This window comes from Gossypium hirsutum, chromosome A02 (genome assembly GCF_007990345.1).
Source record: "Gossypium hirsutum isolate 1008001.06 chromosome A02, Gossypium_hirsutum_v2.1, whole genome shotgun sequence".
NCBI lineage: Eukaryota > Viridiplantae > Streptophyta > Magnoliopsida > Malvales > Malvaceae > Gossypium > Gossypium hirsutum.
The window spans coordinates 44,032,408-44,099,735 of NC_053425.1; the positions used below are offsets into that span (position 1 = coordinate 44,032,408).

At 31.8% G+C, this 67,328-nt stretch overlaps 2 protein-coding genes and 3 long non-coding RNA genes across 7 annotated transcripts; 4 read left to right on the forward strand and 1 right to left on the reverse strand.

Annotated features, from left to right (window-relative positions):
- Positions 1 to 12,352: 12,352 nt before the first annotated feature.
- Positions 12,353 to 13,866, forward strand: LOC107951315 (dof zinc finger protein DOF4.6). Its single transcript, XM_016886318.2, has 2 exons — positions 12,353 to 12,547; positions 12,985 to 13,866. The coding sequence occupies exons 1-2, from the start codon at positions 12,521 to 12,523 to the stop codon at positions 13,711 to 13,713; spliced, it is 756 nt and encodes a 251-aa protein (XP_016741807.1). The 5' UTR covers positions 12,353 to 12,520; the 3' UTR covers positions 13,714 to 13,866.
- A 5,504-nt stretch (positions 13,867 to 19,370) lies between these two features.
- Positions 19,371 to 20,337, forward strand: LOC107951316 (uncharacterized). Its single transcript, XR_001698394.2, has 2 exons — positions 19,371 to 19,566; positions 20,034 to 20,337. It is a non-coding gene; the product is annotated as an uncharacterized lncRNA (long non-coding RNA).
- A 6,636-nt stretch (positions 20,338 to 26,973) lies between these two features.
- On the forward strand, positions 26,974 to 27,856 carry LOC107951317 (uncharacterized). Of its 2 annotated transcripts, none has more exons than XM_016886320.2 (2): positions 26,974 to 27,294; positions 27,376 to 27,856. In XM_016886320.2, the coding sequence occupies exons 1-2, from the start codon at positions 27,159 to 27,161 to the stop codon at positions 27,582 to 27,584; spliced, it is 345 nt and encodes a 114-aa protein (XP_016741809.1). In that variant the 5' UTR covers positions 26,974 to 27,158; the 3' UTR covers positions 27,585 to 27,856. The 2 variants fall into 2 exon arrangements, with proteins under 2 accessions (XP_016741809.1, XP_016741810.1); XM_016886321.2 differs by having other exon boundaries at positions 27,061 to 27,294; positions 27,382 to 27,856.
- Positions 27,857 to 28,921: 1,065 nt separating this feature from the next.
- LOC107951318 (uncharacterized) lies at positions 28,922 to 35,252 on the forward strand. Of its 2 annotated transcripts, XR_005908966.1 has the most exons (4): positions 28,922 to 29,301; positions 33,208 to 33,274; positions 33,343 to 33,444; positions 34,903 to 35,252. It is a non-coding gene; the product is annotated as an uncharacterized lncRNA (long non-coding RNA). The 2 variants fall into 2 exon arrangements; XR_001698395.2 differs by lacking the exon at positions 28,922 to 29,301 and having other exon boundaries at positions 31,733 to 33,274; positions 34,903 to 35,251.
- An 11,007-nt stretch (positions 35,253 to 46,259) lies between these two features.
- Positions 46,260 to 47,052, reverse strand: LOC107951319 (uncharacterized). Its single transcript, XR_001698396.2, has 2 exons — positions 46,799 to 47,052; positions 46,260 to 46,533 (listed from the first exon to the last, which is right to left on the reverse strand). It is a non-coding gene; the product is annotated as an uncharacterized lncRNA (long non-coding RNA).
- Between the last annotated feature and the right edge of the window lie 20,276 nt (positions 47,053 to 67,328).

Genomic DNA, 67,328 nt, shown 5'->3' on the forward strand with positions numbered 1-67,328 from the left:
TCATATTTCCATCTACAAAATTTTTTTATAGAATTTTTGGTCGAGCCAATTAGTACAGTTTATTAGTTAAATTCTCCCCTATTTCAAGGTTTGACTACTCTGACCTTCATGCATTTCGACTTAGATATCTCCCTGTACAGGGCTTCAATACTTATACCGTTTGTTTCTAAAGAAACTAGACTCGAAAAGGAATCTGTACATATATGGAATGACTTCTAATTATCTCTGGTTAATTTATAGTGAATTTCCAAAGTCGGAACAGAGGATCCAGAAATAGCTCTGTCCCTGTTTCACTAAAACTTAAACATCTCATAAAATACGGCTCATATGATCGTTTCGTTACTTTCATATGAAAATAGATTCATCAAGTTTCAATTACATAATTTATTCACTATTTATTTCCATTCCTACTATTTTTAGTGATTTTTCAAATCCACATAACTGCTGCTGTCAGCATCTATTTTTAAGGTAAACTTTACCTATTTCATGGTTTTCCATGGATCAACTAAAATTTTGTCATACATAGCACCAAAATGATCGTGATTAACCATTCCAATGGCTAATCGTTACCAACATTTCCATAACAATCCATGAACAACATACAAAATGATTATAATGCTATGCTCAAAATATATATAAGCCATTTTCGCATGGCTATCCAAATATATACATTACCGAAAGGTACATGACCAACAACAAAAGGGTAGTCCTATACATGCCATTTTCAGAGTTCAACTAAAAGAGTACCAAAAGGGTTTTGATAGTGTGGATGACTTCGACTTTGACACTCCCGAATCCGATAGCTGACGAACCAAAATCTATAAAACAAAGAATCAAAGAAACGGAATAAGCATTTAATGCTTAGTAAGTTTTGAGTAATGAAATCATGCACAACTGAAGTATAGCATTCATATGACTAGACGAATAATTTCATATACACATATTCTCACAATCATACCTACTTCACATTTCCAACCCTTATATTCATACATAAGGAATCAACTTGACTAAATGCCGGAAGCTTGTTAATCGATTGAGCGAATACTATTTAAAAGAAATCAATTATTCCAATGCATATACAAAACATACCTCATCGTGGGGGTTTTACGAGCGTATTAATTGAAATTATTACAGCAAGATTGCTCATTCCCAAACCAAGTACCTTCGGGATTTAGCCGGATATAGCTACTCGCTCAAATGCCTTCGGGACTTAGCCCGGTTATAGTAACTCGCACAAATGCCTTCGGGACTTAGCCCGGATATAGTAACTCGCACAAATGCCTTCAGGACTTAGCTCGGATATAGTAACTCGCACAAATGCCTTCGGGGCTTAGCCCAGAATTAGTCACTAGCACAAATGCCTTCGGGACTTAGCCCGGTTATCATCCGAATATTCATGCACATATCAATAAATCATGACACATCTATATTTCATTTTCATAACTAGAATTCAAACACAAGTCACTTATCAAGCATTATCATTTTCGGCTCAATAGCTACATACAAAGAGCATGATTTTGATTTGCTTATAACATGATCTAATCGAATCATAATCTAAGTTCCATTACTCGAAAACTTACCTCGGATGCTGTTGAACGATTTCAACGGCTATTCGATCACCTTTTCCTTTCCTTTATCGGATTTAGTTCCCCTTTGCTCTTGAGCTTAATATTAACAAATAAATTGATTTAATCATTTTGAACATCAAAGAGGAATTCAAGGTACTTAGCCCATATATATTAGACATTAGAGTCATATATGTATGAAATCATGAATCAAATTCAACATATTAGCCAATATTCTCCTTTAGCCGATTTTCTAAGTCAAGATTAAGCCACCAATATGCTTACTTATAGCCGAATACATGCAACACCAATCTATGTATTCATTCATGTGGTCGAGTATACATATTCCAATATGATATCATTTCCATTTCGTTTAACACTTAACATTTACCACATATCAATTAACCCATTTCTTTACTCATGTGGCCGATTATACTCGGTCATGCATACACATGATTAAGTTATTTAACACCTAACTCACATAGTCTTAGTGTACAAAATCTTAAGGTCCACATATGAATACCCCCAAGTTCCCATGACTTAACCCCTAACCACATTTTTGCCCAGAATTCCTTGAATTTCTAATAGCATACACACATATAATCAATTTGGAGACTCTATTAACCCAACATACATCCGGCAATAGTCTATAGCTCTCTCGGCCACTCATTTCACAACTTAACAAAGCTTCAATTCGAAATCATTAGTGAGCATCAATTAACTTAAGCTACCTTTAAACTTTTATTTATCACCTCATGCCAAACCATCAAAATGAACTAATTATAATTACATAGGTACTACCAAAGTCGAAACCTATGCATACTATTATTCCTTATGCCCAAACCAAAGACCACATTCGGCACTTTCATCCGCCATTCTACCAAGCATGTAATATTCAAACACAACCAAACTCACATTCGGCCCTTTCATAACAAGGTAGCCGATTCTTTCCCCTAGTATCTAATGCTCACCTATGATTCTTTTTATAGTTCAAACACTCAACTATCATCATTCACCTAACTTTAACATGAAACAACAAAACTCACCATTATTAACTACCATAGTCAAAAACCTTACTCATTCCAAAATCAAAATTTCATCATGGGTTACAAAAATAACTTGATATCTCACTCAAGATCAACTAAAACTTCAAGAACTAATATGAACACCTTACCTTAATATTAACCTAAGATGACCGAATGCTTTCCTCCCTTCTTCCTCCTTTCATTTCGGCCAAGAAGAACCAAAGAATACAACTTGTTTTCATCACCGAATGCTCTTGTTATTTTCTTTCTTTAGAATCGGCTAGGAAGAAACATGGATTAAGACTTTGTTTCTTTCACCCATTTCCTTCCTTTAATTATCATTTCTTTATTTTATTACGTCCTCCATACTAATATGGCATCTAGCTAATTAAAGTTAATATAAAATTCACATTTGATTATATAATTTGTAGCATAGCCGGCCACTACCTATAGTTTGGCTAATTTGACATGCAAGTACAAGCACTTTCCCACATATATTAATAGGCCACTTTAGCACTTGCCTAGCACATTTCTAAATTGTCTCACATAAGTCCCTACTAATAAATTTCACATACACTGACCAAATTAAAGTATGAAACTTTCACACATGCATTTACTCACATCATAAACACAGAATATAACTTTTAATTATTTATAAGACTCGGTTTCGTGGTCCCGAAACCACTTTCCGACTAGGGTCAATTTAGGGCTGTCACAGGGCCGATTGGGCCGATTGGGTAAGGGTTTAGTTGGGTTTAGGTACCTTGGTTTGTTTAGGCTTTGGGCCTTGTAAATGGACTGTCTCTTTTGGATTTTTGTTTCTAAACGGGCCGGGCAAAATGGGCCTATTACAATATTATTTTAGGGTATTTTAATTTTTTTAACAAAAACCAATAAAAATGTGCATATTGTGGGATTTAAACCCGCACCAATTGTATATTTATATCTATACTATTAATAAAACTCTTGACTAAGTTGGTGTCACGAGCCAATAGAGCACTAACTTAGTTAGAGAAATTATAAAAATGTCATTTCGTAATTACAACATGTTATATTATTTGAGGGTATTTTAGTCTTTTTATTTTAATAAAAACTAATAAAAATATGCATATGGTGGGATTTGAACTTGCATTAATTGAATTCATTAAACCTTAAATTTATCACTCAAGTTTCATTTTGATGTGTTTTATGCACAATTTATTATTTTCATTAGTTGTATATATTAATAATATTGTTAATGAGTTGGTGTCATAAGTTAACTTGACACCAACCCAAGATTGATGACAATACCATGATAAACAATTGTACTCATTTAATATTGTTTATCTGATGTATTTATGTGTTTAAATTTCGTTTTACTCATAATTTAATCTATTTTTTTAATTTTAATATCATGCATATTTCATGTGTTATTATGATTAATTAGTTTCAAACTGTACATTTTATTGTTTATTGTATGTTATTTTTAAACATACATTTCTATTCTAAATTTGTAGTTTCCACACGCATACGCTTGTGAGAAGATTTTTAGTATATATTAATATATTTGATTGAGTTGGTGTCACAAGTTAACTCAACATCAACTCAAAATTAATGAGAACATCATGATAAACAATTTTAATATATTTTTTTATTTTAACATTATACATATTTCATGCGTTACTATTAATTAGTTTCAAATCATACATTTCATTATTTATTGTATATTATTTTTAAACACATATTTGTGTTCTAAATCTGTGATTTTCGTATACATTTAGTTTATTTTAAAAAAATTAAGAAATATTTTTTTGAAATTATTTTAAAAATTTATTGAAATTGATTAATTAATTAATTAATTAATTGTGTAAGATAAGTATTAAAATATAAATTAATTTAAAAATCAGAATAATTTATATGAAAATATGATAGTAAATAAATATAAATATATAGAAAAAAAATTAAAATGATATATCAATTAGAAAGTCAAAACAACATAGTTAAATCTATTATATAAAATAATTTTCAAATAACTAAAAATATTAATTGCTTGGCTCTTGATAAATTATTAAATTGTGCATAATGTTAAAATTTTAACATCTGTTTGAACGAATAATTTTAAAGTTTTGAAAATTTTGAAAATATTATCATTTTAGCGTTTTAAAATTTTGGAGATTTTAAATTATTGTTTTAAAAAAATTAAGTTATTGTAATTTATAAATTAAAAAAATAATTATATTAAAAATAAATAATATAGAATATATTTAATATGGATATCATTAGATTTGAAAAATTTTATAAATGTTTTTAATAAGTAAAATATTAAAATTATATATTAAAATTAAACTAAAATTCTATCACATGAGTACTATTTAAAATATAAATTAAAAAATAACATACAATAATTAATGAAATTTATGTTTTGAAACTAGTTAATAATAAAACATGAAATGTGTACGATATTAAAATAAAAAATAGATTAAATTGTAAGTAAAACGAAATTTAAACACATAAATACATCATATTAAGAAAATTAAATAAATACAATTGTTTAACACGGCGTTGTCACCAATTCTAAGTTGATATCGAGATAACTTGTGAAACTAACTCAATCAATAATATTACTAATATATACAATTAATGGGGGTAATAAAATATGCATATTGAAATAAAAATGTACAAAAAATTTAAAATAAATCTTTTGATTGAGTGATAATTTAAGATTTCACAAAACTATTGACATGAGTATAAATCCTACTTTATGCATATTTTTATTATTTTTTGAATAAAAAAATTAAAATATTCTTAAATAATATAAATTATTTAAATTATAGAAGGATGTTTCTATAATTTTCTTAACTAAGTTGGTGCTTGATTGGCTCGTGACATCCCTTAAATTAAAAATTTAAATAATAGTATAGATAAAAATGATTTTTAAAATTTAAAATTTTTATTTTATAATAGAATCATATGTAGTAAATGAATTAAAACTAGGAGGAAATTTTTAAAAATTGAAATAAAAATTATAAATAAAACTCATTTTCTAAACGCTATGAGCTCACCCCAAATAGAAATATTATTAAATCATTTAGTTGATGAAGTGGGATGCACTAGATTCTTCACCTGCGGTCCACGTCAAAGGAGGGGTTAGTCACGTGACACGATGAAGGACAGGAGAGAGTTCCTTTATTTTTGTGAAGGGTTGTTGTTGTTTGAGAATTTAATCAGACGGCTGTGATTGTAGGAAGTGGTGATGATGGAGCATGCGGATGGAAATGGGGTCCACCCAAAATAAAAGGCCACCACTATCAGTAGCAGCAGCGCCACCGCCCACTTGTTCCCATCACAAGACGCAGCCCTCATTTTCAATATTCATTGTACTCATCATCCCCACCATCCCTTTATATATATTTTTTATTTTTAAAAAATTAATTCATTTTCTTTTCGAGGGAAGACTTTGAGGTTTCAAATTAATGGGTGGCGTTGAGATTTTTGGTTGGGTCGGTGATGTGAGGGTACCATTTCAGGTGGGGCCATTTCTTTCCTGATGAATGATGCCCTCATATCCGACGGCTTCAATTCGCGACCTTTGCTAGTCTACTGTCACTGCACAGTATTATACTGCTGGATAATGTTTCCATCGATAAAAAATAAATAAATCTCAAAACTTATAATTTGATATATAAATTTTTATATTTATGAAATTTTGATTATGATTTAAATATAGATATAAAATTTTGATTTTGATTCAATTATCAGCATTTATAAAAATTTATAAAAATAAATACACCAATTCAGATTAATATAATTATTTTTATATGTAATATGTACAATCCTAAAATGGTTCTATATTGATGTTTGTGTTAGTGATTTGTAAAAATTAAATCAAATAAAAATTGTATATATAAAATTGAACAAAATTAAAGTTATGTATAACATTAAACAATTGATCAAAGTTTATATATAATTTTGAAATTTATTCTAAATGTAAAGAATTAAAGATAGTTACCAATTTACCCCTTTAGCTTTAAATAAAATTTCATAAATTTGATTAAATTTTAGAGTTAATTATATTTGAGATACCTTTGAATAATGTTAGAAAGATGTTATTAGATGATAAAAGCTGTAAATTCTTATATAAGGAATAATAGGTCTTAAGGCCACTAATGATTCTTGTTCTATAAAAAAAAATTATTCACTAAGTAAGTTTAAAATAAAAAAATTATATCATTATTTAACTATGTATTTTTTTATTTATCTATTTTTAATTGTCAAATAATAAAAATTTAATTATATATTGAAGTAATATAAAATTAAATAATTTTGACCTTTTATATAGAAAAAATATATTTGATTTCAATTAAAAGTAAATATTTTATTTTTATATTTAAGTTAATTATATATTACTCTTGAGATGAACTCATTAAATTTTTTTATGCAAAATTAATTATTTTCCACTATATAAAAAAGCTCATTTCAAATTTAATATATGACTAAATTAAATTAAAATTATTTAACATGTATTTTCATATTTTTAAAAAGATAACAAAAAAAAAGTAAAAGAGATCACAAAAATAAAATATAATTATCATTGACAATGGGTTTTCTAAAAAAAATATTTACAATCAATGAGGCATTAACTTAATGGCTAAGCCCCTAAAAACTTTAAGATCTTACGTTTTAAGGAAAAAAAAAACTCATAAATATCGTTAACATTCTTTAATCCTACTTTCATAATTAAGCTTCTTCTTTTTTTCCCTTTTGCTCAGCCAAAAAAACCATTATTAGAGAAAAACCTAACTGGAGGGTTAGTAAAAATGTCTGCCAACAAGAAAACACCCAAAGGATGAACACCAAAGACACCCAAGAATGGAAGATAAAATGCATTTTGCATCTAAAATACCGCAGCAACAATGAAACTCCAAAATCAACAAGCCACTACTGTAAAGAAAATTTAAGAAAAAAAAAAAAAAGTGTCTCGTGACATGCAAAGACTACTCAAGCTGTCAATAAGAACAAACGGTCTTTGATCAGCGATGATTCGAATGCCACGGAGTTATGGGCAATTAAAGTAACGTTAGAAGTTTTTACTGACTCTGCAGGCTTAATTGTAGAATCTGATTCGCTTGTGGCGTTGAATTGATGCCAAAGCAAAACTCCGAGACCTTGGAGTCTTTGGAAAATTTTTCAAGGACATCTCTTGGTCTCGTGAAGGAAATGGATATAGCTAACAACCTTGCAAAACAGGGAATTGACTCTTCTTCCATTCTTATTCACTGGTGGAGACTTTTATGAATTTCATGCTTTGAGTAGTCTTTGTTGTTTGTTAGCTGTTGTCTTGTCTTGTTGGGGACTTCCACTCCTTTTTGCTGTATTTTCTAGTTTTACTTTGGTAATATGTTTGGAAGTTGGGACTGTGTTTAAGCCCTCTACCTTGCGTTCCTGGTTACTTTATGCAACAATTTCACGCTATAATACCATTTTGCTATAACAAATAAATTTTTAGTAGAATTAATTTTTTATATTTTATTTTAATCTTTTATTACAAATTTTCACTTATAAAAATAATATACATAATTATAAAATATATTATTTATTAAATTAAATTATTTATAATAATATATTGTTTAAATTTTTTAAGTAAATTTATACTTAATTCAAATAAGCAAAATTATTAATTATCATTTATTAAATGAAGATAATCTTAATTAAAATATTATTTTAATAAAATGATTAAATTTTACATGAAACAAAAATCTATTAATCATATTTTATCAAATAAAAATAATCTTCAATGAGTGGAATTAAGGATATAAATTTAATAAACTATTAAGTTTTCTAATTAAATATTCTATTATGAATTTGGAATATCATAAACTTATAAATTGATTATTTGAATTTAGTAACTCATAATCAATTAATTTAATTTGATAAGTCATATTGATTAGTTGAACTTTATAATTAACCATGTGAAAGAATGTAAAATAAAATATGTATAAAAACAATAATGCACCCATTATATGTCTTTTAATTTTGTTGAGTTAATTCTCACTATTTTTCTTTGTTGAACATAATTCGCATTTTTTTATTTAATGGATATTCATTACATAAATTCTACGGTAAGTTTATAATGATGATATTCCTATAACAACATGTTATTACAAATGTAGAACGATCACCTCTATATAACAGAAATAATCTAGACAAACATATAAAATTATTATTGAGAGACTCAACTATATCAATAAATTAATTGCTGGAGACCTTAAAACGCACCAAACTTGGTTGTGCTCAATACCGTTAGAGATTAACTAACCAAACCCTTTTGTTGTTTAAGGTGGGTGAGCTCTTTAATGACATTTGAACAAAAGAAAAAGTGACTTGGCAGTCGAGAACTTCAAAAGGATCTTACATTTAACCTTGAAGTCCTTCAACTTTCATTTTCACCATTCACTCAACAACAAAAAAAATTACTTTAGAAAGTTATAGTTTCCAAGGCATCGTCAATCCAAGGCTCCATGGACGTACACGAACTAGTGAAGAATATCTTCCTATCATCTGTAGTATTTTACATGACTGTTTCCATGTTTAATGTTTATAGTTATTCCTCTTAACAATTTATTTTCAGTATTTAAATTTACATCTTCCATTATTAAAAATGCTATGTATGTATCTGATTATTGAATATAAATGACACAACTAGTAGATATAATTCATATATAAATTTTTTTGGTACAATAATATAATTCATATATAATACATACATAAATAAATTTCAAAATATTAGCATAATGAATAAAGAGTAGTGATAATAATATTATTATTATTTATAATTAGTTATTATTGCTGCTACTGTTAATCATAAATCTAAGCAAAACAGTCGATTGTATTAAATGCACTCAACCTCTTTCGGTTTTATATGGTTATATATAAAAAGAAATTGTTAATTAATTTATGCACTTACGGGAAAAAATAGATTAAGTCATCCAATTTAATCATTCCTCTCAAACAAAGTCTTAGTTACTATTTTCACTTAGTAGCTTCCATTGCCAGAGAAAACACATTTCTCACTTATTCCCACCATCGCGATTATATATGCATAAGCTTACACTCCATATATCTTCTTTGTATCTATGTGTTTTGGTATATTATTTTATATTTATTGGTATTTTAAAAAAATCATATATATGTAGTCAAGTTTCTATTTTTTTTTAAAAAGAATTTACAAGTATATATACAACACAAGACATAAATGACACACGTCCAATAAATTAGAGTTAAATTAAAGTCAATACAAAGCACAACAGTCTAAAAATCAGATATATAATTAGACCTAGATAAGAAAAAATCTAAACAAAACCCACATTTGGGGAAGAACTCACACATCACATTTACTCATGGTGGAATTCAAATCTTGACCCTTAAGATCTTATGACCTCAATTATACATGCATAAGTACCTTAAAAATATAAGTACTTTAATGATTTTGTACTAAGTCAATACAAATTAGTACAAGTTCATATTGATTGAACGAACAAAAATACATCGACAGGATTGAAACATATCAAATTTTTAATTGAAGTAAAATTTAATTTATTTGATACATACTTAAGATGAGAACGACATATTTTGATAAGTACTAATATCAATACAATTTTAACGACTATTATAATAAGTAGAAGTGAAATCAATAATTCAATATTAAAAAAAATGTCCCAATAAAATTTTAAAAGTTGGGAATACTTAAATTGAATATTTTATAACTAAAAAAATCTAAGACTAATATTATACTATTTACTCATGCAAAGATGATCAAAGAACCTACTAGTTTGCTGAACGAACCTCTCTCATTAATTACGTTTTTTTTTTTCCCTTTTACTTGAGGAATGTTAACATTGATATGGAAAAGCCCTGCGGATGTTAACCACGTGTGCACGTAAATGTATTATAGTAGCTCTAAGCACCGCAAGCGGATATATTTACGTACGGTGATAACCATAATATCACCGGTGTTTTGTTCTAAAAGATAACCACGTGGCCCCACCATTGAAGGCTGAGGTCCCTCGAATCATATAACTTAAATATGTGACCTGTTCTTTCTCGTAATAGAATTTTGCTTGGTTTAATTAGAAATTTCATCCCTTTACTTTACATAATGTGTATTAGTCCAATTTATGAAAATACATGAATTTAAATAGCTGATTTTCTCGTTAAACACTTGATTTTACTAATTCTTTACATTTAATTTACTAATTTATTGATTTTGAAATCAACCATATTATGTAATTGGACTAATTTCTTAGTTTTTGTAATGTATTAGAATCAGAATTTGACAAGTTAAAATAAATGAATAAACTTTTCAATTTTGGGATAATATTGAATGACTTGAGCTTTAGCAAAACCCTAATCTTTAAATGATGTGCATGTGAAGGGTTAAGACTTAAGACAATGTTTTGAAACACATTTTTTTTACTCATTAATAATCAATATTATTATGGAACAGTAGATTTGGTTTCATTAATTTCTTCGATCAGACAGTTGGATAAAGGTCAAAAAGTGTTTCCGTACGATAAAGCCAAATAAATAAAAATAAAGCTCTGACCAATCCATCGATATTCATACAAAAGCAAAACGGAAATGTCATATATGTATAATTTTTTTTTCTTTCATATCAATGTTTAATTTAATAAAAATATTTTTATTAGAAAATAAATATAGATTCCTTTTACGTGTAATTATTCAAAAAATTCTAAAAAAAAAATTAAAATGTAAGGAAATATTTATAGTAAGGCACTTTACGTGCATGCTAGCTAGCTAAGGTAGGCTCATATGTGTAATTAAATTACTTTGCGTGTGGTACTTATAATCTATGCGAACCTATAAGTGGTGTCATTCCATTGCATGTTCTATGGACCAATTCATTTCACCATCTGCATTTAAAAGTGTTGGGACCCCAAAATGTGTTTTTCATCTGATACCCTTTTCTTTTCCTTCAATTTTATTATTAAATATGTGAAATAAAAAGGGTATGAATGATTTGTGGGATTTTTAAAGCTTTTACTCCTATTTAATTCATGTTTTTGATGCTTTGTTTCTCCTCTCCTTAATTGCTATCTACTTAAATTTGTCAAACTTAAGTCAATGAACAATATAAATAAGCTTGTAATGATGCAATTTTAATATTATATTTCCTACATGAAGCTAAAGTTTTTTAATTTGATGGGTAATACTTTCTTAATTAATATTTTAAAAAAATATATGAAATATATGATTTTTTTTAATGAAAATTAAAGTGAGCAACCACCACGTCAATACCTAGAAGCACTTAATTCTTAAATAAAAGAGTAAAATTTTCTCTAAGTATACTTAAACCCGCGCCCTCTTGCATTAGCAACAATATCAATGTTAACTAAGCTAAAACTCAATCAACTACATATAACAAATTTTAACTCATTTGTTAATATAACATATAATAATCTATATTATAAGCTTATAAAAACAACTTGAAATAATCCATCATTTTATCCAGAAGAAGGAAGGCCATTATAACATAAGTATACAACTAGAAAACACCAAAACATTTCACATAAAGAGATACATAATTATTTTATAATAACAATTTTACAAATTAAAAATAATAATAAGATGATGAAGAATTATCAATCAATGTAATGTTTTAAAGTGTATAGTTTTTTTCTCTTAAAAAAAATGTTACATTTGCATAAACAAAATATTCCTATTTAGTACTTGTATATATAGAATAAAATACACATGTAATATGTGTACTTAATAATTTATTAGACAAAAAACACCCCATCCATAAAGTAAGCTGATATACAACGAAAACCAGCAAACATTTCATTTTCTCCTGCCTTTTAAACCAGTTTTTAGAGAAAAAAAAAAAAAGAAGTTTGCTGGTTTCCCTTCTCTTTGATCACCAGTTTCATAACCATGGATACTGCAGCTCAATGGCCACAGGTAGAGAAATCTTCACCTGGATATGTTCTTGTTTTTTCTCTCCCCCTTTTTAGCTTTTTCAAAAGAAGAATAATTTGGAGTCAATTGTATATGGTTTTATTGGGTTACTTTACTTTGTAAAAGATGATGGTGTTTGTTCATATTGTCAAAAAGAAAAAAGATGATCATGGAGTGTGTGTGTGTGTTCATGGATATAGTTGAAAGACTTGAAGTCCCCACTCAATTGGATTTAGTTTTTATCAGTTTATCTTCAAACCATTTTGCACTTTACCTTTCTCTTTCCTTTTTTTTTTTTTCTTTTTTAACTTTTTTTTCTGCTTTTTCACTTTTATATTTGGCTTGTTGTAGTTTGTTTGCTATCTTCCTTTTAATGTTCATCAGCTTTTTGATCTTGAATTTATTGCTTTTCTTCTCTTTTTTGGGGGGGGTTTATGTAGGAGATTGTGGTGAAACCAATAGAAGAGATAGTGACAAATACATGTCCAAAACCTGCAAGTTTAGAGAGGAGAACAAGACCACAAAAGGAACAAGCTTTGAACTGTCCCAGGTGCAATTCAACCAACACCAAGTTCTGCTATTACAACAACTACAGTCTAACTCAACCTAGGTACTTTTGCAAGACTTGTCGGAGGTACTGGACTGAAGGCGGTTCCCTTAGAAACATCCCTGTCGGAGGTGGTTCTAGAAAGAACAAAAGACCATCATCATCTTCTTCATCACTTTCATTATCATCTTCATCAAAAAACCCTAAGATCCATCAACCCCAAGATCTCAACGTAGCTTTCAAAACTACCACTCAAGGTTACACAAGTGGTAATGTTCCTGAATTGGTTCAAATCCCCAACAGCTTAGATAACAACAAGAACCAAATCCCTAATTCTTTCAGTTCTTTCATTCCCATGCCAGTTCCAGATCCAAACACAGTATATACATCTGGGTTAATTCCCATGCAAGATTTCAAGCCAATCTTAAATTTCTCCTTGGATGGGCTTGGGAGTGGTCATTATGGGAGTCTTCAAGGGATTCAAGAAACAACAACAGGGAGGCTTTTGTTTCCATTTGAAGATCTGAAACAAATCCCAAACACAACTGATACTGACCAAAATAAAGAACAAGGAGATTCAGCTGGATACTGGACCGGAATGTTAGGTGGAGGATCATGGTAAACTACAAGATCAAAAGTAAAAATGGGTCCCTTTTTTTTTTCCCTTTTCTTGGCTTTTCTTTGTAACCTTTTTTATTATTATTAATTTGTTAAGGTGGGGTGACTTGTTTGGATTTCTTCATTACTAACAGATAGGAATACATGGGTTTCTCTCTCTCTCTCTCTCTCTCTTTATATATATATATATTATATATATATTATTCATCCTTCCTTTTTTCTTGTTAATTATGGTGGGAATTTGAAGCTTTTTTGTTTTTAGGTTGGCTTCTAACATGCTTTACTGTTAGTATGTATGAAGAGATTAAAGGTAAACCCAGATTTTTTTAGGGCAAAAATGTGGGAGAGAATAGGCATGTCTGTATACCCTTTTTTAATTGATATTATCATAGCAGAAAGGCAACCCTATATGTCATTAGGCTTGGTACAAGTACTAAAATGAAAATTGTATAAAGTTGAAGTTTGTATGGAATTCCGTATCACTTTGTGTTTCAATTAAATTAAATATCCAGGTAGGTCGATGTTTTAAACAAAAGTTTTCTAATGTTATTTCTTAGGTTTATAAAATTTAAGTTTGAAATTTTATTTAAGAAATATCGAATTTTTTATCATCAAGTTGTCTTTTTTCCTTAATCCATTGTTTGAGATGATGGCAATTTCATACACGTTCCTGAAAATAGAAGGGATATTATAGAGAAGAAATGTGGCAAGTAAGAAAATGTGATGAACCCAAAAGTTCTCCTCACCTACTGAATTTTCTATATATCCAAACAGTGTTTTGAAGACCCCATATATATATATATATTATTTTCCATGAGAGTGATGATTGCTTCCATGCCACCTTCTTCACCTATCTTTTTCAATTGAAAGATTAAGAAAGATCTGACAAAGGCCAAGCCCTTCTTTGCCTTTGGTCTTTGAGAAAAGGGACCCACAAACATTCCCCTCGACAAGTGTGCCTGAAAGAATAATACAGCCCCCCACTAAGGTTTTTGATCAATCTAATCCAGATCTTGATCCCCCCCTTTATTTTCTTTTTAATATGTTGGTTCAATTTTTGATCTTTGCTGTAAGCCACTTAAATGTGCACAATATCTGTCAAATATATATGTTTTAAGCTCTTCTCTCTCTCTATCATGCAAGTCTCTTTCCATTCCCTAAATTAAACCATCCCTTTAGATATGCTTTGTTGTTTTCTCGTATCATTAAAATATAATTCATGAATATATAATTATTGAGAAAGTTATTTTACAATATTAGATTAAAACTTTTAAAAAATTTATATTATCATTTTTTATTCTTTAGATATTTTCTTGAAAATATGTTAATGAATACAAATTTATCCAAATTTATATATTTAATATTTTACAATAATTTTTTTAAATAGTTTACCATAAACTTTATTATTAACAATTTTGATTAAATATTTAATGATAATATTTTAATTAGAAAGAACATTTTTTAAATTTGTTTTGTACGTATTTCCTAAATATAACCATGCATGTATAAAACTTGTTTTGCAATAATTGAAATCACGTTTTGTACGTTTTAGTTACAAAATTATTGAATTTTTCTTTTGACAATGATATAAATAATATACTATATAGATGATTAAATATATTATATCAAAATAAACACTAATTTTCGAAGAATCACTTGAAGTAAAAGATGTTAAAAACAGTAGCAAGAAGAAAGGGGAGGCAACAACCTTTTTTTCTTTTTTTTTACGTTGGATAGATTAATACCATAAATCAAAATAATATAGGGTTAATTTTACCTTAATATATCATCATCATCACTTTCCATTATACCTAATGTTACCTTATTATCATCATTCTATAATTACAGTAAGATATTATAAAATCCAAAGTTAGATTAGGGTAATCTCTAAACAAGGGTAAAACTTTTGAAACTTGTTTTTATTTACAAAATGGGAACTCAAAACATTAAGATGTTGAATTCTTTACCACCATTTCTGTTTTTATTATTTAAGTTAATGAAATTACTTTGTCTAATGGAGTGTTTTAGGAAATCAGAACATGGATCCACTCAACCCCCCCCCAAAAAAAAAAAATCTACATTTTAGTCTAAACAACAATGCCTGAAATAAAATAATTTGTGTCCTTAAACAACTAGAATGGTGGTGCGATTAAAGATGTTTTCCAAGCCTAAGGAAGCTATTTTTTGGGGGAAAAATCATAGGGGAAATGGAAACCAAGGTTAAATTATGGAAAGGGTAGTTGTTGTTTTCTTCTCTGGATTTGTGATCTGACGTGAAGACTTGGAATCACCTGGAGTTTTTATGTTACACATAACTCGTTTTACATGCTTTAAAATAGATATTCCACTTCATACTGTAAATCGGCTTGAATGCAAACAAAGTCACCCTAAAATAATTAAAATTTTATTTAATCAAGTATTTAATTGTAAAAATGACATCCGATTAAGTTATTAATAAAAACTTAACAATCAATTGAGTCCAAAAATACTATTTTTTTTTGTCGTTAAGTGATGATGTGTCAGCCAACTAACATGACTGTTGGCATGGAGAAATGATGATGTGACTGTCGAAACCACTCTTCGAAATTTAAAAATTTTAATTTTTTTTAAAAAAGGGGAAATCGACTTTTGAAAAACAAATGCATGGAGTCGCCACCGATCCTTTTGTTTTGGTGTGATCGGATCACCTAAGAATTTGATTATTTTAATAAAACTATTTTGGTTTACTAAAACAACGATTCTGGTCTACGAAAATATGAGAAAACGGGCTCGGGAGTCGGTTACGTATGAGGAAGGATTAGCACCCTCATTACGCCCAAAATTGGTACCAAATCGATTAAATATAGTCCTTATGTCTAAAATTAAAAAATGTTTTTGAAATGTGGTTCTTGTTAATAACCTTTGGATAACCCGAGATGGTTGCTAAGATCTTCTTGTTTCGACGTCCGAAAATTTATAATTTTAAAAATTACAAAAGGATGCCCAACTATTTGGTCCAAAGAAAAACCGAAACCCAGCACGGTAGGGCACGATTCCTTGAATTCCCAAACATTGAACATTGCCTTGCCTTAGAAAATACGAGTGAAATTCTGAAAGATATTCGATTATTTTGAACAAACGGGAAATTGCAATCCAGCACGATAGGACACTATTCACCGAATTGCCAAACATCGAACATTTTTTTAAAGGGTTTTTAGAAAGCATGAATGAAATTCCGAAGGAGTCTTTGACTGTTTTGAACAAAGGAAAATGCGCAACCCAGCACGATAGGGCATGATTCTCAAATCGCCAAACAATCTAAGATCGACTTCGTTTTGGAAGGTTTTTAATAAACATGAGCGAAAACCTAAAGGAACATTCGATTGTTTGAACAAACGAGAAATCACCACCCAGCACGATAGGGCATGATTCCCGAATTATCAAACACCGAGTATTGCCTTCATTTTAGAGTATTTTTAGAAGATATGAGTGAAATTTTGAAGGGATATTTGATTATTTTAAGCAAACGAGAGATTGCAACCCAACACGTTAGGGCACGATTCCGCGAATTGCCAAATATCGCATATCGCCTTCGTTTAAGGGATTTTTGCGAAACTAGCTTAAAACGCATTAACTCGATTTGAAATAAGACGAAATTAATCATAAAATTTGGGTTTTATAGAACCACATTTCAAAAATTAAGTGAAACGATGATATAGAGTAAAAGGCACATATGATTGTACGATGCTTGATGAATAATAATATTTATCAACTAGCGGAACAAGCAATTAAATATAATTAATCTAGAAATTATAGCCTAATAGCAATCATGTATGATGAGTAATTAACAATTCAATAAGATGGATACCATGCAAGGAATGTACATATATATAAAATAACCAATAGAGTATATGCAAAACAAAATGGAATTTAGAAGTCAAAAGGGGTATGAGATTCATAAACTCGTGCTATATAAGTTGACAAGTTTGAATAGAAACTAGGAACATACATAACTATTGAAATAGATATTAGAAAATAAAAGTTTGAATTAAATTGTATGTAAAATAATTTAAACACAAATTCATTTAAAAGTTGACAAAGTATATGATAATTTTAATAAAATATGATGCAAAAGAATGATAAAGATGCACAAAATAGGTTTATGAAACATATGTACATGCAAGTTTATTATAGAAAGAACATAAGATTAATAATAAGATATATATAAATTTTTAAAATAACCCAACAATTATACACACCCCTATATTAAAACATTCAAACGATAGGTTATAAAAAATACAAAAGCAATGTAATATAAAGAAACATAAAAAATAATAATAATTTTAATTGAAAGAGTTTCTAAAATTATTTCATATATACATAAAGAAAATGTTTGGTAAATCACAAAGAGAAGGTATTTTAAAATAATAATAAAAACTATTAAAGTAATAAGTGTGTTAATACGTATATATATACATAAAAAAATATTTACATAAAGTTATATGAAAATAATAACATATACCATAGTAAAAAATAAATTAAAATATGCCATATACTTGTGAAAAAATGTTAGAAATAATTATATGTCAAAATATCCTTTAATTAAAATATGAATTATAAGGTTAACTTAATTTTATTATAAATTATATACATAATAAAAAAATACAATTAATTACAAGTTTATTAAAATCTATATATATAAAGATATCAAAGCTTTAATAATAGATGCAAATTAAATATAAATACAAAATATATGTTTATTAATAATAGTTTAAATAATACAAAATATGTGAGATTTTCCTTTTGAATAAGAAATATATGTGAATAAATCTAAAAGAAATTATATGTATAAAAATACCAATGTTTAAAAATGTATTTAAATTATATATACTAATAATTTTTGTATATGTATAGTTAAAATTTAATTAATGTATATAACATGTGATTTTATTTTAGAAAACAAATACATATATATCATGTGGACAAAAAAAATAGTTAAATATATGTATAATAATTTAATATTGATAATGTTCATGGAATAAAACCAATTATTATGAAGCATATACATGTATAATAACACATAAAAACATTACATAAAATAATGTACAACCATATAGAAATTCAAGTACCCCAAATTACAACTCAAAAAAAAATAACCAAAAATACAAATAACACAATTAACATGTTCATTACAAATAATATAAATGACAAGAAAGAAAAAGAATAAATATATCAACAAAGTAATTCAACAAGTACAGGCAAATGAAATCAAATTTAAAACTATAACATAAATTTAGCAAATTACTTAATAGCAATCAAAATAAACTAAGAAGGACAATTGGCATAAATAAATAAACTATTAATAATGAAATAAGGACTCATATATGACACACTTGATTTCACAGGGACCATGTTTGAAATTATTCCTAATCTTAAAACATTGCATGAAGACAGGGACTAAAATGCCAAAACATATAAATCTGATGAACAATTTAAAAACAGAGAATAAAGCAAATTAGGCGCAAAGGGGAGCAGACCTTGATGCAGCGCAAAGAGAAGGGGCCTGCTGCGTAAATATTCCATCTTTGGCGCATCTGGATGGAGTCGGGTCTCCAATTGGGCGAATGCGCGGACCCTTCCCCCCCTTTTGTTTTACACGGCGCCGTTTCAAACAGATGAAGGCATTTAAACCTTTTTTTTTCTCTGCATCATCCCCAGAACACAACCCCCTTTTGCAACCGAAAATTACAGCCTGGGAACTAATTTTTTAGGGTTTCTTTTTAGCATTCGAATCACCATTGTTTTGGTGACCATCTGCATGTAAAGAGCACCCAGTCTCCTCGTTGAAGGTAGTTGAGCAAGTTTTAAAAATGATTTAGTAAGTATCTTTCTCTTCTCCTCCTTTATTTCGTTTGAAAAGAAACTCAAATCTTATACCATTTTATTTTACAAAACGAAAGGAAATTCATGAAATACAAAGAGTTTGTTATTGCTTGACCTCTCGCCCTCAAATCCGCACAACATAAGTATTTGGGGCTCTCATCGGTCTCAGATCATGTAAAAAAAATATATGAGTAAACTAAGAGAGAAAATAAAAAGAAAAAAAAACTGGAAAAATATGAAATCACCTTTATCAATTGCTTTTTTTTTTCTATTCTCTCTGTGTACAGATACTATCCTCGTATAGTATATTCTATGTGTGTGTGTGTCCTCTTATCTCCTCTGTCTGAGTACAATGATTTAGGGCTCTTATATAGCCGAAAAGAAGAAAGAAAAAAATAATACAAAGAAGTCATTTTCTCTTGTTTTTCTTGCTCTTTGCTGCTATGTTTGTCTCTTTCGCAGGTACGGGGCGACGTGGAGGCGTACGAGGCTGTGCTGGCGCGGGTACGGACGTAGCTGGGGTTCGGCTGCGGCGTGAGGAGAGAACCCTAGGGTTCCTGTTCTTGAATGTTTCGGGCCTATTGGGCCTTGTAAGTTTGGGTTAGGTTTAGTTATTGGTTTTAGGCTGATGGGGTTGTGTAATTGGGCTTGGGATATTTTGGGCAGTTTGGGTTAGTTGGGTTAGGTTTAGGTTTGGGCTTTGGTATTGGACTTCAATGTTTGTAAAAGGGACATTGGATTTATTATATATTTTTGTATTTTGGTAGGCCCGGGCTAAAATTGAGCATTACAGTGACAATAAACATGGCACTTGGTGTGAAGGGTTTATATTAAAAAACTATAAAAATGTTTTAAAAAATTATTAAAATGATAAAAAAATCATAAAATTTATAGAAGAGTAGTAATTTTTAAAATTTTATCATATTTAAAAATATTTGAATGATTTATATAAGTTTTCTATAATTTTTAAAATTTTTAATAAAAAATTAATTCTCCTTTTTTGTTTTCCCTCATATATTGCTCTACATCACATTTTAGTCTATCCTTATCAACTTTCCTTCCATCACCTTGATGGGTGTCGAAACCACCAAATATAAATTCCTACAACAAAGATAACAGTAAATTGAAATATAGAGTAGTAGGGTCGAATTCACAAGGACTAGTTATTTAATTTTGCCTTTTCTTGTGACCAAATTCACTGTCGCGGTCACAGTCGTGTCCACGACTTCGTAGTGGTGCTGAAAAAAAAAGAAATAAAAATGGGGGGTTTAAATTGATTAAGATAATAAAATAAGGAAATATGAAGTGTAATAAAATAAAATTCGAAAATGTAAAAATAAATTTAAGAAAATAAAATATTTTTAAGCTTAGCCTTAGCCTCAGTGTACTCCGATCTTGAATCAGTCCTTAAAACAAAATATCTCTTCCAAGCCATAAGCTGGTTATAGCAATCGAGGATCCCTCAAACCGCCAACTCTTCTTTTCGTAGTCGATCCCGTTATCACCTACAAATCGACCCTTGTCGAATTTCCAACCACGTGGCACATACCCATAATTTAAGACTTTAACAGCCTTGCGATCTGAAAAGCCCAACTAGAATTAACAGCCTCAACCGTGTGGGTCGTTTAAATCCAATCACTATCTCTCTTGATGAAATCCAACTAGCTTTTTCCAATTGAACACGCCAATTTGTTCGAGACATTTTGAATACAGCACCACCGACTCAACTTCCCGTGCCAAACGATTCCAACCCAACGCGCTTTTTAAGTTGAAAATGAATCAACTTTAAGGGACGAATTTGTGCTATTCTATATACTGGAGAGATACGAATACCGAATTGAAAGGTTTTTTAGAGCGGGTTCATATCTCACGATTGTTTTGTTGGAGCAATTTCTAAGTTAAAACTAAAAACGTTTTAGTTAATCATGAAAGAATCATAATAAATGGTTTAAATAGAATTATAGAAAGTGGGAAGGAAAAGGGACTTGAAAGGTAATTAAACCTACAGATGAAAGTAAAAGAAAAAAAATTGAAAGAACAGAATAGGGATGACGCAGGAAGGGGAAAGAAAAAAAAATTATTAAATCATAAAGAGAAAAGTGTGTCCAGTTGATTGTAGCTACTAGGTATTTATACACACTTTTACTGTTAAATTTACTTAGATTTTTCCTAAATATGATCACAAAATAATTCTAAATATTATCACTAAATAATTTGAAATTTAAAAATCGAATTTAAACAAGTTATAGAGTTGTAACAATATAAAAAATCCTTCAGTTTTTATTCAACCACTTTTAAAAAAAATCTTCAACCTTTCAATCTTTATCTAATCATCTTTGAATTTTCAATCTATCAATCAAGCCCTCTTCTTTACTTTTTGTTCCAATTTAGCCCCTTTTTGTAAGAGTTTGAATTCAGCAGGCCAACTTCATCCCTGATAAGAAAAATCCAAATTTAATAACATTTTATCCAATAATTAGCCAAAAATAAATAAATCAAAAATACGAATTTATCTTACTATCACACCTCTCCTCAATCAAAATCATTTTTCATCACTCACATTAAGCCACCAAACACTAAACTCATTGTCACTCAAATCCCTCACTCGGTATCTTATACGAGTCTAATTACCACCACACCTCAAACTCTCCGTCCTCTTATTAACTAAAAACTCCAAACCTTCGAAATAACAAAAATATATTCAATATATTTTGTTATTGCCACTTATTTTTTGGGTTTTATAGAAAATTCAATAACGGTTCCTAAAATATAATGTGTTCACTCAAAACGTTCAAAATGTTAGGATTTATTATTATTTAGAAAAATTAGATTAATGGAATTTTAAAATTAAAAAATAATTATAAAAGAAGAACAATTATATTAAAAATAAATAACATAAAAAATATCCAACATGGATATCATTATATTTTTAAAATTTATACTAGTTTTAATAAAATAAAATTTAAAAATATATATTAAAATTAAAATAATAATTTTTTATTATATTATAGTGAAACTATGAGTATTAAATCAAATAAAATTATGATGAATTTTGAATAATCACCTATTTAAGTGGAATTTAAACTACTAAAATTCTCTTTAAAATTACTCGCAAACTTTAAATTTCTCCGATATATTTATAAATTTTATTTAAGAATTTAGAAGTATCATTACAGTATTACAACATTTTTTTCATATCTCTAAAGATATCATTTAACAAAGATAATAATAAAAAAGTTATATAATCATGGTTAAATTCTGCTATCGGTGGCTCTAATTTACTTCAAGTTATATGTTTAATCATTATACTTTAATTTGGTCAATTTTAATCTTTATATTTTTTTTTTAATTTTAAAATTCCAATCCTCCTTAAATGATAATTGTTAAATTCATTAAGTTTTACTATTTTTAAAATTTGATACGGCAAACATATTATCATATTTGTAATGTCATTTTAACTTATCATTTCCATATATTATTTACTAAAAACTCATTTAATAAATTAATGACTGTCATTTGCGTCAATACAAAAATTTCAAAATTCGAAAAGTATAGGGGCTTGGATTGATCCAATTTGAGAATATGGACTAAATCTATAACTATAAGTATTGTTCAAGGTTAATAATTGGATTTAATCTAAGGAGTTAACTGCTACTGTTTGAGTTAAGACTCAAATTTCATAAAGCATATGTAGTAAAATTGATCAAATTAAAATGTAATGACTATATCCACAACTTTCACAAAGTATATGGACTAATAGCAAATTTTTAACCTATAATCATTAATGCTTGAGTTAATTAAAGTTTCAATAGATTTAAGCATTAAATAAGTAAATTACAAAATTAAATTTATCGTACCAAGCCCTTTTTTTTTCTTCTTATTTTGCTTTGAAAGAAGTTTATATTTATATATATTTTGAAACTCATACACTCTAGTTTGGAATTTAATCATATTGTTGACATGGTTTTAATTGGACTTGTTTAGATATTTTTAATTTAATTCGAATAAATTTATCTGACTAATAGATTCGACTCGAATTTCATTTCACTGAAATCGATTCATAAAAAATTCAAATTGAGTTAAGATAATAAATAGGAATCATTAAAAAAAATAAGGGTTAAATCACTATTTGAAGCTTGAACTTGGCAATTTTTCCCACATGAAGCTTGAACTTTGTTTTTTTATCCAAGTTAGATCCTAAACTTGACAATTGTTCCCACATTGAGGCTTGAAATTTTTTTGACCAAATTAGTCTCTAAATTTAACAAATTTTCCCACATTAAAGCTTAAACTTGGAAATTGTTCCCATATTATCCTTGAACTTTAGGGTTTTCAAGGACTACCTTAGACAAAAAAAAAGTTCAAGCCCCAATGTGGGTACAATTTCCAAGTTTATGGCCTAATTTGGAGAAAAAAAAATTGAGGCACCAATGTGTGAAATTTTGTTAAGTTCATGCCCCAAAAAATGATTTAACCCATAAATTAATCAATAATTTTAAAAATCACTAAAAATAATTAAATATACTTTAATATATGTTAAGTGTTGTTATTAATCATTATACTGTACGTAAATTGTGGATTTAGTCTACGCACTTTAATTTGGTCATTTTTAACTTGTGTAGTTTTTGAATTTTGGAATTTTAGTCTTAACCAAGTTGTTAATTTATTAAGTTATTTTTTTTTACAAAATCTTATGTGATAAACATATTATCAAGTGTGTAATATCATGTCAACTTGTTATTTGTACATACTCACAAAATAGTTAGTTAATGGATTTAATGGTTGTTGTTTGTGCCAAGATCGATATTTCAAAATTCGAAAACTATAGAGACTAAGAATAATCAAATTGGAGAACATATATTAAATATACAGCTTTAGCATTCTACACGACTAATATAAAAATTTAACCAAGCATTAAAATTAACCAATTTAGAAAATATAAAAATTAAATTTAAGTAAATTAAAATACAAAGATTGTATCCTTCATAATACAAATACTAATAACACAATTTGACGTAATAAATAATATCTCGTAGTATACGATTAAGCAAATCAAATCTAAATTTTCAAAAAGCCAAAAAAATTAGTTTTAAAAAAAATAAGGTATAATGTTTTTTCTTGCCCTCTATTTTTATAAAAAAAATTAACCTTCCATTTAATTTTTTTGCTTCTTTTAGCTCTTAAATTTTTATTTTTTTATCAAATCATCTCAAAATGAATGAAAAAGTTAACTTTGTTAACTTTGTTGATCTGGCATACACATAGATTATGATAGGCGTCGAAACCATCAAATAAAATCTCCTATGCTCTAATTGAACTAAAGAGTAATATAGAGTAGTAGGGTCGATACCACAGGGACTGAGGTTCCTAATTTCCTATTTACGTGACCAAATTCCTGAGTCTAGATAGCTGTCATGCCCACGACTTGTATGTGCAAAACTGAAATAAATAAATGGGGATTTTAGTTGATAAAAAAAAAACAAGTATAAAATGAAATTAACAGAATGAAGGTTGCAAAATAAAGTTAAGTAATTTAAATTAAATTGGTAAATCAATTTGTGAATGCTTAGCTTTAGTCTCGCTACAGTTCGAACTTGAATTGATACTTGAAAATTGATTTCCTTCTTCTTAACAATAATTTAGATATAGCGACCAAGGATGCCCCAACCACCAACTCTTTCTTGTGTAGTTGGTTCTGGTACGACATATAAACCAACCTTTACCGATTATCTAACCACATAACACGCATTCGCGATTTAAGATCTCAGTAGCCTTGCGATCTAGAAAAGCCTAACTCGAATTAACGACCGCAATTGTGTAGGTCGTTAAAATCTTATCACTATCTCTCTTGACAAAACTCAACTAGCTTTTTCTAATTGGATATGCCAATTTGTTCATAAGAACTCGAATATGGCAAACAACCGACTCATTTTCCCAACTGTACGCCAAAACAACTCCCTCCCAATGCGCACTTTGAGCTAAAATTGGATCAACTTTAAAGGACAAATGTGATTATCCCATATACTGGAGAGATAATGAATACCGTTTTGAAAGGTTTTAGCATGAGTTCATATCTCACGATTTTCAATAGGAATGATAACAGACCTAAGGCTAAATGGGGTTTTGTTAAGCATGAAATTAATCATACTTGATTAGGGTTTAAAAGTGAATTTAAACGTAATGATAATAAGTGAAAAGGAGAAAGGACTTAAAAAGTAATTGAACTAAAAATAAGAAAATGGAAAAAAATTGTTAGTAAACTTGAATAGCTACTTATGCGTTAAAGAGAAAAAATAAGAATTGTTTTAATTCTATTCCAATGTGTCCTTTCCAAGCCATCATTACAAGGTATTTATATAATTTTCATATGTCAAATTTAGCATGATTCCTCCTAACATTATGCCTAACAACAAACTAAAATCATATTTTTTTTCTATTTATAGAGTTTGACAAATTCACAATTTGATTTTTAATCAGCCACTAATTCTGCAACTTTTCAATTTGTCCCCTTTTATTGTTTTCTATTCCAATTAAGCCAAATTTGTTTGTTTATTTGAACTTCGGTAATCTAATTGCGTCCTGACAAAACTAAAACTAGAAATCACAATCTTAGTAGCATTCTATTCAAAATTTGACCACAAATAAGAACATTAAACACACAAAATTAGCTTGCTATCAGATTGCTATGTAAATGACAATTAATATTTAATTAATTTTTAAAATTTGAAAAAATATTTCTTCATAATTTTTATATTTTAAAATAATTTTAACGATTTTTAATTTCTAAAAATAGTTTTAATTATTTTTTGAATTTTTAAATTTTAAAAACTTAATTAAATACAAACGTACCATCCAACCTCAACAAAGTTAAATATTAATTTTTCCATTCATTTGGAGTGATTTGAAAAAAAAAATTAAATTAAAAAAATTTAAAAAGTAAAAAATTAAAAAAAAAGCTAAAATGTGGTTTTTTTTAAACCCCAAGAAATGCCACCTAGTAGAAATTTCATAGGCATGGTGATTCATCTTCCCTACAGGAAATCATTTCTATTAGTATGTGCATTAACAATCAAATTATAATAGATGGGTAGAGAGATTTGAATCCACTGCATGTCACATATGCAAGCTTTTGTCAAGTACTCCTTTGAACATTTGTAAATAAATTATATATGTTTACAAGGCCGTAACCATAACAACATTGAGTCGAAGAAAATTTTAGATATTATCCAATTTGATTCGAATTTTTACAATTTTATTCATAAAAAACAGTTCAAATTTTTAGCATGAAAGAGATTTTGAAATTGTGGAAGGACTGATAATGTAAAATGTAGATTGGGAAATCAATCAGAGGCATCCTACTTCAGACTTTTTTGCATATCCACCCTTCTCATGTGAGAGTACAGGGTGGAAAGCTTAGTATTTTTTTCCCACCTAAAAAAGCAAGCACTGCAATAAAAATAGCCTTGTTAGAAATGTGAGAAGCCGCCCCCATCTTACATGAGCAAACAAACACAACAGTTATGAGATTCAGTCACATTGCAAGAGGTGGATTTTGTGACATTTCTTACCGAATTTAATGAAAAAGTTATGGCTCCAACTGGTCTCTTATATATAAAAACAAAACCCCATTGCACAATCAACACAAACAAAACCATGGTATCATCAAAGCTTCTTGTGGTTGCTGTTTTCCTGCTCTTTTCCTATTCATTTGCAAAGCTTCATGGTACTTTAATTGATCATGTAGCAAAATTACTTCTTCTTTTTGCAAGTAAACTAATTAATTAAATTTATGTGTTTGCTGAAGGTGCAGAAAAGGGTCCATGCAAGTCTCATTCCAATGGGGAGTGTTCAGCGCATGCAAAAAAAGGGAACGGTAAAGGTTGTCATTTTGCTGGAACATGCAGCAGCGGAGGAGATTGTAGGCAGGCATGCGCAGCCTTGGGCCGCAACCCTGATGCCGTCGAGTGTGTTACTTCCACCGGTGAAAACCGCTGCTGTTGTCTCGACATTTGAAAGACTGTATGAAACCGTAATGAAATTTACTTTACGTACCCAAATGCAAACCCTTGCAGTGTTAACAACTTGGACGAGTTAACATGGTCAACTGTTTGTGTGGTGTTTGTAACGAGTTATAGTGTCTATTGAGTGTCTTTTTGTGTAACTCTTTAGAAGTTTTTTATGAAATAAATTTATTTGGCTGAAAAAATGGAGTCAAAGTTCAATGTAGAGTTCTTAATATTGGACTAGTTGGCTAAAGAAAACTCTTGTTTGCTGCTTCTCCGATCTACATGATGTTTTTTGTTTTTTGAAAGTACGACAATTTCATTAAAAGGCCTCCAAATGTACATGGGTTCAAAAAGTCTAGATAACGAAAGATGAAGTATAAGGGTTGAAATGGTCCAGCCCATCCCGGAAGGAGACAAACCTTAGTCCCACCTTTTCCAATCCAAAGGGATGAATAGAGGAAACTGGAATGAAGCAGTCCTACTCCCAACCTACAAGTCTACTACCGAAGAGGTCCAAGAGGATCGCGGTTGACACCATAGAGCACGTAATCGATTGTTGTAAATCCTGAGCCTTCAAGAGGGCATCAGCATCCAAATCACAAAGATCCAGAGGACCCAGATCGACATCACCATGCTCGAGCGTTCGAGACCAATGTCAATGGTGCTCCACCCCGCACAACATCCTTACCAAAACGAACAAAAATGAGGCTCAAAAAGCTTCCGACCAGACAAAAGGAGACAAACTCTTAGACAAAAATCGTGAAAAGACCACGAAAAAGCCAAGGGTCTCTCTTCCATCTCTCCAATGGCTGAAAGCCGAGTGGAAGTAGGGGACCTGATTATTCTGCTGAAAATAAGGAAAAGGAAAAAAAGAGGATGGGAGTGAAGATGGGGAAGGAGAGAGTAAGGGGAAAGAGGAAGGGAGGAGAGGGCCGGCGATCGGCCATAAGACTGCCTTCAGTGGCTAAAGGGCGGAAAAACTGATTCTTAGGGATTACAAAATGTGAGAGGAAAATACAGGGACTGAGAAAAACAATATTATTGATAGTTATTGATTATTTTTTTAAGGATAAACTATATAAATAATCATTCAATTATAATTTTTTTTATTTTAAGCACTTAAATTAAAAGAAGTTTTTTAATTTAAGAATTCTCGTTGCATAGTTTGACCATTGTGATTAAAATCCCAAAACAAAAATCTAATATGGCGTTCTTTTTTTCTTTTAAATTTTGATTTTTTGCTTAATTAAATTAAAATTCATGTCATTGTTATTCATAAAAAATTATCACTTTAATCCACAACTTTTAATTTAATTTAAATAAGGTATAACCTTAAAAGATTTTGGACATTTGCATTTGTCAGCCTCTAGTGTCAGTTTCTGCCTTGGGTGGAGACTTTCTTTTTCGCAGACATATCTGCAAATGCCACAACAAATCATTAAATTTTACATTACAAAAATGAAAATATTTCCTTTTTTTCTGTTTTTTTAAAAAAAACCCAACATCAAATAATTAAAAAGTGAAGTGAGAAGGGTAATCAAATGTCACTACTTCAACAACATTCAAAGCCTTCTTTAGCATTTCATTCCATCCGCATAAATTAACCATATAATAGCAAAAGAAAAACCCATATAATCTTATGAAGGAAGAAGGGGAGAGGAGGTGCCTGATCATCCAATCAAAAGACGAAGGAGCACCAGCGCCATGAGCGAAGACTACCAGAGGTATGAATTGACTTGGGTCAACGATGATTTCGATGGTGATTCTTTGTCTTCGGTTTGCCCATTTGAAGGCGGTAAAGAAGCCATTGATTTCACTTCTTCTTCTTCTTCTTTTTTTTCCCACAAATCGAACAACCATCTTTGGGCTTCTTCCAAGTCGGTTGAAATTTGGGCCACTAAAATGATAAATTTTTATGGATAATAATAACGTAGATTTTAATTTAATTAGGTGAAAAATTAAATTTTAAAATAAAAATGTCATGATAGATTGTATTTTGGGGTTTTAACGGAGTGACCAAAATGATTTAATCATGTAATGTAAGTGTCTAAATTGCAATTTTTTTAATTGGGTGCTTAAAATGAATTTGTTTTAGTTAACTGTAGTTTACTATGTTTATTATTTGCAACTCTAATCTATAATATATATATATATATATTTATATATATTATATATAAAAGTATGAGTTTGAAAAAACTTTTGAACTTATGAGAATACCTATTACTTTTTATCATATTACTAAATTCACATTTAAAAATGATTATAATATTTAATTTAGAATTATTAGTTAAAAAAGTTGAAACAAAATAAAAGTTTTGATAATTATACATTTAAAATTAATTATAATTTAATAAAATCTATGATAAATATATTTTTAAAAATAATTAGAATTTAAATTACAAATATTAGTTAAAAAATTGTGCTAATTTTAAAATAAAATTATTAGTTTAATAAAATTATAAGTACAAAATACATGAAAAAATTGTGATAATTATAATAGAAATTATTAGTTAAAAAATTTGACGTAAAAAAAAGTTGTATTAATTTTATTTATTTAAATAAAATTATTACTTGAATAGGATTTTAAGCATATTAATTATGATAATTAATATTAGAGTTAATTACATTAATTAGTTACTATTTTGAATAATGTTATTTTGGATGTTGAATATATTAAAAATCTTTTAATTATTATTTAAAATTATTTATTATAATATTTGAACTAATAAGTTAATATATTTTATTACATTCAATTATTCAAATAAGAGATACTATTTTATTTGCAGTATATGTAATATTAGAAGCAAATGTATAAAAAAAGCACGAGTTTGGAAAAACTTTTGAATTAATGAGAATATCTTTTTATTTTTCAAAATTCACATTTAAAAAAAAATTGAAGTAAAATAGTAGTTATGATAATTACAAATATAAAAATAATTATAATTTAATAGAAGTTATTGTAATTGTACATTTCAAATAATTATAATTTAATTTACAATTATTAGTTAAAAAAATTGTGCTAATTTTAACATAGAGTTATTACTTGAATAGAATTTTAAGCACCTTAATTATCAATAGATTAATATTAAAGTTAATTATGTTAATTAGTTATTGTTTTGAATAATGTTACTTTGCATTAATTAAATAAAGTAAAACTATATTTTATATTGAAATATTAAAAATACTTTAATTATAATTATAAAAAAATTTAATTATAATATTTAAATTAATATTTTTTTAAAAATAATATATTTTAATTATATTCAATAATTAAAAGAATGAATATTATTTTATGTTAATTATTATAATTAACACTATAATATTTTAAAATTTTTAATTAAATATTAAATACTTAACATAAGTTGCATGTAAGAATTACATATAAAAGTGATTATGGCTCTAAATTAAGCAACAAAGCAATTCATAATTTAAAAGGAAGGAAATAAAAGTTGAAACTTAAAATCCAAGGTATGTTGTTGATGGTAGTTTCAAATATTGCCATTTGGGCTTTATTTGGAAAATCAAATAGTCCAATATATATGGATGCAATCAAATCTTGAAACTAGTTAATAGTAATACAATATTAAAATTAAAAACAGTCGATGTCCAGTTAACTTATAACACTAACTCAATCAAATACATTATTAATGTATGATGGAAGTAATAAAGTGAGTATAATAAAATTTACAGCGTGTTTGGTTCGCCGTATTACCCAATCCATTACGCCCCGATTACGCGCGTATTACATTACGCCCCTAATCCGGCGTTTGGTTCGCTGTATTAGCCATTACGCGCGTATTACATTACGCGCGTATTACATTACGCCCCTAATCCCCAAATTCCCATGTTTTACAATCCGTTCCCAAATCGTTGTATTAGCCATTACGCCCGGCCTCCCTCCCCATCTCTCTGTTTTACCCTCCCTCCCTACCCGACCCTCTCCTCTTCCGTCCTAATCATTTTCTCCTCCCATTTCCCACTGATTCCGTTGATTAATCTATCGTCATCGTTTCTTCTCGTCTCAGCATCAAATTTCCCTTCCCCATTTCCTCCCAACACTATCTGCTCCGCACACCAAAACCCTCTCTTTTTCTCTTCAATATATTCACAAAATTGGAAATTCTAGCAGCAGCAGCAGCAGCCAAAATAGTAACCAGCAGCAGCCCCTCTTTCTTCTCTTTCTTTCGATTTCACACTTCTCATAAATGGAACATTTCAATCAGAAAATGGAAAAGAGAAATCAGTTGCATGAGAAGGAAAATTACTAAGGTTGTTGGTTTGCATATTTAACTGGGTTAATCTTAGAAATCTTGAGGGAGAAAACTTGTGACATAATGCAGACTATTAGTTAGAACAGGAACTATGTTTGGTGATACCCTCTGAGAGTAGTAATTTTTGGTAATAGAGAGGATGGTTAAGCAGTACAACTTTCGATTATGACTGCAGGAGGGTCTGACTAGGACATTCATTAAACATTGGCTTAGGACTAATAACTATTTGTGTGCAAGAAGGTAGAAATATTTGTTAGTAAGACTTCTTAAAAATTGGATGTAGGGTTAATAGTATTAAGAAAACTGTATTAGTTGTATGTTTGGTGCAGCCCTGGTCTGTGAATGGTGATTTGCTCTTTAGGTGGGGATTTTGATGATTACCTGATTTTGGTTTATGCCTGTTTTTGCAAGCAGCATTTTGGCATCTATGTTGAAGCTAGTAGCCAAAAGAATGGAGGCTTTATGCTTGGTAGCAGTTTTGAGTAGTATTGAAAATTTTAGAAGGGGACAAAGATAAACACATACACACACATCGTGTAGGTGCAAACCTAAGAAGAAGAATGAAGTTCCTCTAGCAAGTATCTTAGCCAAATAAGTCCACAGAAGAATGAGCCATAGCTGTGTAGCCTTATTTGGTACTTGGTCTTGCAACAAGGGCCTTCTTCTTAATCTTCCATGATAAAGATAGTTGTAGAGATATCTATCAATATCTTGAGGGTGGCAGTGAGTGTTATACAATTGATGACTATTTAGGTTGATCTGATGTATTTGAGAAGTATGTCGTAAATAAAAGTAATATGCTATGTTTACAACTGATGGGAAATTTTGAAGTTCAGTGATGTAATGAGGTCGGAAATTTCCATGTCAAGATAACCATGTAGCATTTCCAACTTTTTCTATAACGTATCAGCAACTAGGGCTGTTATTCTTTTATTTTAGTCATAACCTTGGTGTTTGTTATGGTCATTGTAATTTCATTGCAAAGGCCGATGCATAATTTGGCTCCTTTTAGAGTTTCTGATTGTACCGGATGCACATCTGCCTTTGGAACCTCGAGTCAAAATGAAATGTTATGATCTTTTCTTGCCCTAGATTATTGAAACCTGTCCGGATAACATGATTAACACCTACTTTTTAGATGCTTTAAGCTTGAACATGCTTTATTGTTCTTTCATAAAACCGCAAATTTGTTGCTCATGTCTCAGCAATAGATATGAAAAAATTTGGGACTTGTTTATGTGTAATTTCTTTTTCCTTTGAAAACTGTAAGTATAACTCTTAAAATTGCTTCTGTACCTCTATGTTTGAATCATTGAAATTGCATTTGCTAATTTTTGAACTCATTGATATTCTCTTCAGTGGCTCTCTAAAAACATTGGTAAGAAGGTGGATAAGTCAGCTCTCTCTAATGGATCTGCAATGACAGGTACACCGTTTCTTGTTCCAGGTTACTATTAATACTCATTGGGCTAATTTTTGTTTTCATTTGTGCAGATAAGAGTACATCAGCACCATCAGGTGTTCCGACTGCTTCTCTTAAAGTCCTTCGTCCAGATACATCTCAGATGGTGATTTATGATCCAAGGCAGCATCATGGTACAAGCTTTTGCTTGAGTAAAAATATATGCCTGTGATTTTTTCAATGGTATTCTATTTTTTTTAGCAACTTCATTGGGCCACGAATGGATGGAGTATCTCATTTTGTCATCTTGTTTAATTATGGTGTTGACTTGTTCATATACATTGGTCATTAGCAGTATTGAACTTGAAACTAAAGATATCCTTTGCGTAGACTTATGCAGTCATTTATGCATGAAATAGGCATATGATTCTGTAGAAAAATTAGACCTCATTGCCTCAATAATCATGTGGTTGTTTCCAATAGTTTTTTAGTTTCCTTTGCTACTTTAGGTTGTTGTCTTTGTTTTAATTAAAGTCTTATCTATTTGCTTTGGTCATTAGCGAGATTGCAATAGAAGCTTTCAAGAAGTCCTTTTTAGAGAATTATGTGGTCATCTGTGTATGAATATTCAAGCACTGCTTTGATGTGATTAACAAATTTACTCTTCTGATTCTTTCTAGTGAACATCTGATGTAATTTGACTTGGAAATGAAATTAACCAAAACTATTGTTATTCATGTAAGTGATACGGGAAATGAGAGCAATTAAAATGCTCCGTAGGTTTTGTTTGTCTGATCGAGCTCTTCATTCTTAGGTGAGGTCATATGGCTGATTCTGGGATTTATCTTATTAGAGGTCATATGCCTATTCATCTTTGTATAACTACCGTCGTGAATCTTGGAAATGGCAAACCAAATATGAGTATTAAGAGAAAAGAAATATAAAATGTATTAGAATGGTAAACGATAAAGAGAAAAGCTCAAGTTAGCCAAAGGGCCAGGCATTGAAAAGGAAAAGGAACCATAGAGATTCTCCAATTTTCAAAGTCAAGGGTGTTGGCTTAGAACGGGTCAAACATAAACATGTATCTCCTATGCTACTATTATGCGTTTAGAAGTGGTGACCCCTAACTAGCTTATAACTTTGTTGAAAACAGTATTGTATTAACTTCAAGAGAAATGATGCTGGGTGATCGTGTGGTGCAGTGTAGTTATATTTCCGTTTTCAATATATTAACTTCAATAGAAACGGTGCTGGTTGATCATGTGATGCGGTGCAGTTATACTCCTTGGTGTAACTTTTAAGGAATTATAGCTGTTAGGATTTTACGTTGTTTCTTTTTTCCATTCCCTTTTTTGTGTAATTTCCTCATCGAGATAGAAGAGGGAAGGTTTTGAGAGAGGCTGGGGTCGGATGTTTAAAATCTATATCTGATATGTACAACGAATTATTTTATTTTGCTGTTCTTTTGGGCTTGATAATGGCTTTAAAGGTCACCAGCTTTTAGCAGTTTTGCTCATTTACCTTCCGGCAATTGACATGACTTAGAGTGGCAAATGTTATGCTTTTACCTCTTATAACATTGAATTGTATGCTTGTTGAATCATATTGAAATGCTAGATACTTAACTGACTAAACTTGTTTGAATGTAGGAACTACAGTTCCATCAAACACCACTACTGCAATTCTTGCTGCTCCCAATTTGTCGAATCCCATGGCTACAGTTGTTGGTGCTGCTTCAAACCCATTAACCTATAATTTGTAGTTGAATTTGAATTATGATCCAAAATGTAACATATCAATGATGAAATACGGCGACGCATCTGCTTGAATTTCTCTGTCTAGTTGGCCTTTTAAGTCCCTTCTGATTTGGTATCCTTGGAAAATTATTTGTTTTGCACTCTTGGCATTTTAATATCATATTAGAATAACTAGTTTATAACTTTGGAGTAATGATTCATTGTAATTTTACCCATTTTTATATATTTCTTTAATTTTTTAATTCATCACAAGGTTCATGCTATAGGGGCAAAGCTAAAATCAAAAAATAAAAAAGAACCTCATTGAGGAAGAAAATTCAGAGAATAAGGTAAGAAAACCAAAAAATATACCAACTGAGAGAATATACAGAGCTATGTTTCTCCGACTCTTCATTTTGCTTGAAGTATCCCTTTTTTATACCCCTGTCAGAGTATTCATTTTTCTTAAAGTATTTGGTTTCAACACCCATGCCCGACGATGAAAGAACCTCTTTGAGAAAGTTATACAATAGATTTATTATATAAATTATTTTAAATTATATAAATTCATATAAGAAAATTTATTATCAATAATTTTATGAAATTATATCTTATTAAATTATATGTAATAATAATTATTTTAAATTATACAAATTCATATAAGATAATTTATTAGTTATAATTATTTTAAATTTTATTAAATCATATATTTTAATTAAATATATTTAATATTAATCATTTCAAATTATCTTTTATAGTATCATATATTATGATTTGAGTAAATTCATATAAGAATATTAATTATTAAGAATTTTATTAAATTATATATTTTAATTATAATATATTTAATATATTTAATAATAATTATGTTTAAATATGATTAAATTATTTATTTTTGATAATAAATAATCTTATTAAAATTTAAATAACAATAACAATAATCATTTACCAAAACAAATTTATGCTAAGGGTATTCTGGTCATTTTAGTTTTCTCCATTATGCTATTACACCTCTATTACATTCAACCAAACACAGTTTTACTATTACGCCTCTATTCCATTACATTCAACCAAACAGTTGATTTGCTATTACACCTCTATTCCATTACACCTCTAATCCAATACACCTCTAATCCAATACAGCGAACCAAACGTGATGTAAAATTTGTAAAAATATCAAAATAAAACTTTAGTTAAGTGATAAATTAAAAAGTGCAATTAGTTTAGGTTCAAATCCTATTATATGCTATTTTTAAATAAAAAATTTATTTTTAATTGCAAAAGGACATTTCTATAATTTTTGTTAACTGAGTTAATGACAACACTAACTCAATCATAAACTTAAACTATAGTAAATATAGATATACAATTGATGAAAATAATAAAATAAAAATTTTAATATATGTATATTTTTATTTATTCTTTTAAAAAAAAAAACTAAAGTTGAATAATAACTTATTTTAATAGTTGAGAATAAGGTGGAGTGAATTGGGAGTCTAAATATAGAAAAAAATGTTGAATATTATTTATTACGTATGATTTCATAAATCATAACAGAAACAGTGATCATTCCACCCAAAAAAAGACAGAAATGGGGACCACAGTGGTCCTGGTAACAGCCGGCCCTTTCGCTTCCCCATAAGTAACTGACAGGTGAAAAGCATCTCTGTCGTCCATCATTCAATTAAATATTTAATTTCATCTTTTAATATTCTTAATATACAAATCTGTTCAAATCTTTTGTTCTCAAACAAAATTAAACCAATAGGTTATATTCACTTATAACAAAATAAAATCAATTCTAAGTTATAAAGATGACATCTTAAATAATAAATTTACTTTAGCTAAACATTTACTACATTATTCCACATTTTAAAAAATTTCATTTCTATCACTCATCTAAAAAAAATGATTATTTTAGACACTCATGTTAAATAAATTGATAATTTTAATTATTGGTTTGATCATCATTATTTTTTTATAACTTTTTGAGTATTTTATATACTTTTTTTATATAAATTTTAATAATTTTTGAATTTTTATGTATTTTTTATTTTTAGAATCATGATCAAATTAGTTTAATGGGTAAATATTAATGGTTAAATTTATTATTTTTTAAAATCAAATTTAAATTAATAAAATGAGTAAACATTGAAGATTGATTATGTTGTTATATTAGACAATGCCAACATATTGTTTGGTTATCAAACTCATTTTAACTGTAAAATAATTAAAATTGACAACTAATTTAATAGGAATGACTAAAATTAATCACTTATCTAATAAGAATGAATAAAATAATAAATTTTTAAAATGAGTGATCAAAATAAACACAAATACCTTATAAAGAACATGAATTCCTAAGGAAAAGGGAGATAGTTTTAGGGTTCCAGAGAAAGAGAAGAATCCAAGCTGTGAAGCAACAGAGGTTTTGTACCGAATAAGGGTAGACAGACATTCTCTGATAACACTGTTTTTTAATCTAAGGTTTTGGAAAAATAATGGTCGGGTGTGATGTTGATGTCACTGTTTTGGAGGGACCTGTTTGCAGGACAGACAGACATAACATAACCCACTTTTTTTTATATTTACTTTATTTAATTTTCTGAATATTTACCAAGTTTCATGATTGGTTCATTAATGGTGGATTGCTGCTTTAAAACTCTTTCACTTTTGTTAATAAAAGCTGATCAGCTATTGCTTCCAACTATGCATGCAGCTGATCATCACTGTGCTCCCAGTCAACTTCTTTATCATTCATCTTCCCCCTTTCTTGCTTTTGTAATTTTATATTTAGATTCATTTACAAATTTCAAGGCAAATGAAACAAGTGTTTGTACGTTGTCAAAGTGGGTTGCTACACATACAAGCAAAAGGAAGTACAAGAATCCAACACCTTTTTCACTACAATGTTTCTTTTACCCTCACTCATCATACTATCTCATCACTTCATTACATTACAAAAATCTTAACCACTTTATATTTGACATTAATATATAATTTAAACAACGGACTTAAATACAATATTATTTATATAAATAATTACGAATTTCGAATATAAATAAGATATGAAAATTACTAAAATCTGAATATACCTACTAAAGCAACACATATATGATGGGGTACGAATATGTCAACCAAGAAGAGAGAATCCGATGAACATCGTGGAGTTGTAGAATATATAGCATCAACTTCAATATATATTATGAATGAAATGATAAGAATAATTAATAGTAAATACATAAAAATCCTTTGACTAATCAAATGGTGAGAAACCGACCATTATTGACTTGTATATGTTCCTAGTCAAATTCATAATATATTCTCTATCGTAAAAGAAAGCTTTAATGATTTCAAAATGCTGTAACCTTTTTTTACAACGTCACCTATTGCCCAGAAATTAATATCTAATAATCTAACCTCATCATACTCCATAGATTGTGCTTTAGTTGAATTTTAAGCATAGTCACAAATGACTTGAATCCCCTATAGTATATTTTTCATTAATAACTCCTCCCTAACCCTTAAATAAGAGGGTAATATTCTTAAGAGTACTCGAATCTACATCCTCTTACACTAGCAATAATATCGATACCAACTGAACTAAGACTCAATCGACTTGTAAAAATATAATTAAATCTTACTTTTTTGAATTTTTTATAATATGTTATTTTATTTCAAATTTGTGATCCCTATTAAATTCTAAAAAATAAGAAGTTAAAGGTTTTTTTTTTCCATTGAAAATCATGTGACATGATTAATGAGAAGAGGGAATATATAGGTAAAATTCTCTCATTTTCATGGAGATATAATCGGATAAGTTACTCCTATTCTTCCCATAACATTTTGATATTGTTGGCAAAAGTTGAAGTCTTTACCATGTGTAATGTCACATGTAGATTTTAGTCTGAATTATTCTAATTCTTAATTTGTGTATGTTTTGTATTGGTTTGATTTATTTTGAAATTGTTTGGACATATATTTATAATTACACCTTGACACTTTTAGATATATAATTCTCACATATGATAGAATTTCTAAAGTTTAGTATATATAATGGTTAGAGAAGATGGATGGTTAAAAATTGGAGGTTTGTGAGAAACTTAAAACAGTGAAAAAGGTAGTAAAAATAATTAAGAAAGTAAAATGTTTAAATTCAAAATGAAGATGGAGGTAAAGTTAAAGAGAGATTAAACTTAGAAGAGGAATGATGGTAAGGTGGTAACTTTGATAAAAATATGTTTAGAAGAAAAGACAAAAGGCACTTTGTTCAAAGAAACAAAAAAACATTGATGAGTCATATCCCTAGTAGTAGTGAATTATGGAGCTCAAATTGCAAAAAAGATATATGCTAATTATAATGCTTAATATTTATTAGTATTGCCAAAACAAAAACCTAGAAGTTGTCCTTTATAACGTCAGTCAAAACTCAAGCAATTTAAAGTAAAAGTATAATAATCCTTTTTATCATAATACTTTCTGTTTGCTAGCCCTTAAATAGGACCCCTTTCCCACACATTTTGTTTGGCCAAAGCATGTTTTTCCTTTTCTAGGACACAATAATTTTAGCAAAATCTCACTTGTTTTTCTTCTTTTCAATCATCATTTCATGGTTTAATTCAAACTCTCACTTATGCATGCAAGTGTATAACTTTTGTTCAAAGTTTAAAGGGGAAATAAAAGGATAATAAAGGAGCTTTCATCAACATATTAATGGCTAAATCTTGGTCTCAGATTTAATTCTTCTCTTTTAGTAGGAAAAAATAATAAAAGGTAAAAACAAGGCTTTTGAGATGCCGTTGACTTAAATATCCATAGCTATGATGATGGATGAAGCTTGTGTTGATTGTAGGAGACTGAATCATAAGCCTTTTTCTATCTTTAAATGAAGGGTTTTCTTTGTTCGGTATTAGTGACGATAAAAAATGCCTGCAATTCCTTTTTTTTTTTACTTTCTTATAAGCAGAGAGCATTACCCACCCACTAAAGAGGAAGTGGGCTGCCATGACGTTCTAAACCAAACACCTTATTATTGCCCTTGCTAAGTAACCAATTAACACCCAAATCAATGTGTTTAAAGGTTTGTTCAAACTAGACAGTCCAGTACACAAGTCCGGAGCAAAGCAAAAACTGGTTGAAGAATTGATTAAACCGGACTAAAAAATCAGTTGAAACAACAGTTTGATTTTGAAAAACTGGACAGATTGAAAATTGGTCGCATGATGGATTCAACCTTCCAAAAACAAAACAAACGAGGGAGAGGGCCTTAGCTGTTCTTAAAAAAAAAAAGGTATGTAGGGATCAATATTTGTAGGGGTTTTTTTTCAAATGGTGGGATATTGTGAGATTTTGGGGTATTGAAAGTTTTGGAATTAGGGGTAATTAGTCAAGATTCTCAGACAGTGAGAAAAGATTTGAGAAATATTAGAGGGGACCCCTCATGTATCAAACTCATGCACTAGTGCCCCCAACATTCCTTTCCTTATATTATGAAAAATAATGCATGTCCCTTTAACTTTTAAGAGTTTGGACCTTGGATACCCTACATTTTCAGAAAAGAGATTTTCAGAGAGGGATCTTAAATATGGAACTCTCACACATACCTAGTTTGCTTTTCTTGGATTTCACAATGTAAAGAAATTAGAAATTTGTTGACTTGATTAGTGAAACAATGTTGTTAAATGAGATTAGGGCAAAGGATTTATAAATTTTAGAAGGGCTCAAAGTGTAATTTTATCAGTGTATTATATTATAATTTCACCATTGTTAAAGGGAGCTAAGATTGAATTACGAGTTTTTAGGAGCTAGATAGAGGTGCAAATGAGACACTAGTGTTCACAAGTTATTTGAGTTCAAGTTGAAAAAACAAAAACTCAAATTTGATTCGATAATTGTCTAGTGAAGCTCAAGCTCTCAGTCAAGTCGAATTCAAACACCGTAATACTTTATTCGAATGACTTGCGAACCTAATCAAGTGTTTAATTTTAATATATTTTCATAGTTATGCAATTATATTTTTACCTCTATTATATAAAAAGAGTTTAACTATAAAAAGCTTGAGCTTAAATATGAACAAACATAATCAAGCTTGTGTTCGATATTGAGTATGAAAATTGATAAATGAGTTTAATCAATCGAATTTAGAAATTTAGATTGAATCGAACTCGAGCCAATTATTGAACCTTAAATTTTGACTCGAACTTAAGTATGTCACTATTTAGATTCAACTCGATTCAATTACATCAATAAATTGTATGTTTATTAGTGAAAAAAAAGCGTAAATGATAAGATATTTGCGGATTCCTTACACTCTACCAATGCATGGAATATTTATGAATAATTCAAAACAATCAAATTGCATGGAATAATATATCAAACTCATGATTTTACGTAGCATTTCTCTAACTAATATCATCATATAGGTTCAATCTCTCCCAGAATAGAAAATGTTTGGTTGTGGCTAATTGGGATTTTTAATTTTGGTTTCTTCTTTTAAAATTTAAAGGATAATAAAATGGTTTTAAATTATTAAAATTTTATCAACCATAAAAATAACTTGGTTATACCCAACTCTTTTTGATGAAAGGAAAATAAGGTTGCTAATTAATTAAGCAATTGAGAAATGATTACACATGCAAAAAGATAAATATTTCCCCCTTTTTTCAAGTTTATAAAACTCATCGCTTTTGGTTCTTTCTTCATACTTTCAAAGTAGGATGATTTGGAAACCTTTCTATATAAGTACTATGGTATAGATACCGACGGAGTGCAAATATTGACTTTTAAGGATAATATTTTGGTTAAATTATGTTATTAATCTTTATATTTTACAAAAGTTATGAATTTAATCCATGTACTTCGATTTAGTCAATTTTAGTCTCAAATTTTAAAATTTTAGTTGTTACCAAACGATAATTGTTAAATTCATTAAGTTAAGTTCTATTATTTCCAAAATCTAATGGCACAAACATATTATCATATGCATATTGTCATGTCAACTTGTTATTTCCACACATTACACATTAAAAGTCTAGTAATGGGTTAACAACTGTCATTTCCGTCAAGACTAAAAGCTTAAAATTCAAAAAGTATATGGACTAAATCTATAACTATACATATAGTACAAAACTAGCAACTGAATTTAACAAAATGGATTTAATTGCTACCGTTTGGGTCAGGATTAAAATTTCAAATTTCGAAAAGTACATGGACTAACGTTGATTATTTCAAAAAGTATAATGACTAAAACTGATCAAATTAAAGTATAGTGACTAAATCCACAACTTTCACAAATTACAAGGAATAATAACATAATTTAACCTAATAGTTTTATTAACTGTATGTCCAACTATAGTATATTTTATGACTTGCAACTATCTTTGCCATTAGATTAACTCAATTCTATAGCACGTCTCTTTTTTGGATGCCATGCACTTTGACTTCACGTTACAACAAAGAAATGTCTTCCCTAATTGGATGGAGTTGCCAGTTAACTATCGTATTTCCCTATAGTATATATTAAGCCACTTTTTAGATGAGTGCCTACATACACAGTGTTGGATAGCCAATTGCTTTAAATGTAGTAATATTAAATGCAAGAGAAATCTACAGTGGAGTTTGTTGTTGCCATCAATTGTGCGCCAAAGAATTATTTGATTGCCATTGACATCTTGAATAATTGCAACTCCTCCAAAACTACCATAAGTATGGTTGGTTGACTTCCATGTTGATGGTTAATCTTTGGGTTAGGGATATAAAAAGCCTAAACTTCTAATTGACTCAATTTTACCTCTCGATCTCCATTCTACTAAATTAGATAGTTTAGTCTAGTTTATCTTTCGACCTCAACAAACTAACCAGGGACAACCAAATTGGTGCTCAATAGTATCTCCTCTCAATCTCACCTATCTATGTTTTCCCTTAGAGGCATCAAATCTAAGTTTTAAAGTTCATTCAATTTAGTTTAATTTTTACAATTTAGTCCAATTTTTACAATTTAGTCCTTGTACCAAAAGCCAACCAAACAACATTTCCATCAACCAACCACCATAGATTTAGCTACGTACTCAATATCATTTCTATACAAGCAACAACTGGACATGCATTCAAAGTATACATTAAAATAAGGATAAAGTTAATGTTAAAGAAAGCTTAGTGTTTTCTTAAGGGTTGCTTGGAGAAGATGAAGGTGGCAACAATGAAGGTGAAAAATAAAACTAAAGTTCAAATATTTATCTAAGCAAAGAAAATGGAATTGAGTTATATTAAAGATTATTTATTAAATTAAAAATACAAAGAAAGTTTAAGTACCAAAATGCAAATGAAACCAAACTACAATAAAAACTAACACTAAAACAAAAAAAAAGCTTGAAACTAAACCCTAAAAAAGGAAAAAAAACTAACTAGAAAGCTAATAAGATGAAAAGAAAGTAAAGTTAATAGCCTATTTTGTTTTGGCTTTAAAACATCTAATTATAATCAAATTTTGTTGGCTAGAATGCCCTTAGAAGTTGTGTTTTGATTGGGTGATGTGTTAGGCAAAAGACTACCCTCGTAGCTATTTTTTCCCAGTTAGGCAGCGATATCACGATACCCAAGCTTCGATGTCACAATACCCAAAACAATGACGAATTTGAAGGTCTTGGTGTCGTAACACCCACTTATTGGTGTTGCAACATCACTAGAGTTAACTTCAATTTTCTTCACTTCAACACCTTCAAAGGTATCACGAATTTAGAGCTTGATATCATGACATTGGCTCAATATTGCGACTCCTATGATAGTAAGTTTCCATTGTAACACCCCATATCTAATAGGTTTAAAGTTTTGACGTATAATAGTAAATAGTTTGTCTAGCGAAGTGTTATATGCCCAAATGATTATTTTGGCATATATGTACGGGCGTATATTAACTTCCACATGAGTTAGTAAGAATTTGACTTCATGATATTCTACTATATTTAGGGGACGTTCATATTAAGGGATAAAAAAGGAAGTATGAAATGAGCATTCGCTAAAGGTATAGTACGTCTGGTTTGTATGGAATACTATGCTAGTTAGACTTTAAGTAATTTGGTTAGAAACCAACTGTATAGCTTAGCCTGATAAGTATGATGAAAGGAATTATTTATATTTTTCTCGAAAACTGTAGGCCAATAAGAAGGCTAGTTCTGATACGTATGACACTTGTTAAATTCCACTAAGCAAGACGAGTCATATTTATATATGAAAGTGTCTTCTGAAAAGGGTTCTTCTTCCTTCTTCTTCCTCTTCTTTAAGTGGAATTTACTGATACCTTCATTAAGTCTAGATGTATCTCTTTATCAATAATCTAGAAGCTAAAGTTATGTTATGATCAGTGGCTATTTCATTCAATGGTAAGTATTACTATTCTGCATGTTAAATTCTGAAAGAGTAACTATAAGAGGTACATGAACAGTAAGATGTAAGTATAAGGCTTTGCATGGGAGTTGTCAGTGCTTGAATTGATGGTAAATTGTATACGAATGAGTCTTAATGATGTTCTTATGTTCTAAAAGTAGTGGTTGTTGTTGGTTCGTGATGTACATCCGGATCTGGAGTTTTAAACTACCGTTAGTGAGAATAAGGTGAGTTCCTATGATGAATCTTACATGTATAATGTTCATACCGAAGCATATCTTTAGAAAAATTGATCAAACTATGAATCCGAAATTATGAAAAGTATAGTATGAATAGGATGTGTATGTGACTATATAAATGATTACTTGAGAATATCTGTGAGTTTATGAATGTACATTTTGAGTATTTCGATATGGTAGTTACGTGTATATTTTGAAGCTAGACTATGTGTCATATACTTAAGGGTTTTCAGTATGCTTATGGTCATTTTGAGTTGGATGGCATTATTTGTCTATGGTGATGGTTAATGTTAGATGTACTATTTGGTATTTAAGTTAATAGTGCATATTTTGGTTAAGCTTGAATGATGTTTGAATGATGATTATGCTTTTAATTAGTTTGGCATGTTAAACTATCAATTAAGCCATTTGAATTGGTTATGTTAAATAATGCTTTGGACATGGTAAGGTTTATGATAAGTATGTTGTGTAATTTGGTATATGTTTTGACTTATTTATGTCATCCCCTTGTATTGGTGGTTTTCATTTGGTAAGGTGATTATGTTGAGCTGGAAACTGAAGGCATTTTGGCAGAATTAGGTGGAACGGTCAAGTATATATCTAAATATGAATAATTAGATGGTAAGGTATTGTATGGTTGATTGATAAGTTTATACATGAATTGGTTGTTAACTGGTTAAGTTAAATGATCTTATTTTTTCTGAATATGGATGTAAACATGTTTGGAATTAATTGAAATTGTTGTAGGTACTGGATGTGCATTTTGGCAAAAACAAGGACAACGTTGCGACGAGAAGTCTTTGATGTCGCAATTTCGATCAACAGTGAGTGATATCACAACGTGGTTATGCATGTTGTCATGACATGACTCACTGTGATTACGTTGTCTCGACAAGGAAACTTGAGGTCGTGACGCCGACCTGAAACTTTTAAAAACTTTACACTTTGGTCTTGCTTTATATTCGGGTTAGCCAAAAGAGCTTTATAAGCTCGTGTGAAACCTCAAAATGATTGTGTATCATGTTGTGAGTACTTTTTAATGCTGAATGACATGTTTAATTGGTTGGAAAGTATATAAATGTCCATGGTTGCTCCGGCAATGAATATAGCAATTCGTTGCTTGGACTTAGCGATCAAATTAAGTGAGGGTATTAATATTCGATGCATATCCAAATATAAGGATATAATCCTTCACAAATTCTCAAAATACATAAAAATATTAAAGTATTTAGACATAATTTATTAGTTTATAAGAAAAACATAAATTTTGGTATATTTTTATTTTTTAAAAATTAATTATAATAAAACTTTAGAGTTTATGTTCCCTACTTTTTCTACTTAAATTGCTTTTAATTAGAAAAGAGAGAATAGTACATAAACTTAAATTACAATGAATTCATATTTAATCTAGTGAAGAAGAAGAAATATATCGTGTCATCCATCAGATCAGATCACATTAAAATCATGATCATCCAGATTTAGATATCCATAGCATGTTTTAGTGAATCACTATCCATACGATTATAATATGATGTTCTCAATTCTTTTTAATTCATGCCTAAACATGTATAATAATTTACCATATAGTAGATAATTAAAATTTCATGAAGGATTTATTTTAACTCTAACAACTATAATATAATCAAAGTATAAATATAAATTCTAATTATTATTGTAAGGCCCAAATTTTGCCCGGGCCATATGAATTAAAATAGTCCATTACAAATATTGAAGTGCTAGCCCGAAATACAATTTTGGCCCCAAAATACAGACCCAAATTAAACAAGCTCGATAGGCCCAGGTTTTGGAGTTTCCATTTGCCGCACGAATGCAGCCACCAGCAGTCTACGCACTCCACTCGCACGTCCACCCCAGCTCACATGTAGCACGCCCCACACCCATTCTTCCTCCATGTCTTCGTGACCTGCGACGTGAGCAAAGAAACAGCAGGAAACCATTTGTATTTTGGCTATAAAGCCTTCGAATTTTATTTATAAAATGACCTTTTTTTCGCATTTTTACACATACACGGAAAATACAATATATACACAAAAATCGATGGCAAAGAAACAAGTGCAAATGAAACTTAAGAGGGGATTCTTTATTGATCTTGTTTATTGAGTTCTTTTATTTATTTTTGGGTGTGCAAAAAAGGGTAATAAAAAGAAGAAAGAAGGGAGAGCATTTACCAAACCTCTGTGGGCACAGTCGGAGTTCTCTTCCATTGGCGAAATCGGCCTTTGCCTGCGCATCGTCGATCACCGTATGATGGTGGTTCGACGGTTGCAAGTTTTGAAATAAAACCCTAGCAGAAAGGGTTAGAAGGAAAATGCATTGGGTTTTCTAAAGGTTTTTTATGTTTTAAAAAAATATAAAAATAAAGGTTTTAGTTTTAATAGCATTTGAGAGAGGGAAAGTGATGGCCTGCGCATTGACAGGCTGGATCCGCGCATGTTCCCCTCAAATGGGTAATTTGTACGGCTAGTCCTTATTTTTGCGTCATCTTTAATCTATCCCTATTATGTTTTTTCCATTTTTTCCTAGAGGTTTGCCCGCTGTTTCAATTTGGTCTGCGCCTGCGCAGTGCTTTTTGTGATTCAGAATATTTGCATTTTTAGTCCTTGTTCTTTTGTGCGCATCTTATTTCGGTCCTTAATTCTGTTTTAATAGTTTGGTTTGTTCATAAATTATTCTTCTGATTTTGCTTTCATTTCAATCGAGTTTTTAGTTTTGTTTTAAAAAATTCTTTACAAGTTATTCATCATTTTTTTAACATATTATTTTAAATTATTTATTTGATTTTACACTGTCTTCATTTTTTCCCTTTGATATTTTCATTTTATTTTAATATAATTTATTTATCTTAAAAATTACCTTTTTGAATATTCATTAATTCAAATATTATATTTTCTTTTGTTTTGTATATATTATTTATACTAAAGTATTTATATTTCTTCGTATATTATTTATTTTAGATGGATCTATATATTACTTTGTATATTATTTACTTTAACTTTCTTTTCACATAATACTTATTATAAAATTAATATGTATATTATTATTTTACATATTATTAATTTTTGTTTTTATTTCTTTTATGGCTTATTTCAAACTTTTACACATAATTTATTCTTAATCTGTTCTTATATTGTTAATTTCCAATTCCTTTTCATTTTCATTATTTGACTTGACATTGTTTAAAATTATTTGGGAAATTTGGTACATTTTTTTTTATTTTTCTTCATATACATATATTCTTTAAACATTTTTTTATATTCGTTAATTTTAACCTAAATGTTAGTTTTAAAATAAAGTGGTTTCAAAATTGTTATTATTGAGTATTTTGATTTGTATATTCGCACTTTTATCATTGTCATGCATTTGTATAGTGTTGAACTTACATGTTATTATTTCATGCTCAATACTATGCTTATTTCTTATTATCGCATTGTGGTTCAAATTCTAACGTGTTTAGGCAATTTTTAATCGTTGCATTTTTATCCCAAACAAGCCAAATAAACACATTTTGAGTCGGATTTACAATTTTTTTTCCAAAAATAAGGCAATATTTTGTGTTCAAAAATTTGGAGAATCGTGCCTTAATTGTTGGGTTTCGATTTTTTGTTTGACTGGATAACTAAATATCCTTTCGAAATCTCATTCATGTTTTCTTAAATAAAAAAACGAGGTACTGTTTCATGTTAGGAAATTCGAGAAATCGTGCCCTAACGTGCTGGGTTTTGATTTACCGTTTGACCAAATAACCGAATACCCTTTTAAATTTCGTTGCGTGTTTTGGAAATCGTGAGGTGATCTTACTTTTTGGAGGCTTAAAATATTGTATCCTAACGTGTTGGACGCGGTATCTTACTCCTTGGAATGAGTGAATCTTAAAATCCAACTCGGGTTGTTCACATATTTTTTAAAGGGATCGTATTTTAACATATTTCTTCAAATTTTCAACATCAGGACATTAATTAGTCAATTGGTACCAATTTTGGGCATCACGAGGGTGCTAACCCTTCCTCGTGCGTAACCAAATCCCGAACACTGTTTTCGATTTTCGTAGACCCAAAATCATTATTTTAATAAATTAAAATGTTTTATTAAAATGATCAAGGTGATCCGATCACACCTCGGAAAAGATCGGTGGCGACTCCATACCTCGTTTTAAAGTCGATCCTGTTTTCACAAACTTTAAAAATGGTTTCGACAGCTTGGCGACTCCACTAGGGGACCAATAAGAGAGTCAAGCAGTAAAATTGATTATTTTCTGTCCTTCTGTCGGAAATTTAAAATTTGGTTTTTAACATACGTCCCCTTTTATTGCATTTCATGGATTTTATGGTTTTTATCATTTTATTCGTGTTTTGTATTTTGAGTTTTTTATATCCCCTTGCATCATCTTGCATGACCATTGTGGTCGCACCTTTTAGGTGAGAGTGAGAAACTATGCCTTCGTGAGGTTTTCACCTTCGCATGGGCTAGTGGACTGCTTCTGGGATACATCCGTACCTATGTCTTCGTGAGGTTTTCACCTTCGCATGGCCATAGGGAAATGTATTCCCCTAAATTGAACTCGATTTACATGAGCCTATAATGGGTAAGGGTTGAGGAATCTACTGGTTTAGGTACTCTTTTCATAGAACCGAGCCACATATAGTGAACTCTAGAAGCCCGCCCTAGGTAGAGCTATATTGAACCCTAGCGGTTACCCAGTTAGGTGTTTGATTATTTTCTATTTGCTTTGATTTTTATTTTTCGATACTAACCTGTTGTGTTTTGTTGTGGTTATGTTCGCATGTCATTTCATATTAAAGAGGTGTCGATTTCTGTTCGGTTGCTAAATTAGAAAGCTTGTTATGGAGAGCGAACTCATTGATAAAGTAGAGGATAATGGGGCTGTTCGTATGTGGTCAGAGAAGATGCAAATTGAGAAAATGGATAGTCTAGCTGAGGGGTATACATTGGGGTTGCTGGACTTTACTCGCATCAATGGGACCCAAAATGAGTTCCAGGAATTGAGGGATATATGGGCTTGTTGGGATGATGAGATTAAGCAGCTGTTCTATCAAAGTCATGGCGACTTACCCTACTTGCTCGATATCAAGGTGAACAAGTATTTGTTTCGGGCTATGGCTCAGTTTTAGAACCCAGCGTGTAGCGACGTAAAAATTTTAGCTTAGCTTGGTCGCTAATTGTGGCGATTTATGGAAAAAAGTTTGAAATTTGACGTTTGATTTTGAAATAAACAGGGAGTCGCCACCGATCCTTTTTTTCTAGGTGTGATCGGACACCTATTAGACCTCTTATTAAAACAAATAAAAGGCTGAGTTTAGGTCTACGTTAAAATCCAGAGAAAATTTAGGGTTCGGGAGTCGGTTACGCGCGAGGAAGGTATTAGCACCCTCGCGACGCCCAAAATTGGTATCTTATAAACAAGTGTTGTCTTAATTTTCAAAATTGCAAGTTCAAAGTAACATTGAATCGTGACCGAGTAAAACACGAGAAATTTCAAGTTTCGTTTTCTTTTGAGAAGGATATACCGTTTTAACACGAGTCGATTGATATTCACCCAACATAGCGATGAAATCGATGGCTTAACGTTAAATCGGTACGTTGCCTTGATTATTGAAATTAATTAGAAAATAAGAATATGGTTTTCGAAGTAATGCAAAGCAAATTAATAAATAAATAAAATAAAAGACAAATCTACAGGTACATTGAAGCGAATATAAATGTGACAATAATATTATAAACAATAAAGATATATATGATACTAGAATTAAATATGAAATGGAAATAATGAATATAGATACATGATATTAAGAGTGTGTATGTAAACTATATATAATGTTTGATAGTGAGAATTTAACTAATAATGTTAAAATATATACATAATATATACATATGAAAAATGTGTGCACATGACGTATATGAAAAATATATACATAGTAATATAAAATAATAAGTGATGATAGTGAAACTAATGGGTATAATAATTATAATGGTATACGAAAATAATACTATATATAAAATACGCATACAAGTATAATAAAATATATGTCTTGATATTAATAACAAACATAGTAGGAGTAAAATAAATGTAATAATGATATATACACAATATGGTATTAAGAATATATATATACAATATAGTATTTAAAAATATATACATAAGATGGTATAAAAACATGTACATGGAAATGTATAAGAAATATATATAATTAGTAATATTAAAAAAATATATGTAACATATATAAAACATATACAATATACCTTAGAAATGATAATAATAATAATAACTACTTTGTATACTACACAAATACACACACACATATATATATAAATAATAGCATTAGAAATATACAATATAATATTAGAAATATACATATAACAATATAAAAAATATATAACTAATAATATTAAAATATATATAATAATATATAAAAATATAATATTGAAAACATATATACATAACATACATGAAGAATATATATAATATAATATTTAAACATTTACATAATATATACATATTAGAAATAAATAACGACAAATAATAGTAATAATATTAGAAATAATAATGAAGTATATAAAAAAGCAAATATAATATAATAGTAATATTAAAATAAAGTAATTAAAATAGTACTATATGTAAATATATATACATACATATATAATATACATACACTAATGTTAATAATAATAATAAAACTAGAAATAATAATAATTACTAATAATAATACGTTAGAAAATAATTAATATGTTAATAAAAATAATAGTAATGAAAATAATACTAACAGTAATAATAAAGATAATAATAGAAATAAAATCATAGTAATAATGTTAATAATATGTAAAAAAATAAAAATAAACGAAAAAGGACTAAATCGAACTAAGAACAGAATTTTGAGGCAAATTTAAAAAGAAATAAAGGGCAAAGGACCAAAATGAACACGCGGGAAACTCTGGGGGACCAAAAACGCAATACTCCCTCCTCCTAAAACGCAGCGCATGGCAGAGGACTAGATCACAAAGCGCGACAAATTTCGAGGCCTAATTAAGAAATATTAAAAACTCAATTGCGAAAACATGAAAAGGCGAAAGGGCCAATTGCGCAATTAGACCATCAAACAAAAACACGCGGATCCTAGGGTAAGACGGGTCTGGTCGGATCGGGTTAGGCCAAAACGACGTCGTTTTGGAGGGCTATATAAGGCCAATTTTTGACAAAAAAAATCATTTTGAGGAGAGAAAGAAAAAAAAAGAAGGGAGAAAGAAGAGAGAAGGGTGGGGGGAAGGAAATCCGGCCAGGAGGGTCGGTCAACGGCCGATCGTGGGTCGCCGTCCGTCGCCGGCGCCTGCCACCTCGAAAAAGGTAAAAATTTACCTTTTTTTTAAATTTTTTTGTATTTTTTATTTATATTTTAATATGTTTTAATATATATATATAGGTAAAAAAAAAGCTTAAAACCGAATTTAAAATAGAAAGAAAAAAAAGAAATCACCTTAGGGTTTTTTAAGCTTTTAATCCTTTGATCTTGGTGTTTTTTTTTATATATGTTTATACGGAAATAACCCTAAAACAGAAACTGAAATAAAATTAAATTACCTTAAGTTTCAATATCTGTGTTTGGTTGCTGAGATATTATATTGGTATTTGAATACCGATCGGGCTGCTAATTTTCTCTAGAATCGAATTTTTCTATTGTTTGTGTTTTAAACTACCGAAGAAAAAAGAAAGACCCTTTTACACTTGTTTTCATGGCTTTTATAGCCTTTACACTTTCATTTTCTATTGGTTTCTATCTCTTCATTGCTGCTTGCAGGGTATGGAGGTGCCGGCATACGGGGATGGTGTTGGCAGAAGCATGAGCGATGGCTAGGTATGGGGTGACCAGGGATGGTGCTGGTGTTAGAGGAGTGGAAGAGACTGAAGAGGGGAGAGCGGCTGAAAACTTTGGTGGCTAGGGTTTGCTGCTGAAATTTTTTTTAGATAGTGGGCTTGGGTTGTTAGGGTTTGTAAATTGGGTTTGGGTATTGTATTATTGGGTTGATCTGGTTTGTAAAATGGACATTTATTTGGGTTATTTGGATTTTATTTTCTGCTTGTTTACTTGGGCCAAAAATTGGCCATTACACAGCGTATAGTTGTTTCACATTCGGGAAGGTGGACTTGGTGCCTACTGTGGAGGAGTATACAGTTTTGCTTCGTTGTCCAAAGGTTCAAGTCGATAAAACTTATTCCAAGGCTGCTAATGGCCTGGCTTTTGTAAAGAAGTTAATGAGTATCATCGGGATGAGTGAACAATGGGTTACAACCCGAATTCAGCAAAAGGGTGATGATAAGTGGATTCCTTGGGTGAGTTTGAAGAACCTGATCATAGCACATCCAGATACAAAGAGGAAAGTTGACGTTTTCTCCTTAAGCATCTATAGTTTGGTTATTTTCCCAAAAGCTTTAAGGCATATAGATGAAGTAGTTGCCGACTTTTTTGATCGAATTAACAAACGGGTCACACCAGTACCGGCAATTCTAGCCGAGACATTTAGATATTTGAGTGCATGTCGGAGGGTAGGTGAAGGTAGAGTTATATGGTGTGCGCAGTTATTGCTAGCTTGGTTCCACAGCCATTTTTGGAAAGTGGATAAGGTTTCCTACTCGGTTTTCTCCGAGAGTTACTCCCAGTTAAAGGAGATAACAACCATGTCCAGGAAAGATGACATATCAGAAGAAAATTAAATCGCGCTCCTCCGAAATCTTCAAGAAGAGGACATTGAGTGGAGAGCTCATTGGTTTGTTCCTGATTAGATCCTCTATCGGTGAGGGAGTTTTGATTGGGTACCTCTGCCTGGAATTTGGGGAGCTATTGGATATACCCCGTTGCTCGTTTTAAGATAATATAGGTCAAGGCAGTTTATACCGATGACACATGAACTAGCCTAGAGTGAGTTCTCGTATAGGAAGAACAATTACGAGAAGAAGGTTCGAGAGATTTCTGATGCTTGGAAACAGATACACCAGATGAAGAGATTGGCTGTAGGATCAATGACAACTCCTGAATACAAAAGGTGGTTGAGTAAAAGGGTTAACGATAATGTCCCTGGGCCGAATTTTGGGGGCATTCAATCGATGGAAGAATACTTGCAAGTAATCCCCTCTGAGTTAGAAATCATAAAATAGGACTTCGATAAGAGAAATTCAGAGTTAGGGAAAAAGATAAAACAATTGGAGGAGGAAAAGATGCATTTGAGGTTGGATGTCGACGTTCAGAAACTCGAGACTGAGAAGTTGAGGAAAGGAAAAAGAATGGTTGAAGAAACTTGGACAGTTTGAAGATCGATTATAAGAAGCTGCATTTTTCGATGAGAATTGCTGGATTGGGAAAGACGTTAGAGCAGTGGCAACAAGAAGTTCAAAAAGAAAAAGCTAGAGCTGATCAGTGGGAGAAGAGGTTCCGTGATGCTCAAGCACATGAAAACGCCTTAAAGAAGAGTTTAGTTGAGGCCAAAATGAAAAGGAGACGTTAGTAGCTCGGGTAGCGGAGCTAGAGAAGGCACTGCATCAGCACTGTGGTCGTAACTCCGACATGGAATTAAGAGCCAGCCTGAGCAAGATTGAGGATTTGAAAGGGAAGGCAGAAGAACTTGAGTCTGCATTATAGAACAGTGAACTTCGAATCAAATTCCTAGAGTTGAATAATGAGCAGTCGAAGGAACAGCTCCGTCGATCGCAGGACCAGGTCAGGGATAGAGATCATATCATGGGTGAAGCCGTGATTCAGATCCGAGAAGTGGCCGATCATTTACAGACCTTAGCGGTTCAAGCTAATGTGCTAATTGTGAAGTATGAGTTAGAGTCAGACCAGGGTCGTGAGCTGGCTTGCCTTCTTAAGAAAGTTAAAACTTTGTGTATTAGGGCAATGTCGTATATATGATCTGTTTTATGTAAAGGATTTTGCTTTCTAATAAAGTTTTTTAAATGGAATTGAATTAGAATCGACGTCTTTTTATTTTGCATTCATTTCATGCATTTGCATTTCATCCATCATGTGCATTAAATTTCACAAAAAAACCCTAATTAATTCGAAATTGTATTATATTTATCCTGGAACATCAATACTACACACAGAAAAAAACCAAAGCTATAGATCAAAGATTGGAAAATTTAGAGCAAATGCAGAAAGAGACGCAAGATCAACTACAATTACAGATGGAAGAACAATTGGCCAAGATTCAACAGGATATGAAGGATCATATGCTAGAATCTCAAAAGAATATGATGAACCAATTGTCTCAGCTACTGGCTGGAAGGCCAGAAAAAAGGGAAGAGTCCCATTATCAATACTGAGGACGATAGTGAGATCCTTGTTTACCCTCTAGGTTTTATTCCAATAAATACCCTAGTACCACCATAAGAGGGGTCTATCAATATCAAACCCTAATATTAGACTGGTACTTCAGCACCCATAAATTTCCCAATAGGCTCGTGTTCTAACCCTGAAGACAGTCGGCCAAATCCTGTAGTCCCTGCTGAAGCAGGAAAGCCAGGAGCAGAATTCCCAAAGAAGTTAGAAGACCAATACAAATAGTTGGAGGAGAAATTCAAGGCGTTGGAAAATACTGATTATCATTGCGGAATAGATGCTAAGGAGTTGAGCCTGGTCCTGGATTTGGTACTCCCTCCGAAGTTCAAAATGCCAGAGTTTTAAAAATACAATGGAACCAGCTGCCCTGAGGCTCACATCACGATGTTTTGTCGGAGGATGGCTGGTCATGTCAATAATGATCAGTTATTGATTCACTGTTTCTAAGACAATTTGTCTGGGGCTGCGACCAAATGGTACAATCAGTTGAATCGTAACGAAGTTAAATCGTGGAAAGACTTAGCACAAGCCTTCATAAAGTAGTATGGCCATGTGACAGATATAACACCTGATAGAATCACGTTACAGAACATGGAGAAAAAGTCGAATGAAAGTTTCAAGCAATACGCTCAGAGATGGAGGGAAGTTGCTACACAAGTCCAACTGCCATTGTTGGAAAAAAAATCATGCTTTTCATTAATAACTTGAAGGCACCTTTTATTAATCACATGCTGGGGAGTGCGGCTAAGAGTTTCGCGGACATAGTGATGTCCAGTAAAATGATAGAGAATGTGATAAGGTGCGAAAAGATAGAGGCTGGGGAAAGCACCAGGAGGTCGGCCTCGAAAAAGAGAGAAAATAAAGTCAGCAATATAAGTATGGGTTATACGAAACCAATCACGGTAAACCAGTCGAAAGCAGTAGCCACGGGCCAGCAAGCTTCGTCAAGGTAAGAGCCTAATACAATGTAACAGCCCAAAATTGACCCTAGTCGGGAAGTGGTTTCGGGACCGCTAAACCGAGTTGCCGAAATGTTTGAATGTGATATTTATCGTCTAGAATATGTATATATGCATGTGTGAAAATTTCATGGTTGAATTTTGTAAATTGTAAGTGAAATTTTATTAAATAGGACTTATGTGAGAAAATTTAGAAATGTGCTAGGCTAATGTAAGGTGGCCCATTTATGCATGTTGCAAATAGTTGTACTTGCATGTCAAATACCCCTTTTATTTTAAGTGGTGGCCGGCCATGATGGTCATATATATATAATATGTATTAAATCTTAATTAAATGGCCATTATTTTATGCAAAAGAAGGGAAATAGATTAAAGAATGAATAAAAAGAAAAGTAATGAAGACAAAGCTTCATCTTTGTCTTCTTGGCCGGATTGAAAGAAAGAATTGGGGCAAAAACATTCGGTCACTTGAAGCTTGAGAAGGGGGAAATGGGTGAAGAAAACTAAGTGTTCATCTTTGTTTCTTCTAAGCCGAATGTGAAGGAAGGAATAGGGGCAAAGAACTTTCGGCCATTTGAATGCTTAATAAGGTTAGTATATTGTGTTAAAGTTGTGAAATTTTAGCTTGTTTTAGGTTAATTATCATGGTTCTTACTTAGACCATGCAAAATTTTTAACTTTGATGGATGGATGGAGTATTCGGCCATGGCTATTAAAGAAGGAAATTTGATTACTTCCTTTAAGTTTTGATGAAGAATGTGTTGAGGAAAGAAATTGATCTTGCTAAAAATATAAATTCTAAATGCTCATATATGTAATACCCAAATAAAAATGCTTGATGTCTTGAACAAATATTGTTTCGATGGGTGGAATGAGTAATGTCATGTATAGGTTTCGGCTATGGATTTTCATGTTTAATATTTTTATGTTGGTGTTCAAATTGAAAATGGATGTTAGTTGTGCTATAACACTTGCTTAATGATGAAAGGATCATGAGCTTAGGGCTTGAGAGGCATTCGGCTTTGGAGTAAAAATAATAGAAATGGTGTTTAGTCAATGCAAGTGTCCATACTTGTAGAATGTATTGAGTGTTGCAATCGGCCTTAACATAGACATGTGTGTGTTCGGCCATATAAATGGGCACCTAAGTTGATGTGTATGTTCGGCCAAAGGTAAGCATGTTGATGGCTTTATCTTGACTTAGAAGGTTCGGCTAAAGGGAAAATTAGCTAATATGTCGAATTCGATTCGTGAATTCGTACATATGTGACTCTAATGTCTAATGTGTATATGGACTAAGTACCTTGAGGTTCTCTTTTGATGTTCGAGTGAATTGTATTGAATCATTTGATGTGATTAAAAATGCATATGACCATTGTGTATTTGAGCTAAAAGGTGGCCATATGACCCATCAAACTCCTTGTCATATTCGGCCATAAGCTAGCAAAATGAGACTTTAATGAGTTAAATTTGTTTGATTTAGCTCAAGGAGTTAAAGGAGGTGAATCGAGCAAAGGCAAAGAAAAGGTCATCGAGTAGCCGAGTTGGAACCGTCTTACCCAACACGAGGTAAGTCATTAAGCATGTAGTTGGCGTTATTTCAAATGGTCGTAATGTTTATGTATTGATGCTGAATGGAATGAATGAATATACATATATATATGCATGTACGGATGTGATAATGAAATTGTTGAATGGAAAGAAAAGAGGTAAGATGTACTGAGTTGTTGATCTCGGCACTAAACGTGCGGATATAACCATTTACGACCATGAGATTGGCGCTAAGTGCGCGGGATTAAATTGTACAGCACTAAGTGTGCGATTTGACTATGTTGCACTAAGTGTGCGAAATGAATATGATGCACTAAGTGTGCGAATTGACCATGCGGCACTAAGTGTGCGAGTTTGACTATGTAGCACTAAGTGTGCGATTTGATTATGTAGCACTAAGTGTGCGAGTTGATTATATAGCACTGAGTGTGCGGACTCAATATACATTCGTGAATCATTATGGACACTATGTGTGCGACACTATTGAGTCGATCGCGGACAGCGGATCGGGTAAGTGTCTTGAGTACATGGCTAATAGGTGCTATGCTTATACTTGGTGTTGAGCTCGGTAAGTTTGAACCTATGTGACAAATATACTTGGAGTCACGTACATAAAATTTATCGTAGGATGGGTGAAAGGCCGTTTAGTCGTTTGATTGTAACGAAAATAAATTGATTTATGAAAATGCTTCAATGTCTTATTGATGAGTATATGGAATGTGAATGCATGAATTGATATGAAATTGAATCGATAGGTTGGAGGAACTATGGTATGGTTCGGTATCGATGGAGTAAATTGTCTCGTTCCATTTTGTTTCCTCTTGTGATAATGTTATTGATGGATGTAGTGCATTGCTTATGACTTACTGAGTTATAAACTCACTCGGTGTTTCCTTGTCACCCATTATAGGTTGCTTGGACTCATCTATTTTTGCGGGGTCAGGTCGTCATCGAAGTCATCACACCGGATAGCAAGTTTTGGTACTTTCTTCTTAGTTGGCTTAGAAGAACATTTTGGCATGTATAAGCTATTACGTTGTGTTTGAAATTTGGCATGTAAACTTTAAGCCATGCGAAAATGGCACGAATGTTCGATTGAGTTGGATCAAGGGTAGGCATGAAATGGACCTAGTTACTTTCGTAACAGATGCTGGCAGCAGCAGTGTCATGAGGTTGAAAAATCACTAAAAATAGTAGGAGTGGAATTAATTGATGAATAAATTATGTAATCGAAGCTCGATGAGTCTGTTTTCATGAGAAAGTAACGAAAAGATCATATGGGCAGTATATTAAGAGATAATCAGATTTTTGTGGGACAGGGCCAGAACAGTTTCTGGATTTCCTGTTCCGAATTTGGAAATTCATTATAAATTAACCAGAGATAATTAGGAGTCATACCATATATGTATAGATTCCTCTCTGAGTCTAGTTTCCATAGAAACAAACGGCATCAGTATTAAAGCTCTGTGCAGGGAGATATCCAAGTCGTAATGGGCAAAGGTCAGTGTAGTCGACCCCTGCAACTTGGGAGACTTTGACTAATAAACTGTACTAATTGGCCCGACCAAAAATTCTAGAAAAAAATACATAGATGGGCACATGAGTCTAGTTTCTGGGAAAAATTACAAAACTGATTTTCAAGTTACGAAACTCAAGATATGATTTTTAAAACGACTAGTACACAGATTGGGCAGTGTCTGGAAAATAAATTTTATAAGGGGTTAAAGTCAGTTAACACCTCGTGTTCGACTCCGGTGTCGGTTTCGGGTTCAGGGTGTTACATTTGATTGGTATCAGAGCTATGGTTTAGTCGGTTCTAGGACTACCATAGCGCGTATGAGTCTAGCTATACATGCCGAATGTTAATGTTTAAATGTGTGATGACTTCTGACGGTTGAGATGTTTTTGTTTTGATTAGTAAATGGACCCCGGTGAGGAAAGAACCCTAGCGGATGACGTTGAGAGCGTAGCGGCTGCTCCTACACAAGGGACGCCGCCTGTTGAACCTCAGTCATCTGCGAATAATCAAGGTGAGGGGGCTAAACAAGCCTTCTTTACCATGATGAATGAGTGGGTCGCGCAATATGCCCGAACCAACCCGGCTGTCCAACAATTCCCAAATTTGAATAATCCACCCCAAGAGCCTGTAACGCCATCAGTCGCTGATCCTGTGAGGCTGAGTAAGCCACCTGTAGACTTGATTAGGAAGCGTGGGGCCGAGGAGTTCAAGGCCATAGTAACTGATGATGCCGAAAGGGCCGAGTTCTGGCTTGATAACACCATTCGGGTGTTCGATGAATTGTCATGCACACCCGACGAATGTCTAAAATGTGCTGTATCTTTGTTGCGAGACTCAGCCTACTATTGGTGGAGGACCTTGATTTCCATAGTCCCGAACGAGCGAGTAACTTGGGACTTCTTTCAAACGGAATTCCGGAAGAAATTTATTAGCCAACGGTTCATTGATCAGAAGCGTAAGGAGTTCTTGGAACTCAAGCAAGGCCGTATGACTGTATCTGAATACGAACATGAATTCGTAAGACTCAGTAGGTATGCCCGGGAGTGTGTAGCTGATGAGGTTGCTATGTGCAAAAGATTCGAGGAAGGATTGAATGAAGATTTAAAGCTACTAATGGGTATTTTGGAAATAAAAGAATTCGTAACACTAGTCGAACGAGCCTGCAAGGCGGAAGAACTTGGAAAGGAGAAGAGGAAGGCTGAATTTGAAGTTAGAGATTATCGTAAAAGATCGACGGGTAAAGCTCCGTTCTCAGCTGTAAAGAAGTTCAGGGAGGTCATTAATAAGTCGAGGGCGACTGCGGGAATTTCCATCAGGGCAAGACCATCGATGGGCTCCCGAGCTACTTCGGTAGCTAGTGTGGGCAATAATCGTCACGAGAAACCTGAATGTCCCCAATGTGGAAGACGACACTTAGGTGAATGTTGGAGCAAGTCTACTAGCAGGGCCTGTTACGGATGCGGTTCGAAGGACCACTTCATTAGAGATTGCACGGAGCTGGATGAGAAGAATAAGATTCAAGGTGCAAGACCTAGTGGAGTGACATCTAGAGGTAGACCACCGAGAATTTTAGGAGGCAGGGGTGGTAGTCAGAGGGGGGCCTCTGATACGGCCGATCGAGCCGAGAACCGTACTCCTGCTAGAGCATATGCCATTCGCGCACGAGAGGAGGCATCCTCCCCCGATGTCATCACTGGTACCTTCACTCTCTTTGATACTAATGTGATTGCATTGATTGACCCTGGTTCTACTCATTCATATGTATGTGAAACCTTAGCAACCAGTAAGACTCTACCTGTTGAGTCTACTGAGCTCGTAATTCGAGTATCAAACCCTTTGGGTCAATGCGTACTTGTTGATAAAGTGTGTAAGAGATGCCCTCTAATAATCCGAGAATCCTGTTTTCCGGCTGATTTGATGCTTTTGCCGTTCGACGAGTTTGATGTTATTCTTGGTTTGGATTGGTTAACCGCGCATGATGCGGTTGTGAATTGCAAAAGCAAGACTATCGATTTGAGGTGCGCAAATAACGAAATAATCCGAGTTGAGTCTGCGGACTTAAGGGGGTTGCCAGCTGTAATATCAGCAATGTTGGCCCAGAAATATGTAAGGAAAGGGTGCGAAGCATACCTCGCGTATGTACTTGATGACAAGGAGTTAGAAAAGAAACCCGAATCGGTGCCGGTGGTCTGTGAATACCCGGATGTTTTTCCTGAAGAGTTACCGGGTTTGCCACCTGTTCGGGAGGTAGAGTTTGGCATTGAGCTTGTACCTGGAACTACGCCAATTTCGATCGCTCCGTATCGTATGGCACTAACCGAGTTAAAAGAGTTGAAAGCTCAGTTGCAAGAATTGACGGATAGAGGTTTCGCTCGACCGAGTTTCTCACCTTGGGGTGCACCAGTATTGTTCGTGAAAAAGAAGGACGGAACCATGAGGTTGTGCATTGACTATCGTCAACTGAATAAAGTGACGATAAAGAATAAGTATCCGTTACCGAGTATTGATGATCTGTTCGATCAATTAAAGGGAGCATCGGTGTTTTCAAAGATAGATTTGAGATCGGGTTATTATCAGTTGCGGATTCGAGATTCGGACGTACCCAAAACTGCTTTCAGAACGAGGTACGGTCACTACGAGTTCTTAGAGATGCCGTTTGGGCTCACTAATGCCCCTGCGGTGTTTATGGATTTGATGAATCGGATCTTCAGGCCGTATTTGGATCGGTTCGTAGTTGTGTTTATTGATGACATCTTGGTCTATTCAAGAGATGAGACCGAACATGCTGAGCATCTGAGGCAAGTGTTGCAAATTTTGCGGGATAAGCAGTTATATGCTAAGTTCAGTAAGTGTGAGTTCTGGTTAAGAGAGGTTAGCTTCTTGGGTCATGTGGTATCCGTATCGGGTATTCGAGTTGACCCGAGCAAAATTTCAGCCATACTTAACTAGAAGCCTCCGAGAAATGTTACCGAAGTCCGGAGCTTTCTAGGGCTCGCCGGTTATTACCGACGATTTGTCAAAGGTTTCTCGATGATAGCCACACCAATGACGAAGCTACTTCAAAAGGATGTTAAGTTCGAATGGACGGAGAAATGTCAGAAAAGCTTCGATCAACTGAAAACTCATTTGACTGAAGCTCCAATTTTGGTGCAACCCGAATCGGGTAAAGAGTTTGTCATTTATAGTGACGCATCCCTACTTGGGTTGGGTTGCGTATTGATGCAAGAAGGTCGAGTTGTGGCCTATGCGTCAAGACAATTGAAGCCACACGAGAGAAATTATCCAACCCATGATCTCGAACTAGCCACCATTGTGTTTGCATTGAAAATATGGCGACATTATTTGTTTGGTGAGAAGTGCCATGTGTTTTCGGATCACAAAAGTCTCAAATATTTGATGACTCAACGAGACTTGAATCTGCGACAAAGACGTTGGCTTGAGTTGTTGAAAGATTACGAGCTTGTCATTGATTACCACCCGGAAAAGGCTAATGTGGTTGCGGACGCCTTAAGCCGGAAATCACTGTTTGCTTTGCGAGCGATGAATGTACACTTGTCTGTTCTACCTGACAATGTGTTAGTAGCTGAATTAAAAGCCAAACCATTATTGACTCATCAAATTCGTGAAGCTCAGAAAGTCGATGATGAATTGGTTGCAAAACGAGCTGAGTGTGTTCCGAACAAGGAATCGGAGTTTCAGATTGATGATGATGGTTGTTTGAGGTTTAGAAGTCGTTTGTGTGTTCCAAGGAATTCGGAACTCATTCCGATGATTCTGAACGAAGCCCATTGTAGCCGAATGTCAATCCACCCGGGGAGCACGAAAATGTACAACGACTTGAAACGTCGGTATTGGTGGCATGGTATGAAACGAGACATCTCCGACTTTGTTTCGAGATGTTTAATATGTCAACAAGTGAAAGCGGAACATCAAGTGCCTTCAGGGTTACTTCAGCCGATCATGATACCCGAGTGGAAATGGGACCGAGTCACAATGGACTTTGTGTCCGGACTGCCATTGTCAACAAGTAAGAAGGATGCAATTTGGGTTGTGGTTGATAGACTGACTAAGTCGGCTCACTTTATCCCCGTGCGTACGGATTTTTCATTGGATAAACTAGCCGAATTGTATGTTTCTCAGATTGTGAGATTACATGGAGTACCTATTTCTATCGTGTCGGATAGAGATCCGAGATTCACCTCGCGATTTTGGAAGAAATTGCAAGAAGCTTTGGGTACCAAGCTGCATTTTAGCACCGCTTTTCATCCCCAAACCGATGGTCAATCCGAGCGGATAATTCAGATACTCGAGGATATGCTGAGATGCTGCATCCTTGAGTTCAGTAGTTCATGGGAACGGTATCTACCTTTGATTGAATTCGCTTACAACAATAGTTTTCAATCAAGTATTAAGATGGCACCTTATGAGGCTTTGTACGGTCGTAAATGCCGTACGCCATTGTTTTGGACCGAGCTCGGTGAAAGTAAAATTTTCGGAGTTGATTTGATTAAAGATGCCGAACAAAAAGTAAAGGTAATCCGCGAAAGTCTGAAGGTAGCCACAGATCGTAAAAAATCGTATGCGGATTTAAAACGAAAGGACATTGAATATCAGGTGGGAGATAAAGTGTTTCTTAAAGTGTCACCTTGGAAGAAGGTACTCAGATTTGGCCGTAAAGGCAAGTTGAGCCCGAGATTCATTGGGCCGTACGAAATTTCCGAACGAGTGGGCCGGTTGCATATAGATTGATTTTGCCCCCTGAACTTGAAAAGATTCACGACGTCTTTCATGTTTCGATGCTTCGGCGCTATAGATCTGATCCTTCGCACATAATTAGTCCGTCGGAGGTTGAAATTCAGGCTGATATGAGTTATGAAGAAGAGCCGATGCGTGTCCTAGCTCGTGAAGTGAAGGAGTTGCGAAACAAAAGAGTTCCCCTAGTAAAAGTGTTATGGCTCAAACACGGGATCGAGGAAGCTACTTGGGAAACCGAGAGCTCGATGAAAGAACGATACCCAAACCTATTTACCGGTAAGATTTTCGGGGACGAAAATTTCCTGAGTGGGGGAGAGTTGTAACAGCCCAAAATTGACCCTAGTCGGGAAGTGGTTTCGGGACCGCTAAACCGAGTCGCCGAAATGTTTGAATGTGATATTTATTGTCTAGAATATGTATATATGCATGTGTGAAAATTTCATGGTTGAATTTTGTAAATTGTAAGTGAAATTTTATTAAATAGGACTTATGTGAGAAAATTTAGAAATGTGCTAGGCTAATGTAAGGTGGCCCATTTATGCATGTTGCAAATAGTTGTACTTGCATGTCAAATACCCCTTTTATTTTAAGTGGTGGCCGGCCATGATGGTCATATATATATAATATGTATTAAATCTTAATTAAATGGCCATTATTTTATGCAAAAGAAGGGAAATAGATTAAAGAATGAATAAAAAGAAAAGTAATGAAGACAAAGCTTCATCTTTGTCTTCTTGCCGGATTGAAAGAAAGAATTGGGGCAAAAACATTCGGTCACTTGAAGCTTGAGAAGGGGGGGAAATGGGTGAAGAAAACTAAGTGTTCATCTTTGTTTCTTCTAAGCCGAATGTGAAGGAAGGAATAGGGGCAAAGAACTTTCGGCCATTTGAATGCTTAATAAGGTTAGTATATTGTGTTAAAGTTGTGAAATTTTAGCTTGTTTTAGGTTAATTATCATGGTTCTTACTTAGACCATGCAAAATTTTTAACTTTGATGGATGGATGGAGCATTCGGCCATGGCTATTAAAGAAGGAAATTTGATTACTTCCTTTAAGTTTTGATGAAGAATGTGTTGAGGAAAGAAATTGATCTTGCTAAAAATATAAATTCTAAATGCTCATATATGTAATACCCAAATAAAAATGCTTGATGTCTTGAACAAATATTGTTTCGATGGGTGGAATGAGTAATGTCATGTATAGGTTTCGGCTATGGATTTTCATGTTTAATATTTTTATGTTGGTGTTCAAATTGAAAATGGATGTTAGTTGTGCTATAACACTTGCTTAATGATGAAAGGATCGTGAGCTTAGGGCTTGAGAGGCATTCGGCTTTGGAGTAAAAATAATAGAAATGGTGTTTAGTCAATGCAAGTGTCCATACTTGTAGAATGTATTGAGTGTTGCAATCGGCCTTAACATAGACATGTGTGTGTTCGGCCATATAAATGGGCACCTAAGTTGATGTGTATGTTCGGCCAAAGGTAAGCATGTTGATGGCTTTATCTTGACTTAGAAGGTTCGGCTAAAGGGAAAATTAGCTAATATGTCGAATTCGATTCGTGAATTCGTACATATGTGACTCTAATGTCTAATGTGTATATGGACTAAGTACCTTGAGGTTCTCTTTTGATGTTCGAGTGAATTGTATTGAATCATTTGATGTGATTAAAAATGCATATGACCATTGTGTATTTGAGCTAAAAGGTGGCCATATGACCCATCAAACTCCTTGTCATATTCGGCCATAAGCTAGCAAAATGAGACTTTAATGAGTTAAATTTGTTTGATTTAGCTCAAGGAGTTAAAGGAGATGAATCGAGCAAAGGCAAAGAAAAGGTCATCGAGTAGCCGAGTTGGAACCGTCTTACCCAACACGAGGTAAGTCATTAAGCATGTAGTTGGCGTTATTTCAAATGGTCGTAATGTTTATGTATTGATGCTGAATGGAATGAATAAATATACATATATATATGCATGTACGGATGTGATAATGAAATTGTTGAATGGAAAGAAAAGAGGTAAGATGTACTGAGTTGTTGATCTCGCACTAAACGTGCGGTATAACCATTTACGACCATGAGATTGGCGCTAAGTGCGCGGGATTAATTGTACAGCACTAAGTGTGCGATTTGACTATGTTGCACTAAGTGTGCAAAATGAATATGATGCACTAAGTGTGCGAATTGACCATGCGGCACTAAGTGTGCGAGTTTGACTATGTAGCACTAAGTGTGCGATTTGATTATGTAGCACTAAGTGTGCGAGTTGATTATATAGCACTGAGTGTGCGGACTCAATATACATTCGTGAATCATTATGGACACTATGTGTGCGACACTATTGAGTCGATCGCGGACAGCGGATCGGGTAAGTGTCTTGAGTACATGGCTAATAGGTGCTATGCTTATACTTGGTGTTGAGCTCGGTAAGTTTGAACCTATGTGACAAATATACTTGGAGTCACGTACATAAAATTATCGTAGGATGGGTGAAAGGCCGTTTAGTCGTTGATTGTAACGAAAATAAATTGATTTATGAAAATGCTTCAATGTCTTATTGATGAGTATATGGAATGTGAATGCATGAATTGATATGAAATTGAATCGATAGGTTGGAGGAACTATGGTATGGTTCGGTATGATGGAGTAAATTGTCTCGTTCCATTTTGTTTCCTTGTGATAATGTTATTGATGGATGTAGTGCATTGCTTATGACTTACTGAGTTATAAACTCACTCGGTGTTTCCTTGTCACCCATTATAGGTTGCTTGACTCATCTATTTTTGCGGGGTCAGGTCGTCATCGAAGTCATCACACCGGATAGCAAGTTTTGGTACTTTCTTCTTAGTTGGCTTAGAAGAACATTTTGGCATGTATAAGCTATTACGTTGTGTTTGAATTTGGCATGTAAACTTAAGCCATGCGAAAATGGCACGAATGTTCGATGAGTTGGATCAAGGGTAGGCATGAAATGGACCTAGTTACTTTCGTAACAGATGCTGGCAGCAGCAGTGTCATGAGGTTGAAAAATCACTAAAAATAGTAGGAGTGGAATTAATTGATGAATAAATTATGTAATCGAAGCTCGATGATCTGTTTCATGAAGAAGTAACGAAAAGATCATATGGGCAGTATATAAGAGATAATCAATTTTGTGGACAGGCCAAACGGTTTCTGGATCCTGTTCCGACTTTGGAAATTCATTATAAATTAACCAGAGATAATTAGGGTCTACCATATATTATAGATCCTCTCTGAGTCTAGTTTCCATAGAAACAAACGGCATCAGTATTGAAGCTCTGTGCAGGGAGATATCCAAGTCGTAATGGGCAAAGGTCAGGTGTAGTCGACCCCCTGCAACTTGGGAGACTTTGGACTAATAAACTGTACTAATTGGCCCGACCAAAAATTCTAGAAAAAAATACATAGATGGGCACATGAGTCTATTTCTGGGAAAAATTACAAACTGATTTTGAGTTACGAAACTCAGATGATTTTTAAAACGACTAGTACACAGATGGGCAGTGTCGGAAAATAATTTATAGGGTGAGGAACATGGTTCGACT

Excerpts from the sequence above, each read along its gene's own strand:
- LOC107951317 (XM_016886320.2), top strand. The coding sequence starts at position 27,159 with ATGGCTCCAACTGGTCTCTTATATATAAAAACAAAACCCCATTGCACA. Across the intron at positions 27,295-27,375 it reads TTCATTTGCAAAGCTTCATG|GTGCAGAAAAGGGTCCATGC; the intron begins GTACTTTAATTG and ends TGTTTGCTGAAG.
- LOC107951315 (XM_016886318.2), top strand. The coding sequence starts at position 12,521 with ATGGATACTGCAGCTCAATGGCCACAG. Across the intron at positions 12,548-12,984 it reads CTGCAGCTCAATGGCCACAG|GAGATTGTGGTGAAACCAAT; the intron begins GTAGAGAAATCT and ends GGGTTTATGTAG.